Raw genomic sequence first — 72,089 nt, 5'->3', positions numbered from 1 at the left:
TGTAGTCCAGTTTGTTGTCTAATGAGCGGACACTTGCAAGCAGGATTGATGGGACAGGTGGCCGGCTAGCGTTAGCTTTCCACCTAGTTCATACTCGTTCCGTGTTTCACCGCTGAGGATGTCCCTTTACCGGCTAGCAGCGTCGAGCGGCATCGCAGGCTGAGGTGCTGGTCTCCATAGCAGGCGAAGCTTGCGTAGTGTGTCGAGTATGTAATAAAGTTTCCTGCATATTCTCCGATGTGTACCAATGTATCCCGGTGGTACACATGTGCGGTAGTTTGAATGCACATAATTGTTGTAAAAGTTGGCTACTGAAAAGAGAGAGCTGTAGCTTAGCTCCAAGATGGCTGACACTCGGCTTGCTTCAGCCTGCTTCGAGTAAAGACGATAGTCCAACCCCCTATGGGCGAGTTGAAAAAATGCGGAAGTAGCTCCAACTATTGGCTGTAGTCCATAGCCTCTGGGCAAAAATGCCTCTGATGACGTAAAATGACGATTTTTGCGTCATCAGAGGCTTTTTTTCCAGACAAACAAAACAGCTATCTCTCGTCTCAGGGGGACATGAGGGAGGGAAGCACGGTCATTCAAAAATACTACGGGGTTTCTACTGATACAAAGCTTAATGCTAATTGATGAAATATCCCTTTAATGCAATTCATCACAACCACACATTAAAGCCGCAGTGGGTAGACTGCAAAAAAACACCAGAATTTGAAGTAGCGTGACACCAGAATTTGAAGAAGAGTGAGAACTTTTCCTGCAGCTCTCATTCTTCCCTCTCTGTCGCACAGGCAATGCATGCACAGAACAGCCAATATGAACGTGCTTTCTTTCTGAAATGACCTGTGATTGGCCAGAGTCTCCCACTAGATTTTGTAAAACCTAAAAACAGAGTCAAGAAGAGGTGCTGAAAGTCTAGTTTTCTCTCAGACAACTTGAATTACAAATGAGAAATGATGGTCGAACTTTTGCCCAACAATGCCAAAAACAAAGTGCCTACCGCAGCTTTAAGTATTTAAAGTCATATTTAACAATGTTTTCATGTCAGATCTTTTGATCAGTTTAGCAGATCAGTCTATCTGTTTTTAGGACGTAACAACCCGTTCTTCTGTCTGGCCGGTTCTGAAAGCTTAACTTGATTTTTGGTTTTTGCAGGAATGAAACTGTGGGACCATGATGACCTGATTAATCATATTGGAGAAAGACCGCAAAACTATAATGATTTTGAGATAGTTGCATCTGAATCAATTGCAGATAAATCTTCAGCACTAAATGTTGAAGCATCACTTCAGGCAAGTTTTTTTAGTGGACTGGTAGAGGTTGGAGGATCAGCCAAATACCTGAATGACACTAAGACTTCCAAAAATCAGGCCAGAGTAACACTGAACTACAAAGCTACCACAAAGGTCAAAGAACTGTCGATGGATCATCTTGGAAGAGGCAATGTGAAGCATCCGTATGTGTTTGATAAAGGAGTAGCAACACATGTAGTCACAGCTATTCTTTATGGGGCACAAGCCTTCTTTGTCTTTGACCGTGAGGTGTCCGAAAACGAAGATCATCAAGACATTCAGGGCAACTTGAAGGTGATGATCAAGAAGATTCCCAGGATTACAATAGAGGGTGAAGGTTCCCTGAAAATGGAAGACAAAGACAAAGAAAAGGTTGACAAATATTCCTGCAGATTCTTTGGAGACTTTTCCCTTCAGAAATCTCCTACAACCTTTCAGGATGCTGTAGAAGTCTACCAAAGCCTGCCAAATCTGTTGGGAGCTAACGGAGAAAACGCAGTACCAATGAAGGTCTGGCTGTTGCCATTGACAACTTTAAATTCTTCTGCTGCTAAACTCGTCTGTCAGATAAGTACAAGATTAGTTAAAAAATCACAAAATGTCCTGGAGGACTTCAGTGAGCTGGAAATAAGGTACAATGATGCACTGAGGACCACCACTGCACAGCAGTTCCCACAGATTAGCAAAAAGATTAAAAAAGTTAAAGAACTGTGCTTTGAGTTCAAGCTGGACTTCCAACAAACCTTGGCAAAGAAACTTCCATCAATCCGAGGAGGAGGAGAAGAGGAGGCGGGGCTCGCAGAGATCCTGAAGAAGAGACATTCTTCTCCTTTCAACAGCAAAACACTAAACGAGTGGATGGACTGTAAGGAGAGGGAAATTGACACATTGATGTCTTTCACCAACATGATGAAAAACACCAAGATCGTTACATCTCAAAATCATCTGCACAAAGAAAGTCTCAGTGCAGAACATGCTGTGTGTTTTGTCTTCACCTCATTGGGACGTGCTGAACCGTACCTCTCAGCTTTATCAAACTACTTAAAACAAACAACAGAAGACCCTCAAGATACACATATTTACGATGTAGAGAAGGAACAATGGTACGCCTCAAAAAAAGTATCAGAAGAAATGTGGTGTAAAGCAAAGCTCTTCAGTGACTTTGCAGAGGCCAACAAGGAGAACAAGAAGATTAAATTCCTGACAGCGGGTTCAACAAATGAGACACAGAAAGGTTCAAGCATCTACCTTTATGAAAAAGGCAATTCTATCAATGAGAAGTTTGAGCCACCTTCAAAGCCTGAAACAGTGACAGTAAGTGATATAAACCACAACAGTGTGACTCTGAAGGTTTCTCCACCCAGATTTGGAGCAGAGAACATCACCTCCTATTCTGTTGAGTACTGTGTCAGTGGAGAGGATGAATGGAAACAGAAGACAGCATCAAAAGCTGAAGAAGTCACAGTGAGTGATCTGAGTCCTAACACAGAGTATATGTTCAGATGCAGAGCAGTGACCTCAGTAGGTGTTGGGCCAGCCAATGAAGTCAGTGGTTCCACTAAAACGTTACCTTGCAGCCCTCCTGGAAAACCTCGAGTTGAACCAAACTCAAGAGAGATATCAGTTAGCTGGGAGAAACCTGCTGAGCTTGGACGAGATGTCCACATTTTGAGCTACATCGTGGAGTACGCCAAAACAGACAACGGGATGAAAGAGGAAGAACTCCAATGGAACGAAATGATGGTAGGTACTGAAAAGGCGATCATATCAGAGCTTCAGTCAGAGACAGAATATGTTGTCAGGGTCAGATGTGATTGTGGTGAAGCTGGCAGAAGCAAAGAAAGCATCGCTGTTAACGTCCGCACAACAAAGTTTACACTAACAGAATCCCTCAGAAGTACAACCGAAAGGATGAATTCTGATTCACCATCAGTTTACAAACTGACTCTGACAGAAGAAGATATGAACATCAGTGGATGCCGAAGATTCAGTTTTGGCAAAGAAAGCACAAGACAGAATCACACTATAATGCTTTTCGAGGTGACCAGATCAGGAAAGTCCACTCTGATCAATGCAATGATCAATTACATAGTTGGTGTAGAGTGGAAGGACAATTTCAGATTCAAATTACTTGATGAGAATCAATCCAGATCACAAGCTGAAAGTCAGACCTCTGAAGTCACTGTGTACAAAATCAACCACCAGGATGGTTTTAAAATCAACTACTCACTGACCATTGTTGACACTCCAGGCTTTGGAGATACAGGAGACATAGAAAAAGACGAGGAGATCATTGAACATCTGCGTAATCTCTTCTCTGCTGAGTGTTTCAGTGAAATTGATGCTGTGTGTTTCGTAGCTCAAGCTACTTTAACACGACTCACACCATCACAGAAATGTTGGTTTGATTCTGTGCTCTCAATCTTTGGCAAAGATGTGGCAGAAAACATTTGTGTTCTGGTGACATCTGCAGACGGCCAGCAACCACCAGTTCTAAAGGCAATCACTGCTTCAGGTGTCCCATGTCCTAAAACAAAAGACGGGCTTCCAGTTCACTTCAAATTCAATAATTCAGCATTGTTTACAGACAACAAATCATCTGCAGCAGACAGCATGAGTGAGCATGATGATGATGATGGAGGATTTGATCAGATGTTTTGGAACATGGGAACAAAAGGCATGCAGAGGTTCTTTGTTGCTTTAAATGTCATAGACACCAAAAGCTTGACAATGACGAAAGACATCCTCAGAGAAAGAAAGCAGCTTGAGAAGTCCTATGAAGATTTGCGGAAGCAGATTAAAACTGACGTAGACAAGCTCGAGGGGATAAGGATATTGTTTTTTCTGTCTTTGTTCCATCTGAAGGAGGTGAACACACTGATAGAGAGATCTAGAGAGTGTTTCAACAAACTTAAAGAGAAAACACTGAAGCCAGATCCTCTCTCCTCTTCCCAGTACATTGACATGCTTATCGAGGGAGAGAGATCTGAGGCCAAGCCAGGCTGGGAGCAACGAGTTTTGTTCCTGGAAGTCATAAAAATACGGTTAAAAAGATAACCACCAAGACAATGAGGAGATCCATTCTGACACAGATAATTTAGAAAAATCGGGACACAGAGTCTCGTTACTGAGATACTTAGACTTACATGACTTTGTCCAAGAAAACCTCAATCCTAGATAAAGCCTTTTCATTCCTAAAAAAAAGTATTCCTGTAGAGTTATTTGCATGTGCTGTTCACCAAGAAGGGAAACACAGATTAACATGTGTGATGATAAATATTTAAGTGTGACCACATTATGTTTTTGGACCATTAACTTTCTGTCACCATTACCACCAATGTATAAGTCTGCAGCTCTATCTCTGCAAACCTGAACATTTGTATTTACATTGTTTAATTCAGGTTTTCAAACAGCAATATCAGCTTCTTGTTACATTTTAAAGTTTCTTTTATCTACTCTTCAATTTATTTTCTCTGAGATATGAAAAACATAATTAACATGAATAATGTGAAAGACTTATTGTATTGATGTGTATTCATTAACATGTTATTGTCCTGTCCTCCTGAATCATAAAGAAACGGGTTTTTTTTAAATACATTTTAATCAGAAATACAAATTTTAGTATAAGGAGGTTCACATATAGGTTTAAATCTATTTCTTTTCTTTAACCCTGTTCATATTTTTACACTGGGTTAACAGCTTCCTGCTCAGTTTAACATGTTTATCCACTATTAGATTAGATATTAAGTTTGTTTTCTTGGAGATTTAAAAACATGAAGACAATGTGGATCATTTTAATGTCTCCTGATACTGATGTATATATTTACTACATGTTATTGTCCTGTGGTGTAATAAGATGGCTGCCACTGAAAGATGGAGAAATGATTCAATAATAAACAATAACTAAATGTTATTATGCCTCAAGTGTTGTCTGTTGTCCTCTGTTGTGTCAGTGTGGCTTTCTTTACTCTCTGCAGCTCCGTTTTCTCTTCCAGGACCTTTCAGGTCAGGCTGCTGACGTCCACTTCAATCCATCTGACAGAAACGCTGCAAAGTAACTGAGTACATTTACTCAAGTACTTACTTAAGTAACTAGTTAAGTTTGGAGGTACTTGTACTCTAAACTGAAGTTAACTTGAGTATTTCCATTTTCATTCATACCTAATACTTCTACTTTCTACATCTCAGAGGTAAATAGTGCTTTTTACCTCACTACATTTATCTTACATCTATAATCACATGCTCCTGTCACAGTTATTTTGGTGAAATGGTTTCATTTTTTTGCTGTAAATACTGCTTATCTTCATTTTGTTTTCTTTAAACAGCCTGATATCTGACTGTCAGCCATTAATGTCAGTTCTACTCTCTGAAACTAGCTTTTTAATGATAATAATAATTTATTTCGGTGAAATGGTTTCATTTTCTTTCCAATCCAATCCAATCTAAATTAATTTATAAAGCACATTTAGAACAACCAGGTTGACCAAAGTGCTGGACATTGACATGATTTAGGACAGATTATAATCACACGAGTAACAAAACAAACATTTAAAACGAGTAACAAACTGGAAAATGAAAATGCAGAAAACAACTCAAGCAGGTTTAAAGGCCAATGAATAAAAGTGAGTTTAAGTCATGATTTAAAAATGAAGTAAGGCTGGGGGCCAATCTGACATGCAGAGGCAATTCATTCCACAGCCTTGGGGCCACGACTGAGAATGCTCCATCTCCCCTGTTTTTGAGCGGCGTTCTAGGGACAACAAGGAGTAGCTGGTCAGCAGACCTTAATGACCTCAGAGGAGCGTGTGGCTTCAGTAGTTCAGCGATATAAACTGGGGCTTGACCATAAAGATCTTTAAAAAGCTTCTCTCTGCTTCTCCTCATAGTCATCAGATCCACCTATCATATAATCAAGAAAATAGTGAGAGTAGAGGGAGGCAGGCCGATACAGCCCGATCCGGTTGGGGAGAGTTCTAGCCCGACCAGGCTCCTCTCTTTAACCTGCCTCTCTTAGTTAGGCTATTATAACTCTACTGCTGGGGAAGTTCCTTCCTTCCTATGACACAATGAGCTGCTCTCTCAACTCTCTTTTCATTTGGTTCCATTTGTGTGCATCCTTCTCCCAGAAATGCTTGTTACTAACCTAGCTCTGGGGAGTTTACTCCCCGGAGTCCTTATGTTTCTTCTACACCCAGAATATCGCCTTGGATTAGGGTGGCACCAACACCTGGGTCTTGGGTGCAGCTGTCGCTATGGACCTGCTACACCCTGCTACGCTCTGCGATTCCCTGCAATGTCCGGCTGCGTCCTGCTGTGTCCTGCCGCGTCCACTGCGTCCGCCCATGCTCTGTTGTGCCACACTACACCCCATAATGCCCTGCTGTGCTCTACTATGACATGAACTACTACGACTACCACTGTAGTCACTGTTCCATTATCTTTGTGACTATTATTGCCACTGTTCATCACACCCCCAACCGGCACCGTCAGACACCTCCTACCAAGAGCCTGGCTCTGTCCCAGGTTTCTTCCTAAAAGGGAGTTTTTCCTCGCCACTGTCGCAATAGCTACTGCTAATGCTTGCTCTTGAGGGAATTAGTGGAATTGTTGGGGCTTTGTAATTATAGAGTGTGGTCTAGACCTACTCTATCTGTAAAGTGTCTCGAGATAACTCTTGTTATGATTTGATACTATAAATAAAATTGAATTGAATTGAATTGAATTAAAAACAACAACAGAATCTTAATCTTCTAACGCTGTTCCCGTCAAAAATGACCGATTTAGACATTCCCTGTACCATAGATATGGCATTTTTCATCAGATTGCCTCAAGACCTTATGATATCCTTCACAAAAGGCATTTGAACACATAACATTCATTGTGACTACTTTCTTTGAATTTTGAGTGATTTATTCAACTTAGTCACACTTTTTTTTACAGTCAAAAATGACCGCCATAGAAAATGAATGGGAAAGAGTATCATTATCATCCAGGAGATGTAGGACATCTCCATACACACACTCCTACAACTTTCCTGTGCTTGTGTGCCCATTCTACACATGATTCATACTTTCCACAAGAGAGCTTAGAGTAAATTATGAGAACCCAGTGTTTTCATGAACTAATGTACTTCTCCCCCAATGTGAACCACACCTGCCAAACTAATCAATGTTGTGTAAATTATAAGAAATCATCTCTTTCACATACTCCTTCTACTACTCCTCTTCACAGGTCCTTCATGCGTGAGAACCACCAATGTTCGCAAACACATGCATGCACGCACACACAGAAACATATACACACACAAACAGATACTCTCTCACACACACACACACACACACACACACACACACACACACACATATACACCCACTCACACGCACACACACAGTTCATGTTGTCAGTTCATGTTGTCATGTTGCCACTTGTGCATGTGAACCACCAATGTTCGCACACACATGCATGCACGCACACACAGAAACATACACACTCACACACACACACAAACACATGTTGTAGATGTTACTGTTCTAATGAGGTGTTATGGGTTGGTGTGTTTTATCTTATTTTGGTAGTCTGTTTCTGTTCTGTATTTTGCTCAGTTTCCTGTTTTATTTTGATAGTCTGTTCTCTGTCTTGTCTTGTCTAGTTTTACTCTCTGTTTTCCCGCCCTTGTGATTGCCCTAATGTGTTTCACCTGTTTCCCAGCCTTGTGTCACCTGTCTTGTGTTTCCTCGTTACCCTGTGTATTTAGTCTTTGTCTTTCTCCTTGTCCTGTGTCAGGTCATTGTATGTGTTTGTGTTCTTTCCAGTCAGTTTGTGTCTGTTCCCAGCGTGTTTGCATCTAGTTTACCAGGTTTGGATTCTTCCCTTTGTTCTCACTTTTTTCCCATTAGTTTTCTGTTAGTTTGTTCCTCGTGTTTTCATTATTTTTGGACTTTAATTTTTGCCTGCTTCCTTTGGATTCCTTTTGTTGTTTTTGTCTGCCTCATTTTTTGGATCTCCTGTGTTTTTGTGTTTAAATAAACTCTCAAGCTTAATCCTTCCCCTGCCTGCCTGCCTGCTTGCCTTGCCTCTGCATTTGGGTCCACCTGGATTCTAAAGCAAACTGGTAGCCAAGGAAGGGAGGCAAGAACAGAGGCCTGTACTAGGAAGCAAGATTTGCCGTTAACGAGCTAACTTCAGGCTCAACTCAGGGTTTTCTGTACTACGAAGGTGGATCACTTGTGATCGGGTTCAATCGCCGTGGTAACTTATGCTGAACGCCTAACCTGGTCGGGAGCAGGTTATGTTGGAGATTAGAGATCAACCGGTGTAAAAGCACCGCCTACTGACCAATCAATACTCGATTGATAACGGCGTCACCGTTCTTAGAAGATCAGCTGGAGCTCGGTGGGCGGAGAGAGAGAGAGAGGTGCGCTCATAAAAGTTAAAACATTTAGAGACCGACGCCCCGTTAACATTCCCTGATGGGTATTTTTATGAAAGATATAGATTTTCAGCGGAGGGAATTACTTATAGGCTATTTGTTGGCTTCTTTAGCCGTGTGTTGCCAATGTGCACATCGGTTTAAATTATGTTTTTTTTTATTTTCTCTCACGATCGCGCACCACTGCTGGGGTTGCAACTGAAATAAAAGCCTAAAGCAACGACAGTTTATGAAAAGCAAAAGTGTAATTATATATGGTCAGATCTTGTGCCTGACTGATGGGGAAGTGACCAGTTTAGTCTAATGTATTGTAGTGGGTGTACTGTACTGTATATTGGCCAGAATCTGCCTTTGGGGGAGGAGGGGGGCATATCATAGTGGGGGGTCTGGGTGTCCTCCCCCAGGGAAGTTTTAAGCATCAACGACTTCATTTCCTGCATTCCGATACTTTTATGCACCAATTTATGGTGAAATACCTCCATTGAGCCTATGTGAAGAAAAAAGCACAGATGACAATTCAAAATATATCAAACATATAATGGAAAGTATGTTGTTACGTGTCATTGGGCATTTTTAAGTGGGTATATGGAAATCCTGGAGCTTACTATCACAGACTACACCACTGGATATTGATAAGCCAAACGTGATTTACGCATAACAGCGTTGGCTTTTTATGCCAGCTTTCCTTCCTGCGTTTTGCCTGTAAAACCGTGTCTGTGTTCTTCATATTTATGTAGAATTATAGTTTGTTCTTCTTGTTTAAAAGATGCAGCTCTGGTAGATGTTTGCGATTGGTCATGCTGCGCAAACACGCCTCTTTTATGTGAACGCGCGCGCCGCTGGATTGGGAAACCCTGGGTTGACTGAACTAGTTGATAACCAGCGTCGTGACACAGCTTATGCGGGACCGCGGTTGTTAGGTTAGGTGAAGCCGGATCACTGAAAGAAATCCAGGACATGTTGATCTTGATTCGTAGTACAGGCCTCTGAGGGCTCATGAACAGGTGTAATGTGATCTGGTTTACAAGTTCCGGTAAGGAGTCGAGCTGTAAATACTGCTCTTCATTTAGTTTTATTTAAACAGCCCAATATCTGACTGTCAGCCATTATGTCAGTTTTACTCTCTGAAAACTGATAATGATAATAATAATTTAAAAAAACACAATCTTGCTCAGAGGAGATGTATTGATCTCAGAAACAGCAGCATTCATCTCACCACAGCTTTCAATCATATCATCAATCTTCTTCAGCAGATGGTTCAGTTTTCACTGATTCATTAATGTTCACATTTCCATTTTCTGAGCACTTTGAGGACTTCTCATCCATGTTGGCATAAAAATGATTTCCTCTTGATTTCTTGTTCATTCTACCTGGTTTTCCATGTTACTGAAGTCCCTTTTACTGCAACCCTGAACTTCCAACCCAGTCTCACGGCATTTCGTGAAATGGTCACATAATTTAATCTATTGATTCGTGTACACAGACACGTTTGTCGTTTTTTTTTCGTGATATCAGCACGTTTTTTTAAACTAATGTATTTCAATGGGAAGCATCTTTCGTGAGCACAGCATTTCATGAACTGCCGTGAGACTGGGTTGGAAGTTCTCTAACATTACCCGGCAGAGCTGCATGTGAGAACGCAAATGTCCATTTAAACAGCTCCTGATTACAAAGTCTGTGTAATCAGTCCCTCCAGGATTTCACGGCCTTTTTTTGAGATTGTTGCGGCCCAAAATGTCTGATTTTGCCGGAGCTTTTGTAAAACATTTCGATAAAAGTTGCGATGTCTTTTGTATGTTTGTTGCAATTAAGTTGCGGGAGACGGAGAAAGTTGCAAAAAAAGTTCGTTAAAAATAAAAAGGAAACTTGTTTTGGGGAGAATAAAACTACTCTGGGCTGAGATTTCCTAGGAACCTTACCAAAAAGGCTCAGGATGCTGTAAATGTTGGTATAGTATGAAAATGGCTGGTGGATTTAAGACAAAACATAATTTATTGAATGAATCAAACATGAACATATCTGTCACTGTCAGTGGTTTGTTGATCTTTACATTGTTAGTTAATTTCCTAACCTTGCCTGGGACACACATGCATACGGTTTGATAAAGTACTTATTGGACTTTAACTTATAATTGCATTTACAATAACGAGCGTAGCTGTCCTCAATTTAGGTCATCCTGTACGTCTCATCTCCGTTTTTTCCTGCATCCACCGTTTGTGTGTGTGTGTGTGTGTGTGTGTGTGTGTGTGTGTGTGTGTGTGTGTGTGTGTGTGTGTGTGTGTGTGTGTCAGTCGCGGGGGGAACTGAGCAGCCCCGCCCACTGCAGAGAGCCGACAGGAAACAGCAGCCGCTTTCAGCGACTTTATAGTGAAAAAACGTTACAGCTTACATTGAATATTTGTATTTGAACAATTTATAATTGTATTCAGGTTGGCAGGACGGTCTGAAATGTTTTGCACTGTCTTTCGCTGTACGTTTTGTTGGTAAATGTGAGATGTTTGAGTTACACACGTCTCGTCTTACAAGGCAATGAATTTGGCGACGTACGTGTGACGTCAACCTGTTCTTACTCCTGCTTGGTCATTGGCTCTCAGAGTCACATACTGATCCAAGGTCTGGCACGTGGGACTGCTGGGATTGGTTGAAGTCGCGGAAAACTCTGGTTATTGGTCAAATTTGCGAGTCGCACCAAAGTCACGGTGATTGTTGAATTTGCGTGAATTGGCGCGATCGTGGCATCGCAAAATCCTGGAGGGACTGTGTAATGTCCGATTGATCCCAAAGTGTGGGAGTTTACAACAAGCGAGTGGGCGTATTTCTATAATGCTGCCGGCCCTAAACGGGAAGTAATCAAACATCTGAGGGTGAAGAAGAAGCAGTGAGATACACAGACGGCAACAAAAATGTCTAACTGAAGAGACAATGACATTTACGAAATCGTTAGACAAGTTCAGGACGCGTCCAGAGACTCTTTGTTTGCAACTAAATTAGGAACCGGCTTGGAGAACGTGGTTTAATCCACGTCATGTCCTGCCTCCTGCACGCTCTACCCCGGCGCCACCACCCCTCGCCTAAACCAAGCGGAGTATATTCAGTAAGTGAGAACGCGTCTGACACGGAAAATCTACTGTTGGGTGCAACGTGTTAGAAAGAGACACACCGGACTAGGTCCGCACCTGATTCTTTGGACTCCTGATTCCGATAACCCCTTTCCTGCCAGGTTCACCACCGGCTCATTGGCTGGTTAGGTTTGCATTCTCTGTTTGCCAACCTGGTTCTGACCTTTTGATTGTTAGAATGTTGGGATTAAAGATTTTGGACTGGCTCTTAATCTATTGTCTCGAATTGAGCTTTTGGGTGACTGGAAACATTACAAACTGGCGTGGTTTGTGTATGGCCCACAAAAGGCAACCCTGTGTGGTACGATGACAACACACAGGGTCAAATATACCTTGAACTCTGGCTCATTTTTGAGCTATTGATTTGGGGGGTGAAGAAAGGAAGGAAGTAGGAACAAGTATTATAAGATTAAAGAAGAGAGAGAGCGAAAGAAGATAGTTAAGGTCATCCTCGTCCATACTATCACTATTTTATCTGCTGTTTTGTTCTCCTTGTATATTTTTGTCTGGTGTTTTATCTTTGCTCTCTTTACTTGACTGTATTTGATTTTATTTCTTTGACTGAAGTCCTTTGTGACTGGTGTCTGTGAAAGGTGCTATATAAATACACTTTGCTTACTATAACGGGCATGTGTCTGTATACTGAGAGGTGGAGCAACACTGAAAGAGAAGAGCTTCTACGTCACATTTCCCATTTAATCAGATGAAAGTGAAAGATAGTCTCAGATACTCCAGTGCTGCAGTGGAGACAAGTCTCTGTGTTTCTCTCTGAAGAAAAAGTCCACAGGATCCATCAGGTTTTTGTCAACAAAACAGCAGAATCTGCATCAACAGCTGGTGAGTATCTGCTCAAATTTAGCTCTATGGTGGATTTAGTCAAACCAGATTATGACTTTTTTTTTTTTACGTGTACATAAAATGTAAAACAATTTAAAAAAAATTATCAGAACAACATGTACTTGTTGGATTTAAAAACAGAGGTATCAGTTGTATTTTGATAGATTGGTTCAGGATGTTACACTAACTTAAGTATGCTTACTAGGACTAGATGTTAGAATCCCTTCATATTAAGCATTGTTGTTGGAGATGTCCTCTTGGGTGGGGTTGGATCGGGGGATGACCCGCCTAGTGCCTCCAATACGACACATCATCAGTTGTGCACCCCGGCCTCATTGGGTGTTTCGGCCTTTAATTACACCCTCACCCGAGGCTGGCCCACCGCAGGCTGATCAGACCTGGGTGTGTGTCAGTGTCGCACCATAGGCTCCATGAGGTCACTTGGCAGCCCATAAAGTCTCCTTCTGCTTCAGCCACAGCCAGTGACTGCTTCTTTCGGCATCAGCTGCAAGGTCTTTGATGGTCAGAAAAAAAATAAGAAATTGAGGATGATTAACTGAAATCTAACAGAAAATGACTGGCTTTCTGACATTAACCTGACAAGGAGCAGCAGTAGCTCAGTCTGTTGCAGCTGTAAGCAGTCCAACAAAGTGCTGCCACGAGGGACTGAACACTGAGAGATGCATTAACACACTGTGATGCACTCGAGATTGTATTGCAATTATTTATTCCTCCATACGTAAAATACAACTAGCACTGCAGTTACCAAATGTAAAGTTACTTTGTGAGTCGAAATAAGTGCGTTAGTGCGGCGATTAACAGAAAGTGTTCGAAAGTGCACAATATAATAATCAATAAATAATATAAATGAGACCATAAACAACATACAGTATGTCGCTCCTACACAGTCCGTTTATAATAAAAATAACAGAGTAAAAAATGTCCCCAAGAGGGATTAATAAAGTATAAAATAATATTATTATTGACGAGATGTGCAGACTAAGGCCTTTCAGTTCGTTCAGCCTCACCAAAGGCTCTGAATGATGAAATGACTCAGCAGCTCCTCTCTGTGAGGAAACGCCCTGTTGTATTTAAGCTAAGTGGAGAGTCCACTAGCAGCAGAATCAGACAATACTATTTTCCTGCTGTAATGGAGACTGCATTTTCAGGACTGTATTTCCAGGACCCTAAGATTTTGTTTTAAAGGTTGATTCCACCCAAATTGTTCTTTCTGTCAAAGTACTTATAGTTTTAAAGGTTTCTTCAACCCAAATACTACTTTTGTCCAGATTCTTAGTTTGAAAGGTTTATTAATGGACAGAAATATTATACATATATAATGTCACATCCATGGTAGAAATGCATGGATGGGTTTGGGCCTGCCTCTAGCTCACCCAGTAAGAGCGTTCGCCCCATGTTGGCTGAGTCCTGCAGCGGCACGTGTTTGAATCCTACCTGCTGCCCTTTGCTGCGTGTTGTCCCCCATCTCTCTCCCCTTTTCATGTCTATCCATTGTCACTATATACATAAAGGGAAAAGCCCCAAAAAATAATCTTTAAAAAAGAAATAAATGCATGGATGTATTAAGAGAACATGTGGTCACCCACTTCAGTAGTTTGCGCAGTTTCAAAAAGCTAGGGTCCTAGGATTGCGGTCCTAAAAGTGCAGCCTCCGGTACTGCAGCTGCATGCTACTCCAAGCAGCAGCAACAGTTGTAGTAGAAGGTGGTGTTTGAGACAGTGTGTTGTAGCAGCCACCAGAGGGAAGCATTGTAGGTTTTAATCCTGAGAGCAGCTGTCACTGCACAACAAAAATAACAGAAAAACATATAGTATATATTTTGTAAAGACAAGTTGTCACGTTAGACCGTTTAGCTTTCAGCATTTTAACCGTGTTTAATCCAGCTACTACCTAACGTTAGGCTTAACATTGCCTGCTGCCAAGTGTATTGTTAACTAACATGCAGTGATGCTTCTGTTGCCTGCCAGGTCTGTTTTGGAGCACCAGAGTGCAGCGCAGGCATTTAAGTGGCACCGAAATGAGGCACAGAAATCTGCGTACCAACCCTGATACATACTAACGGCCCGGTACCCCATATTCCTGCAAGAACTCTCACAAGACGACCCAAGGGACTCAATTGTAAGCCTTCTACAAGTCCACAAAGCACATGAGAGTGGATTGGCAAATTCCCAAGTAGCGAAGAGCAGGTCCACTGTTCCACGGCCAGGATGGAGTCTGCATTGTTCCTCCTAATCCGAGGTTAGACAATCGGTTGGAGCCTCCTTTCCAGCACCTTGGTATAGGCTTTCCCCGCTAAGCTGAGTAGTGTAATACCCTGATTGTTGGAGGACACTCTCCGGCCCCCTTTTTTAAAAATGGGAACCCCCTCCCCGGTTTGCCAGTCCAGAGGCACTGTCCCGGTCCCCCATGTGACGTTATAGAGGCATGTCAGCCAAGACAGCCCAACAACATCCAAAGCCTTTGTCCTTTGACCAGGCATTTAGATAACTAACATACACTTTACTTAAAATGTAAACATCAATGTCTTTTGAATCTAGATTAGAATCTCCAGTTGTGTCCTCTGATGCAGTCTATATTCTTCTGGAATGTAAGAGCCTGTAGCAGATCTCAGAGTGTTGGTTGTTAAAGATGTCATAATGAGGTACTCTGTAGCTGTACAGTCAGTGTTTCCCTTTTGTTTTCTATTTACATAAATTATATTTGCCCTCATGGCCCAAAAAGTTTGGTTCATCGTGAGGAGCAAATGTTTTTCAGTTGTTGGATGTCATAAAAGTAGGAGATAAAAAATGAATACTAAAAACCATACATTCTGAAAATATTTAGGGCTGATTTTTACACAAATTATTTGATTTTAATTGTTTGCCTTAAAATGTATTTACTTTAGGATGAGCTACATGGATTGTTAAGGTTAAAACTATACAAATCAATAATAATAATAAAAAAAACAATGGATCAAATGACATTTGTAAAATGGTAATGTGAAATCGCTCATAGAATGAAAAGAGATTTATCACCAACTTCTGCAGCACTATGCTCATTGTTTTGGTTTTACAACTTACCACACTTCCACCATAACAACTTTATAAGGTGATAATATGTCTTCTTTACAGCTTGCTCTGTTGAAAAATGTTAACCATTTACCATGCAACATCATGATTTACCATAATTTAATTCATCTGTTATCATTCTGTTAGGAGAAAAGCAGATGTTGGTCCAGAATTGAAGTCAGTATAGCAGAAGCAGACAGGTGGAACTTATTTTATTTCTGTTCTTTTCCCAGTTTAACTGTCAAGACTATTTAGTTTGTGGCTTTCCATTTTCTCATTGTATGATGGCAAATTAATTCACTGACAGATGGCACAATCAGCTCAGTTCTATACACTGTTGATTAGTAAAATAAATAATAATAATGAACACAAAAGAAACATGCGGTTGTTAAATGTCACTTTTTTAATGAAAGATGAAAAAAAAATCTAAACTAGAGACTAAATACTAAAAATAATACATTTTTAGTTTGTCATTGGTTTTGGGAGATGTTTATTAGCTAAGGCAGGAGTACCCACATGGAAGCTAAGCAATGTACTGCTGTGGACTGGGGCAGCAGCTAAACAGATTTTAGACACCTAAAAACTATAGCAATTGCAGTAGACAATATATTTAGAATGTTTTCACCGCTTTACCTTGCCGTCAGACAGCCCTTTCCTACTGCACATTTTCTCAACTGTAGAATATCTGTATTCCTATGCCCATTCAGTCTTCCTCTGCAAAGGTTCTTCTTCATACTCTGGCTCTTAAAGATATCCTCTTGTCTCCACTGGGAACAGCATGTTGTTATTGCTGTCACAATCACTACATTTTCTTTTCTTGTAGTTGTTTAGGCTATTCCATAAACAGCCTGAACCAAACAGCTGATCTGCAGCATAATACAGTCACACTAATGCGTAGGAATGAAGGAGTTCTACAGTTTTAGAAAAAGTAGTGCCAAACAAAAGGGCTATGTGACAAAGCAGTGAAAATATTTGAAATACAGTGTACACTTAACTGATATATATATATTTTTTTTTACGTGGTCCTTTTTCTTAGGTGTCTAAAATATGTTTAGGGACCGTTTGGTATTTATGGAATGGACCACTGGAGGAAAATAGGGGAGGGTCATGTCTTTTTATTTTTTGTTGGAGGGACCCAACATTTTTTAGTCTGGGGGGGGGGCGATCACCCAACTTTTGTATTCATGAAAACAGCAACATTTCAAAGTGGCTTGTTTGGTGCATATTTTTCCATGTAGCTCTGAGTCTCGGCCCCCCATCAGCACCCTAACCGATGGGTCTGACCGCATACGTGGAATTTGCTGGGGGCAGGGGGGAGTACTGTCCCCCTGGTGGCTGAAATGGGCAATTGCATTGTTTAAAAAATGAGTGGAATAATTACATTTGGCATTATAAATATTTATAAATATTATAAATATTTTAAATAACACAAAACAACTAAATGGTGGTAGGTAATACATCTGATTTCATATACTGCTTTAGTAAAAAAATTATTCCCTGGCTGACGATGGGAGCAGCAGGACGCAAAAAACGAAAGTTACTGTTGCACTAGTCTGGACATCTTGCCGTGCCAACCTTACAATACAGGTTTCCTAAATACCATGTATTTAAATGTGATGTCAGCTTACTAACTGATTGCGGTAGATTTGGACTTTTATAAGTTTATTCCACTTTGTTTAAACAGCGAAGTGGAGAGGCCTCGTTCACCTCTTTGGAGCTGGCTGGTGAATGTGACGTGCGTAGGCCTTGCTGGATACACCGTGACCCTTTTTGTGGATCTACTGATCGCTGTGGATTACTTTTTTGTGTGTCATTGGATTACAGCAAAATACGGATCTTTTTTCTTAACATGTTTAAACATTTTTAATCGTGATTAATCGCTGAATTTCGATAGTCGCGATTATTCGCATATTTTATCACATGATTAAAATTCTATTTTACATTTCAGAACAGTTTTTAAGTCCATATTAACAATGGAAAGCAATTCTGATCAGTGTATCTTGATTGGGAATCAAACTAATGCAAAGAAAGTTACTTTATGAACTTGATTTTAAGATTTGTAATTATTTATTTACTGTAAACAAAAGAACATGTGTGAATCTGTCATTATTGTACAATTCCTCCAAGTACCTAACTAAAAAACTACAAATCCCTATCCTTACTAGAGTCAATATAGTGTTTAGTAACTCTTAAATAATGTTGATTCCTCACTGACGTCCAGTGATCACCGGTTGAAGAGACAGCGTTTGCATCACCTTGCAGCTGTTCCAGTGTGGCTGCTTTCTCCGTGCCATACAGGCTGTGTCTCCGTGACAACTACTGTCCCCCTCGACGGCAATGAGACAGGTCAGAACATGCCAACCGTAGTACGTCTTTAAGACCTGAGTCCTCTACGATGCTGACAGGTCTGCAGTTAGTTGCCACCCATTTCACAAGAGCTGTAGTCATTTTTTGGGGATTTGGTTTCATCCACAGGTCGGCAGGTAGCGCTCTCCTGAGTGGGTAGCATGCTAGCGTTAGCATCACGTTAACTGTGCTACTATGCTTAGCTCTTAGGTGGTAGCTCAAGCTTGACGTGCTTCGGTGATATTTTAATTCAGCTTTACACAACGTGCATATGGCTTTTGACTTGTCTAAGAGCCGTCCGGGAGTTTTGGAAAATAAAAAGCTCCATTCAGATTGTTGCTGCTGTGTTTCTCCATCATGCTGCAGCCTGCAGCAGCAGGATGTGTTAGGAGGAAGTGGCAGCTTGATGAGAAGTAACGGTGCTGCAAAGGGTCAAAATAGTAGCCTGTTAGGCATGACGTGAAGCCGAGTGAAGTGTAAAATAAATTAATAAATGCCGGCATGCGATTAATGCAATTAAAAAAAATGAATTGCGTCGGCCCTTAATCGCATCGCGATTAACACGTTAACGCTGACAGCCCTAGTTTTAACGTTTTATGGTGTGATTGCGCTGCGTTTGGAGAGGCATCTCAACAGACTGTAGGTCGAACACTGATTGTTCACATTTTAGTTGAATTATTCCGCCACCGTCTGTCTATTGCGTTCCAAGACAGCCGTGCCACGATTGATTATTACCCATGTTTTTTGTTGAATGGTCTCAATGTTTTGTTTTATTTCAGGTAAATACTAGTTTACTAGAGGAGTAACTTAGTATTTGAAGTAATGCAGTAATGCATGAAGTGTGCATTTAGTTTCCATGCTTATTGTGTTTCCCCAACAATGTTAGTGAGTAAATCTACTGAAATGGTCACCACACCATAACAGAGGAGTGTGATGTGTAAGATGAGAATGCAGAGGTTAACTCATGTATGTCATAGCTGTAAAAAAAAAAAAAAAAAAAAAAAAACCAATGGGCTTCTGTACGTCTTTACCAAGCGCAAACTAGTACAGAAGGCATCAATAAAATGTTGGGGAGGGTCATCCCTCTTTTCCTAATCATTTTGGAGGGTCATAGAGGATTTATTGTTGGTGAATGGAGGGTCAAGTCTATTTTGACAAAAGATCCCAAAACTCCTCCGGTGGCCCCTGAAATAAATAACAAACAGTCCCTTAACAGCTGCCCCCATCTATAGCAGTACATTGCTTAGCTTCTGTGTAGGAACACTTGCCTGCTTCTCCAAAGTGGGTCCAAACTACTGTAGCTGCACTGACTATGGAGAAGTATCTCATATAATTACACTTCAAAAGATCCAAACTATCCCTTAAATTGGCATCTTAAAGGCAACATGTTTTAAATACTCTTGACTTCAGAGGAGCTTGTCATTGTTAAAGCAACTACACAAGATGTCAGAAAATATGATGAGCAGTAAACTAACACACTTTCTGTTTTTTTGTAGTCTAGACTAAGGGATGGCTGAAGCCAGCAGAACGATAGAGGTGGCCGCACTTGGCCGGCCATTCAGACTCAGGATGCTGTACGACTGCCGCCAAGATTCACTTGTCCCTGGTAAGGATCCACATGTAAAGTTATTCAATGGAACTGAACAACAAAATTATAAACCAAGCTTTTATCATGCAGTAAAAGGCAATCTAACTTCCTTTAATTCTTTTCTGGCAGGCATGACACTGTGGGACTGTGATGACTTGGAAAAAAATACAAGAGAAAGGCCACAACACAACAGTGACTTTGAGATAGTTGCTTCTGAATCAATTGAGGATAAATCCTCAGCGCTAACAGTTGAAGCCTCTCTGAAAGCAAGTTTTTTAGGTGGACTGGTCAAGGTTGAAGGATCGGCCAAATATCTGAATGATAATAAGGCATCCAAAAATCAGGCCAGAGTAACTCTGACATACAAAGCTACCACAAAGTTCCGGCAACTGTCGATGAATCACCTTGGAAGAGGCAATGTTAAGTATCCATATGTCTTTGAACAAGGATTAGCAACACATGTAGTCACAGCTATTCTTTATGGGGCACAAGCCTTCTTTGTCTTTGACCGTGAGGTGTCCGAAAAGGAAGATCATCAAGACATTCAGGGCAACTTGAAGGTGATGATCAAGAAGATTCCCAGCTTTGCGATTGAGGGTGAAGGTTCTTTGAAAATGGAAGACAAGGACAGAGAAAAGGTTGACAAATTTTCTTGCCGATTCTTTGGAGACTTTTCAATTCAGAAATCTCCTACATCCTTTCAGGATGCTGTAGAAGTCTACCGAAGCCTGCCAAAATTGTTGGGAGCCAACGGAGAAAACGCCGTACCAATGAAGGTCTGGCTTTTCCCATTGACAAGTTTAGATTCTTCTGCTGCGAAACTCGTCCGTCAGATAAGTATAAGATTAGTTCAAGAATCACAGAGTGTCCTAGAGGACTTCAGTGAGCTGGAAATGAGGTGCAATGACACACTGAGGACCACCACTGCACAGCAGTTCCCACAGATTAGCAAAAAGATTAAAAGTTTTAAAGAACTGTCCTCTGAGTTCAAGCTGGGCTTCCAACAAAACTTGGCAAAGAAACTTCCGTCAATCCGAGGAGGAGGAGAGGAGGAGGCTGGGCTCGCAGAGATCCTGAAGAAGAGATATTCTTCTCCTTTCAACAGCAAAACCCTAAACAAGTGGATGGACTGTAAACAGAGAGAAATCGACACATTGATGTCTTTCACCAACATGATGAAAAACACCAAGATCGTTCCATCTCAAACAGACTTGTACAAAGAAAGTCTCAGTGCAGACCATGCTGTGTGTTTTGTCTTCACCTCATTGGGACGTGATAAACCGTACCTCTCAGCTTTATCAAACTACCTAAAACAAACAACAGACGACCCTCAAGTTGCCCATACCCACGATGTAGAGAAGGAACAATGGTATGCTTCAAGAGAAGTAGTACAAGAAATGAGGCATAAAGCAAATATCTTCAGTGACTTTGCAGAGGCCAACAAGGAGAACAAGAAGATTAAGTTCCTGACAGTGGGTTCAACAAATGAGACACAGAAAGGTTCAAGCATCTACCTTTATGAAGACGGCTTTTCTGTCAGTGAGAACTTTGAGCCGCCTTCAAAGCCTGAAACAGTGACAGTAAGTGATATAAACCACAACAGTGTGACTCTGAAGGTTTCTCCACGAGGATTTGGAGCAGAGGACATCACCTCCTACTCTGTTGAGTACTGTGTCAGGAGAGGATGAATGGAAACAGAAGACAGCATCAAAATCTGACGTCACAGTGAGCAATCTGAGTCCTAACACAGAGTATATGTCAGATGCAGAGCAGTGACTTCAGTAGGTGTTGGGCCAGCCAATGAAGTCAGTGGTTCCACTAAAACGTTACCTTGCAGCCCTCCTGGAAAACCTCGAGTTGAACCAAACTCAAGAGAGATCAGTTAGCTTGGAGAAACCTGCTGAGCTTGGACAAGATGTCCACATTTGAACTACATCGTGGCGTACGCCAAAACAGACAACGGGATGAAAGAGGAAGATCTCCAATGGAACGAAATGATGGCAGGAGCTGAAAAGGCGATCATATCAGAGCTTCAGTCAGACACAGAATATGTTGTCAGGGTCAAATGTGATTGTGGTGAAGCTGGCAGAAGCAAAGAAAGCATCGCTGTTAATGTCCGCACAACAAAGCTAACAGAATCCCTCAGAAGTACAAGCAAAAGGATGAATTCTGATTCACCATCAGTTTACAAACTGACTCTGACAGAAGAAGATATGAACATCAGTGGATGCCGAAGATTCAGTTTTGGCAAAGAAAGCACAAGGCAGAATCACACTATAATGCTTTTCGGGGTGACAGGATCAGGAAAGTCCACTCTGATCAATGCAATGATCAACTACATAGTTGGTGTAAAGTGGAAGGACAACTTCAGATTCAAATTACTTGATGAGGATCAGTCGAGATCACAAGCTGAAAGTCAGACCTCTGAAGTCACTGTGTACAAAATCAACCACCAGGATGGTTTTAAAATCAACTACTCACTGACCATTGTTGACACTCCAGGCTTTGGAGATACAGGAGGCATAGAAAGAGACGAGGAGATCATTGAACATCTGCGCAATCTCTTCTCTGCTGAGTGTTTCAGTGAAATTGACGCTGTGTGTTTCGTAGCTCAGTCTGCTTTAACACGACTCACACCATCACAGAAATGTTTGTTGCATTCTGTGCTCTCAATCTTTGGCGAAGATGTGGCAGAAAACATCCGGGTTCTGGTGACATCTGCTGGCGGACATCAACCACCAGTTCTAAAGGCAATCACTGCTTCAGGTGTCCCATGTCCTAAAACAAAAGACGGGCTTCCAGTTCACTTCAAATTCAATAATTTAGCGTTGTTTGCAAACAACAAATCATCTGCAGCAGACAGCATGAGTGAGCATGATGATGATGATGGAGGATTTGATCAGATGTGTTGGAACATGGGAACAAAAGGCATGAAGAGGTTCTTTGTTGCTTTAAATGTCATAGACACCAAAAGCTTGACAATGACGAAAAACATCCTCAGAGAAAGAAAACAGCTTGAGAAGTCACATGAAGATTTGCAGAAGCAGGTTAAAACTTTTCTAGACATACTGGGGATGGGAGGGTTAGTTCTGTTTTTACACAATCAGAAGAAGGTGAAACCACTGATAGAGAGATCTACTGAGTGTTACAACAAACTTAAAGAGAAAACACTGAAGCCAGATCCTCTCTCCACTTCCGAGTACGTTGCCATGCTTATTGAGGGAGAGAGATCTGAGGCCAAGCCAGGCTGGGAGGAACGAGTTTGGTCCCTGACAGCCATAGAAACGATATAACGGGATTTGGCCTTTTTTTTTTTATCTAAGCGCATACGAGACCTAAACAGATAACCACCAAGACAAAGAGGAGATCCATTCTGACACAGATAATATAGAAAAAACGGGACACAGAGTCTCGATACTGAGATACTTAGACAAACTCAATCCTAGATAAAGCCTTTTCATTCCTGCAGAGTTATTTGCATGTGCTGTTCACCAAGAAGGGAAACACAGATTAACATGTGTGATGATAAATATTTAAGTGTGACCACGTTATGTTTTTGGACCATTAACTTTCTGTCACCATTACCACCAATGTATAAGTCTGCAGCTCTATCTCTACAAACCTGAACATTTGTATTTACATTGTTAAATTCAGGTTTTTAAACCGCAATATCAGCTGCTTGTTACATTTTTAAATTTCTTTTATCTACTCTTCAATTTATTTTCTCTGAGATATGAAAAACATAATTAACCTGAATAATGTTAAAGACTTATTGTATTGATGTGTATTCATTAACATGTTATTGTCCTGTCCTCCTGAATCATAAAGAAACAGGTTTTTTTTTTAAATACATTTTAATCAGAAATACAAATTTTAATATAAGCAGGTTCACATAAAGGTTTAAATATATTTATTTTCTTTAACCCTGTTCATATTTTTACACTGGGTTAACAGCTTCCTGCTCAGTTTAACATGTTTATCCACTATTAGATTAGATATTAAGTTTGTTTTCTTGGAGATTTAAAAACATGAAGACAATGTGGATCATTTTAATGTCTCCTGATACTGATGTATATATTTACTACATGTTATTGTCCTGTGGGGTAATACGATGGCTGCCACTGAAAGATGGAGAAATGATTCAATATTAAACAATAACTAGATGTTATTATGCCTCAAGTGTTGTCTGTTGTCCTCTGATGTGTCAGTGTGTCTTTCTTTACTCTCTGCAGCTCCGTTTTCTCTTCCAGGACCTTTCAGGTCAGGCTGCTGACGTCCACTTCAATCCATCTGACAGAAACGCTGCAAAGTAACTGAGTACATTTACTCAAGTACTTACTTAAGTAACTAGTTAAGTTTGGAGGTACTTGTACTCTAAACTGAAGTTAACTTGAGTATTTCCATTTTCATTCATACCTAATACTTCTACTTTCTACATCTCAGAGGTAAATAGTGCTTTTTACCTCACTACATTTATCTTACAGCTATAATCACATGCTCCTGTCACAGTTATTTCGGTGAAATGGTTTCATTTTTTTTGCTGTCTACTGCTTATCTTCATTTAGTTTTCTTTAAACAGCCTGATATCTGACTGTCAGCCATTAATGTCAGTTCTACTCTCTGAAACTAGCTTTTTAATGATAATAATAATTTATTTCGGTGAAATGGTTTCATTTTCTTTCCAATCCAATCTAAATTAATTAATAAAGCACATTTACAACAACCACGTTGACCAAAGTGCTGGACATTGACATGATTTAGGACAGATTATAATCACACGAGTAACAAAACAAACATTTAAAACGAGTAACAAACTGGAAAATGAAAATGCAGAAAACAACTCAAGCAGGTTTAAAGGCCAATGAATAAAAGTGAGTTTAAGTCATGATTTAAAAATGAAGGAAGGCTGGGGGCCAATCTGACATGCAGAGGCAATTCATTCCACAGCCTTGGGGCCACGACTGAGAATGCTCCATCTCCCCTATTTTTGAGCGGCGTTCTAGGGACAACAAGGAGTAGCTGGTCAGCAGACCTTAATGACCTCAGAGGAGCGTGCGGCTTCAGTAGTTCAGCGATATAAACTGGGGCTTGACCATAAAGAGCTTTAAAAACAACAACAGAATCTTAACCCTCTAACACTGTTCACGTCAAAAATGAACAATTTACACATTCCCTGTACCATAAATATGGCATTTTTCATCAGATTGCCTCAAGACCTTATGATATCCTTCACAAAAGGCATTTCAACACATAACATTCATTGTGACTACTTTCTTTGAATTTTGAGTGATTTCTTTAACTTAGTCACACTTTTTTAGTTTACAGTCAAAAATGACCGCCATAGAAAATGAATGGGAAAGAGTATCATTATCATCCAGGAGATGTAGGACATCTCCATACACACACTCCTACAACTTTCCTGTGCTTGTGTGCCCATTCTACACATGAATCATACTTTCCACAAGAGAGCTTAGAGTAAATTATGGGAGCCCAGTGTTTTCATGAACTAATGTACTTCTCCCCCAATGTGAACCACACCTGCCAAACTAATCAATATTGTGTAAATTATAAGAAATCATCTCTTTCACATACTCCTTCTACTACTCCTCTTCACAGGTCCTTCATGCGTGAGAACCACCAATGTTCGCACACACATGCATGCACGCACACACAGAAACATATACACAAACAAACAGATACTCTCACAGACACACACATATACACCCACTCACACACACACAGTTCATGTTGTCATGTTGCCACTTGTGCATGTGAACCACCAATGTTCGCACACACATGCATGCACGCACACACAGAAACATACACACACACACACACACAAACACATGTTGTAGATGTTACTGTTCTAATGAGGTGTTATGGGTTGGTGTGTTTTATCTTATTTTGGTAGTCTGTTTCTGTTCTGTATTTTGCTCAGTTTCCTGTTTTATTTTGATAGTCTGTTCTCTGTCTTGTCTTGTCTAGTTTTACTCTCTGTTTTCCCGCCCTTGTGATTGCCCTAATGTGTTTCACCTGTTTCCCAGCCTTGTGTCACCTGTCTTGTGTTTCCTCGTTACCCTGTGTATTTAGTCTTTGTCTTTTCCCCTTGTCCTGTGTCAGATCATTTTATGTGTTTGTGTTCTTTCCAGTCAGTTTGTGTCTGTTCCCAGCGTGTTTGCATCTAGTTTACCAGGTTTGGATTCTTCCCTTTGTTCTCATTAGTTTTCTGTTAGTTTGTTCCTCGTGTTTTCATTATTTTTGGACTTTAGTTTTTGCCTGCTTCCTTTGGATTCCTTTTGTTGTTTTTGTCTGCCTCATTTTTTGGATCTCCTGTATTTTTGTGTTTAAATAAACTCTCAAGCTTAATCCTTCCCCTGCCTACCTGCCTGCTTGCCTTGCCTCTGCATTTGGGTCCACCTATTTCCCCCTGAACACATGAGGTTCTTTTTACAATAAATGTTCTATTAAAAATACTTTGATTTTTTTTTTTTTATTGGTATTTATGTTGAAATAAAGGCAGTTAAAACTGTCCGGTCAAATTTTACCGTGAACAGTAAATTAAGGGCGGGTAACATCGAACAGTGTTTAAAGGTTAAAATGGATTCTAAAGCAAACCGGTAGCCAATGAAGGGAGGCAAGAACAGGTGTGATGTGATCTGGTTTACGAGTTCTGGTAAGGAGTCGAGCTGTAAATACTGCTCTTCTTCATTTAGTTTTCTTTAAACAGCCTGATATCTGACTGTCAGCCATTATGTCAGTTCTACTCTCTGAAAACTGATAATGATAATTTAAAAAAACACAATCTTGCTCAGAGAAGATTGTATTGTAGTAGATTGTATTGATCTCAGAAACAGCAGCATTGATCTCACCACAGCTTTCAATCATATCATCAATCTTCTTCAGCAGATGGTTCAGTTTTCACTGATTCATTAATGTTCACATTTCCATTTTCCGAGCACTTTGAGGACTTCTCATCCATGCTGGCATAAAAATGATTTCCTCTTGATTTCTTGTTCATTCTACCTGGTTTTCCATGTTACTGAAGTCCCTTTCACTGCAACCCTGAACTTCCAACCCAGTCTCACGGCAGTTCATGAAATGGTCACATAATTTAATCTATTGATTTGTGTACACGGACACGTTTATGTCGTTTTTTTTTCGTGATAACAGAATGTTTTTTTAAACTAATGTATTTCAATGGGAAGCATCTTTCGTGAGCACAGCATTTCATGAACTGCCGTGAGACTGGGTTGGAAGTTCTCTAACATTACCTGGCAGAGCTGCATGTGAGAACGCAAATGTCCATTTAAACATCCCCTGATTACAAAGTCTGTGTAATCAGTCCCTCCAGGATTTCACGGCCTTTTTTTGAGATTGTTGTGGCCCAAAATGTCTGATTTTGCGGGAGCTTTTGTAAAACATTTCGATAAAAGTTGCGATGTCTTTTGTATGTTCGTTGCAATTAAGTTGCAAGAGACGGAGAAAGTGGTAAAAAAAGTTCTTTAAAAACAAAAAGGAAACTTGTTTTGGGGAGAATAAAACTACTCTGGGCTGAGATTTCCTAGGAACCTTACCAAAAAGGCTCAGGATGCTGTAAATGTTGGTATAATATGAAAATGGCTGGTGGATTTAAGTCAAAAAATAATTTATTGAATGAATCAAACATGAACATATCTGTCACTGTCAGTGGCTTGTTGATCTTTACATTGTTAGTTAATTTCCTAACCTTGCCTGGGACACACATTCATACGGTTTGATAAAGTACTTATTGGACTTTAACTTATAATTGCATTTACAATAACGAGCGTAGCTGTCCTCAATTTAGGTCATCCTGTACGTCTCATCTCCAGTTTTTCCTGCATCCACCGTGTGTGTGTGTGTGTGTGTGTGTGTGCGTGTGCGTGTGCGTGTGCGTGTGCGTGTGTGTGTGTCAGTCGCGGGGGGAACTGAGCAGCCCCGCCCACTGCAGAGAGCCGACAGGAAACAGCAGCCGCTTTCAGCGACTTTATAGTGAAAAAAACGTTACAGCGTACATTGAATATTTGTGTTTGAACAATTTATAATTGTATTCAGGTTGGCAGGACGGTCTGAAATGTTTTGCACGGTTTTTCGCTGTACGTTTTGTTGGTAAACGTGAGCTGTTTGAGTTACACACGTCTCGTCTTACAAGGCAATGAATTTGGCGACGTATGTGTGACGTCAACCCGTTCCCACTCCCGCTTGGTCTTTGGCTCTCAGAGTCACATACTGATGCAAAGTCTGGCACGTGGGACTGCTGGGATTGGTTGAAGTCGCGGAAAACTCCGGTTATTGGTCAAATTTGCGAGCCGCACCAAAGTCGCGGTGATTGTTGAATTTGCGTGAATTGGCGCGATCGTGGCATCGCGAAATCCTAGAGGGACTGTGTAATGTCCGATTGATCCCAAAGTGTGGGAGTTTACAAGAGAGTGGACGTATTTCTATCATGCTGCCGGCCCCAAACTGGAAGTAATCGAACATCTGAGGGTGAAGAAGAAGCAGTGAGATACACAGACGGCAACAAAAATATCTAACTGAAGAGACGATGACATTTACGAAATCGTTAGACAAGTTCAGGACGCGTCCAGAGACTCTTTGTTTGTTACTAAATTAGGAACCAGCTTGGAGAACGTGGTGTAATCCACGTCATGTCCTGCCTCCTGCACGCTCTACCCCGGCGCCACCACCCCTCGCCTAAACCAAGCGGAGTATATTCAGTAAGTGAGAACATGTCTGACATGGACAATCTACTGTTGGGTGAAACATGTTAGAAAGAGACACACTGGACTAGGTCCGCACCTGATTCTTTGGACTCCTGATTCTGATAACCCCTTTCCTGCCAGGTCCACCACCTGCTCCTTGGCTGGTTAGGTTTGCATTCTCTGTTTGCCAACCTGGTTCTGACCTTTTGATTGTTAATGGGATTAAAGATTTTGGACTTGCTCTTAATGTGCTGTCTCAAGTTGAGCTTTTGGGTGACTGGAAACATTACAAACTGGCGTGGTTTGTGTATGGCCCACGAAAGGCAACCCTGTGTGGTACGATGACAACACACAGGGTCAAATATACCTTGAACTCTGGCTCATTTTGGAGCTATTGATTTGGGGGGTGAAGAAAGGAAGGAAGTAGGAACAAGTATTATAAGATTAAAGAAGAGAGAGAGCGAAAGAAGATAGTTAAGGTCATCCTCGTCCATACTGTTACTATTTTATCTGCTGTTTTGTTCTCCTTGTATATTTTTGTCTGGTGTTTTATCTTTGCTCTCTTTACTTGACTGTATTTGATTTTATTTCTTTGACTGAAGCCCTATGTGACTGGTGTCTGTGAAAGGTGCTATATGAATACACTTTGCTTACTATAACGGGCATGTGTCTGTATACTGAGAGGTGGAGCAACACTGAAAGAGAAGAGCTTCTACGTCACATTTCCCATTTAATCAGATGAAAGTGAAAAATAGTCTCAGATACTGCAGTGCTGCAGTGGAGACAAGTCTCTGTGTTTCTCTCTGAAGAAAAAGTCCACAGGATCCATCAGGTTTTTGTCAACAAAACAGCAGAATCTGCACCAACAGCTGGTGAGTGTCTGCCCATATTTAGTCTAACCAGATATTATTATATATTATATATATATTATTTGTTTTAAGTGTACATAAAATGTAAATAATTTAATTTTTTATTAGGACATGTTCATGTTGGATCTAAAAAACTGAGGTATCAGTCTTATAGTCCTAAATCTGTGAAGTTTTGATGGATTAGTTCAGGAGGTTACACTAACTTAAAATACTGCCTTTCTGACATTAACCTGACAAGGAGCAGCAATAGCTCAGACTGTTGCAGCTGTAATCAGTCCAACAAAGTGCTGCCGTGAGGGACTGAATACTGAGAGATGCATTAACACACTGTGATGCACTCAAGATTGTATTGCAATTATTTATTCCTCCATACGTAAAATACAACTAGCACTGCAGTTACCAAATGGAAAGTTACTTTGTGAGTCGAAATAAGTGCGTTAGTACGGCTCTCAACAGAAAGTGTTCGAAAGTGCACAATATAATAATTAATAAATAATATAAATGAGACCATAAACAACATGCAGTATGTGGCTCCTACACAGTATAATATATAATAAAAATAACAGAGTAAAAAATTTCCCCAATAGGGATTAATAAAGTATACAATAATAATATTAATGACGAGATGTGCGGACTAAGGCCTTTCAGTTCGTTCAGCCTCACCAAAGGCTCCGAATGATGAAATGACTCAGCAGCTCCTCTCTGTGAGGAAACGCCCTGTTGTATTTAAGCTAAGTGGAGAGTCCATTAGCAGCAGAATCAGACAATACTATTTTCCTGCAGTAACGGAGACTGCATTTTCAGGACTGCATTTCCAGGACCCTAGTATTTTGTTTTAAAGGTTTCTTCAACCCAAATACTACTTTTGTCCAGATTCTTAGTTTGAAAGGTTTATTTCTGGACAGAAATATTATATCAGAATCAGATTTATAGGCCAAGTATACTTGCATACACAAGGAATTTGACTTAACTCTCTATACATAGACAAATAGACATGTAGTAGTAAACATTCAGTGGACAAATAGTAATATAGATACATACTGTACAATAGAGACAACAATATACATATAGGCACATATCAACATAATATACAAAAATACAAATATACAAATAAGACATAATATCAAGACAAGTACACATGGAGTGGGATGTAAAGTGCAAAAAGTAATAGTGCAAAGTAGTGTGCAAAATGCATATTGGAATGATAAGTATGTAATGTGTAGAGAAGTGGGTGAGTGGCCAAAGTGGGGATGACCCCACTTATCCTCAGTTCAGTAGAGTGATGGCAGCGGGGAGGAAGCTGTTCTTATGTCTGGTTGTTTTTGTGCGCATGGATCTGTAGCGCCTGCCAGAGGGGAGGATGTTAAAGAGACATATATAATGTTACATCCATGGTAGAAATCCATGGATGTATTAAGAGAACATGCAGTCACCCACTTCAGTAGTTTGCGCAGTTGCAGAAAGCTAGGGTCCTAGGATTGCGGCCCTAAAAGTGCAGCCTCTGGTACTGCAGCTGCATGCTACTCCAAGCAGCAGCACCAGTTTTAGTAGAAGGTGGTGTTTGAGACAGTGTGTTGTAGCGGCCACCAGAGGGAAGCATTGTACAGGTTTTAATCCTGAGAGCAGCTGTCAATGGACAACAAATATAAGTAGAAAAACATATGGTATATATTTTGTAAAGACAAGTTATGTGAAAATAGATATATGTACACATAAAACAACTTTTGTTGATGAAAATCTAAACAAAGGTGGCAGTGTGGTTAGTAGTGTGAAGTACAGTATGTTCAGTTAAATTATTTGGTAAAAATATTGCACAATGCCCAATTGCATAATACCATATCAAATATAAAATAACATATATACATATATATATATATATGATATGTTTTAAAAACATGGAAACATAACAAAAATAGGATTTTGTAATTTCTGTTACGTTTGTTTCTAACCTGTCTGATCGTCTGTTTCTCTACAGTGATGTCAACCTTGTTCCCAGAGCTCAGATATTAACTAGGTGAGTACAAAGATAATATGACTGATACAAATTATGGACAAAACTAACAAAATAAAATGCAAGTTATAATAAATTAGAATGATCCTTGAGGTAGTCTGCAGACTACAGGTATCCATCCATCATCATCTGCTTATCTGGGATTGTTGAAGTTCAACATTGAATTGAATATAAAAGGCACCACTAAAATAAGAATGATGGTTAAATTGATGCAGTTTTCTACTGATATTTCCTTTAACTAACAAAAACTCTCTGATTGTTTTTTTCTGATATTTCGCAGTCATTCACGATGTGTTTATTGCGCCAGTTGATATCGTGATGATGACAAAAAAATTACATATTTTGCAGCCCTAGTCTATTTGTGGTCGTTTTCATGACTCATCCTATTGTATAAATTGCCCACTTCTTACTTTGGAATAATGTTTATGTATGTTGCACCAAATTAAAGTCAAATTGTGAGTGTGGTTTAACATATCACAAATATTTCAGTCAGAGAAGTGAACTAACAAGCTGTTGTCCAATTTTGTCCAGTCCAGGCTGAGCAATGGACTCTGGAGCCAGCAGGACGATGGAGGTGGCGGCGCTCGGCCGGCCTTTTGGCCTCGGGATGTTGTACGACTGCCGCCAAGACTCACTCATCCAAGGTAAGGATTCTAAACGCTTCACAACCAAACTTTCAGTGTAGTGATATTCAATAACATTTTTTAACAAAGATCTTTTGATCAGTTTAGCTCGTTTATTATGGCGATCCAGATTATTTTAATGTGATCACTTACTGCACCAGGAGGTATTTTACTTTTTACGTAATTGGGATAATATATCTTTATTTCAGGCTCACAATAGGTCCATAGCATGAAATACACAACAAAAACATAAAATACGGGGCGGCCAGTGGCGACATGATCGAGTAAGTCCCTTGCTCCCACTCTCCTCATCTCTTATCTTCTTTACAGTCCAGCCAAGGCGCTGCAACTAACCACTTATATTTAACTATATTCGGCAACACCTCGCCACGACGAGAGAATGGCCAGCAAGTCAAAGAAAGAGGACCAGAAGAGGGGTGACTCCCTACCGAGCTAGCTATGCTAGCCGACCAAGTCTTTCCATGCCGAATTCAACACAGTGTTTTCCAAACTCAATGCAAGGCTAGATAATTTCTAGACTACTTTATTGGATCATCAACAGCGTCTCTCATCGCTGGAGACATTTGCTAACACCAGTCAAGACATGAAAACCGTGGAGGCCGAGCTAGCTGCGGTATCTGAGGCGAACGCTAGGCTACAAGCTAAACTCATCAATCTGGAAAAGAGATCCCGTAGAAATAACATAAGGATAGTGGGCCTCCCCGAGAACATTGAGGGCGCTCAGCCGACGGCTTTTTTTCTCTCGGCTCCTAGTTGAGGTTCTCGGCAAACAAACACTGGACTCAGCCCCGGAACTGGACTGAGCACACCGCACCCTAGCTACGAAACCAGGCCCTGGCGGAAAGCCCAGGGCTGTCGTGATGCGATTCCACATATTTCAGATCCAGGAGTTGGATGTGCATGAGGCTTGAAGGCTTCGGGGCAAGCTGAACTAGAAGGGTTCCCCAATTCACATATTTGAGGATTACTCTCCCGAAGTGGTCGAACAACGTTCCGCATACCAAGATGTGATGAGAAAACTCTACAACCTGGGCCTCAGGCCGGCTCTGCACTACCCAGCCAAGCTCTTCATTAAGACCGGAGAGGGGCTGAAACACCGCCTTGCTTTCCCTAAGGCTGCCCAGGATTTCATCTCTTCTCAGCGCCGACGCAGCTCGGGACCCACGGAGGATTGAACTCGCCTGGCGACATAGCGGCTAAGCTAAAGCTGCCCAAATAGCTGGTTACTGCTAGCCTCACTCCCTCACTAGGGGCTAATGTAACTTGATGGCTCTCGACTGCCGGCCACTCTGCATCCAACTTGCTAATGCAGGCTAATCCCCCGCTTCGCTGTGTGCTGAACTGGTAAGACTGCCCCAGGATTCATAGCTATAAGGCTACCTCAAACATTTCCTTGCTAATGTTACCACAAGCTTTTCTTATGGCTGTTTGTGTATTACATTCCGCACTTTAAAGACTCTACTAGGCCTGGCTGGTGTGGCTAGCATTCAACAGGTACATTTGAATGGACTCTTTGCCTGGCCTGGACAGATTCGCTGTGGACCTCACATAGCCGAGGCTGTGATGTAGCAACATTTTTCAGCTGTTTCTGTTTGCTTAGAGTTTAACTGTGCCCCTCCTGTTCAAAGCTGTTGTACCAACGCAAGTACCCTTTTTGTTAACCTGTTCTGCTGTTTTTGGGAGTTGGGGACACTGGGAAGCCATGTGGATGTGTAGATGGCACGCCGCTGTGCAATGGACACTCAAGTTACAGGTAGTTATCGGGGTTTTCAGGTCAGAGGACTCTGTATGTGTGTGTGTGGTTGTGTCATTTGTGTCTCTTGTGTTGTTTGTGTCTCCTCCTTTTTTTCTGTCCCTCCCCCTCTCCCCCCTCAGTCCAAACTAATGACACGTTGTCACCTTTGTTCTCACTTCGGAGAGGCACCAGACAGGGCTGCCCTCTGTCCCCGCTCCTGTTCGCCATCGCGATCGAACCTCTGGCCATTTGGCTTCACTCGGAGGAAGGTTTCGAGGGCATCACACGATCTGGCACAACTCATAAAGTCTCACTGTATGCGGACGACCTGCTCCTGTACATCTCTAAACCAGCTATCTCACTTCCTGTAATTGTAAACATTCTGGAACGGTTTGGTGCATATTCCGGCTACAAGCTCAACTACCAGAAAAGCGAGCTCCTAGCGATAAACTCTCTGGCTAAGCAGTTTCCATGCTCGTTATCGTCATTTAAGTGGGCAGAGGACGGATTTCGCTACCTGGGTTTTTTTATTAAAACGGCCGTATCAGACGGGCTTTAAGAGAATATGTACTAGACAGGAGGATTTTAAAGTGGCTGTTAAAATCCTCTTTTCTTCCCTTCTGAATAGAGACTGCACATTTACCATGTTGCGGGGAGCCCTCAAAACATTTGAGGAAGTCAGACCTATTTGCTTGGATTCTATTCTCCCCATTATATTTCAATATTCGGAACAGAATGTTAAGTTTGTCAGGAAACTGAAGCATAACCTTGACTGCTCAGGAGGTAAAACTTTTCTCAAGGACTATAGACTCATTGCAGCTTACAGCAGGAACCAAAATCTTCAGGACCTCTTGGTCAGATCCAAATTGAGACTTTTAAATCCACCCAAGACTAAAAAAATGGATAGTTTTTTTAGAAACTACAGGACGGTTCAAAACCAAACTACCAAGGAAGTTTTCAAAACACAGGGGAGGCTTGGATGTTCAAACCAAAAATTGCATTTACTTAATCAGATGTCACAAGTGCTCATTGCAATATGTAGGCGAGACCGGTAACAGCCTATTAACTTACTCAACACAGATATAATATTACTAACCGGAAAAACATAACCAATCCATTGGTTAAGCATTTTGTGCAACACAATTGGAACAATTTGAGAGCAACAATTCTGGAGGCTAATTCCAATTGGACAGTCAAACTCAGACGGAGAAATGAACGTATTTGAACGTACTTTTTTTCACTTTCCCTTTTCCTTTTTTTACCCTCCCCTCCCCTCCTTCTCCCTCCCCTCCTCTCCCCACTCCTAAACCCAACCCATGTCTCTCCCCTCCTCCCCTCTTCCCCTAAACTCAACCCCTCCCTCGCCTCTCCTAAACTTAACCCATTTTCTTTCCCTTACCCCTAACCCCACCCCTGACCTCTTACCCTAACCTTAGTTCACCTTGGCCCTGACCTCTGACCTCCAAGATTGACTCTCATACATGTTATTACAACAATAAGTACTTTTGTACCAGGAGGGGGGGCCTCAATGAGGGGCGGTGGTGTCTTGGAGATCTGGCTTCCATCAGTAGTTTGCGCATTCAAAACCTCACCGCCTTCAGCGACGAAATTTTCTTTATTTATCCCTAACCCTAACCCCCTAACCCTAACCCCCCTAACCCTAACCCCCCTAACCCTTTATCAGCCATTTTTGGCATTACCCCTGATGCTGGCCTCCCTGTTCCGCTGAGGCGGGCCCTGGCATTTACAACTCTGCTAGCTCGGAGACTGATCCTGCTCAACTGGAAGCCCCTACACATGACCATTGCATTAAAGAGGTGCTCGACAATTTGAAGCTGGAGAAACTTAGATCTTCTTTGAAAGGCTCTATTCTCTACCCTTTCCTAGAACTCGTTGATTCCCTCAGCTTATCCCCTGATTTGGAGAACTGAGCTCCTTTTTTTGGTTGGGTGTCCTTATTGGTGTGTGTTATGTCAGTGTGTGTTGTTTGTCCCCATTTTGGACCTGTGTTGGGTTGGTGGGGATTTGAGGGGAAGTGTCGTTCCGGTTCTTCTGTGATGTGTTTATCTTATTCGTTATGTTATGTCACTTCCCAATTGTTAATGGCTGAAATCTAAATAAAAGAAGTTGGGAAAATGTAATAATCCATGCCGTACTGTGAGCAAACCCTCAATAATTGCTGGAGCCAAGCACTATAAGGACTTTGAATGACCAGGTCATCAGCATACATTAAATGATTTACAACAGTGTCTCCAATACAACGTCTTAAACTCAATTGTACAATTCAATTGTCTCGAGAGATCATCCATATAACCATCCATTGTTTACATGAAAAGGGGTTGACAGTGCATTGCCCTATTTAACCTGCATTGTCTGATTGGCATACCAAAAAACTAATTATATACCTTGGGACACCTCTACATAATAATTTTATATATCATTTTTCATGATTAATTCTGTCGAAGGACTTGGATGCATCAATAAAACACATAAGTACAGGGGAATTTTGGCTTCTATATTTTGCAACAATTTCCTTTAAAGCATAAATACACATATCAGTGCTATGTTTTCTTTTTAATTCAAATTGGTTATCAGTGGTGAGAACAAACCTTTCTGAACTTGTAAGCAATATTCTTTCCAGCACTTTGGAAAGAATTCTTGCAAGGGCAAAAGGGCTGTAGTTATCCATGCTATTTAACTTAGCAGCCTTAGCCTTGATACTACAGATGCAATACAATCAGGTGGGACACCATGAACTAAAAGACCAGTAAAACACATGGACAGCAGAAGGCAGAGCCTATAACTGTCATTCTTTAGATGTTCTGCAGTGACGCAGTCTATACTGCAAGGCTTGTTATCCTCCAGCATCGTCATAATTTCCCTGAGGGGATCAATAAAGTATTCTGATTCATCATTATAGCATCATACACATCATTAGGATTACTGACACTGTTTGATTACTGTTTGTATCTGTCTTTTAGGACGTAACAACACCTTCTCCTGTCTGGTGGTTCTGAAAGCTGAACTTAATTTTTGTTTTTTCTTTTGCAGGAATGACATTGTGGGACTTTGATGACCTGAAAGATCATATTAAAGAAAGACCGCAGAACTATAATGATTTTGAGATAGTGGCCTCTGAATCAATTGCAGATAAAACTTCAGCACTAAATATTGAAGCATCACTTAAGGCAAGTTTTTTTAGTGGACTGGTAGAGGTTGGAGGATCGGCCAAATATCTGAATGACACTAAGACTTCCAAAAATCAGGCCAGAGTAACTCTGAAGTACAAAGCTACCACAAAGGTCAAGGAACTGTCGATGGATCATCTTGGAAGAGACCATGTGAAGCATCCATATGTCTTTGATAAAGGATTAGCAACACATGTAGTCACAGCTATTCTTTATGGGGCACAAGCCTTCTTTGTCTTTGACCGCGATGTGTCCGAAAACGAAAATCATCAAGACATTCACGGCATGTTGAAGGTGATAATCAAGAAGATACCCAGCATTACAATAGAGGGTGAAGGTTCCCTGAAAATGGAAGACAAACACAAAGAACATGTTGACACATTCTCCTGCAGATTCTTTGGAGACTTTTCCCTGCAGAAATCTCCTACAACCTTTCAGGATGCAGTTGAAGTCTACCAAAGTCTCCCAAAATTGTTGGGAGCCAACGGAGAAAACGTCGTACCAATGAAGGTCTGGCTTTTGCCATTGACAATTATAGATTCTTCTGCTGCTAAACTTGTCCATCAGATAAGTGCAAGGTTAGTTCAAGAATCACAGAGAGTCCTGGAGGACTTCAGTGAGCTGGAAATAAGGTACAATGATGCACTGAGAACCACCATTGCACAGCAGTTCCCACAGATTGGCGACAAGATTAAACAAGTTAAAGAAATGTGCTTTGAGTTCAAGCTGGGCTTCCAACAAACCTTGGCAAACAAGCTTCCATCAATCCGAGGAGGAGGCGAAGAGGAGGATGGGCTCGCAGAGATCCTGAAGAAGAGACATTCTTCTCCTTTCAACAGCAAAAACCTGAATGAGTGGATGGACTGTAAAGAGAGAGAAATTGACACATTGATGTCTTTCACCAACATGATGAAAAACACCAAGATCGTTCCATCTCAAACAGACCTGTACACAGAAAGTTTCAGTGCAGACCATGCTGTGTGTTTTGTCTTCAACTCATTGGGACGTGATGAACCGTACCTCTCAGCTTTATCAAACTACTTAAAACAAACACCAGACAACCCTCAGGATGCACATACTCAAGATGTAGAGAAGGATCAATGGTACGCCTCAAGAGAAGTAGCAGAAGTGATGCATAAGGCAAAGCTCTTCAGTGACTTTGCAGAGGCCAACAAGGAGAACAAGAAGATTAAGTTCCTGACAGTGGGTTCAACAAATGCCTGAAACAGTGACAGTAAGTGATATTAACCACAACAGTGTGACTCTGAAGGTTTCTCCACCCAGATTTGGAGCAGAGGACATCACCTCCTACTCTGTTGAGTACTGTGTCAGTGGAGAGGATGGATGGAAACAGAAGACAGCATCAAAAGCTGAAGAAGTTACAGTGAGCGATCTGAGTCCTAACACAGAGTATATGTTCAGATGCAGAGCTTTGACCTCAGTAGGTGTTGGGCCAGCCAATGAAGTCAGTGGTTCCATTAAAACTTTACCTTGTAGCCCTCCTGGAAAACCTCGAGTTGAACCAAACTCAAGAGAGATATCAGTTAGCTGGGAGAAACCTGCTGAGCTTGGACAAGATGTCCACATTTTGAGCTACATCGTGGAGTACGCCAAAACAGACAACGTGATGAAAGAGGAAGACCTCCAATGGAACGAAATGATGGTAGGAACTGAAAAGGCGATCATATCAGAGCTTCAGTCAGAGACAGAATATGTTGTCAGGGTCAGATGTGATTGGGGTGAAGCTGGCAGAAGCAAAGAAAGCATCGCTGTTAACGTCCGCACAACAAAGTTTACACTAACAGAATCCCTCAGAAGTACAAGCGAAAGGATGAATTCTGATTCACCATCAGTTTACAAACTGACTCTGACAGAAGAAGATATGAACATCAGTGGATGCCGAAGATTCAGTTTTGGCAAAGAAAGCACAAGGAAGAATCGCACTATAATGCTTTTTGGGGTGACCAGATCAGGAAAGTCCACTCTGATCAATGCAATGATCAACTACATAGTTGGTGTAGAGGGGAAAGACAATTTCAGATTCAAATTACTTGATGAGGATCAGTCCAGATCACAAGCTGAAAGTCAGACCTCTGAAGTCACTGTGTACAAAATCAACCACCAAGATGGTTTTAAAATCAACTACTCACTGACCATTGTTGACACTCCAGGCTTTGGAGATACAGGAGGCATAGAAAGAGACGAGGAGATCATTGAACATCTGCGTAATCTCTTCTCTGCTGAGTGTTTCAGTGAAATTGATGCTGTGTGTTTTGTAGCTCAATCTGCTTTAGCACAACTCACACCATCACAGAAATGTTTGTTTGACTATCTGCTCTCAATCTTTGGCAAAGATGTGGCAGAAAACATCCGGGTTCTGGTGACATCTGCAGACAGCCAGCAACCACCAGTTCTAAAGGCAATCAATGCTTCAGGTGTCCCATGTCCTAAAACAAAAGACGGGCTGCCAGTTCACTTCAAATTCAATAATTCAGTGTTGTTTGCAAACAAATCATCTGCAGCAGACAGCATGAGTGAGCATGATAATGATGATGGAGGATTTGATCAGATGTGTTGGAACATGGGAACAAAAGGCATGAAGAGGTTCTTTGTTGCTTTAAATGTCATAGACACCAAAAGCTTGACAATGACGAAAAACATCCTCAGAGAAAGAAAGCAGCTTGAGAAGTCATATGGTAGGACGGTCTGAAATGTTTTGCACGGTCTTTCGCTGTACGTTTTGTTGGTAAATGTGAGATGTTTGAGTTACACACGTCTCGTCTTACAAGGAAATGAATTTGGTGACGTATGTGTGACGTCAACCTGTTCTCACTCCCGCTTGGTGCCCAAGGCACGTGGGACTGCTGGGATTGGTTGAAGTCACGGAAAACTCCGGTCATTGGTCAAATTTGCGAGTCGCACCAAAGTCGCGGTGATTGTTGAATTTGCGTGAATTAGCGCGATCGTGGCATCGCGAAATCCTGGAGGGACTGTGTAATGTCCGATTGATCCCAAAGTGTGGGAATTTACAACAAGAGAGTGGACGTATTCCTATCATGCTGTCGGCCCCAAACTGGAAGTAATCACACATCTGAGGGTGAAGAAGAAGCAGTGAGATACACAGACGGCAACAAAAATGTCTAACTGAAGAGACAATGACATTTAGGAAATCGTTAGACAAGTTCAGGACGCGTCCAGAGACTCTTTGTTTGCCACTAAATTAGGAACCGGCTTGGAGAACGTGGTGTAGTCCACGTCATGTCCTGCCTCCTGCACGCTCTACCCCGGCTCTACCACCCCTCGCCTAAACCAAGCCGAGTATATTCAGTAAGTGAGAACGCGTCTGACACGGACAATCTACTGTTGGGTGCAACATGTTAGAAAGAGACACACCGGACTTGGTCCGCACCTGATTCTTTGGACTCCTGATTCTGATAACCCCTTTCCTGCCAGGTCCACCACCTGCTCCTTGGCTGGTTAGGTTTGCATTCTCTGTTTGCCAACCTGGTTCTGATCTTTTGATTGTTAATGGGATTAAAGATTTTGGACTTGCTCTTAATGTGCTGTCTCGAGTTGAGCTTTTGGGTGACTGGAAACATTACAAACTGGCATGGTTTGTGTATGGCCCACGAAAGGCAACCCTGTGTGGTACGATGACAACACACAGGGTCAAATATACCTTGAACTCTGGCTCATTTTTGATTTGGGGGGTGAAGAAAGTAAGGAAGTAGGAACAAGTATTATAAGGTTAAAGAAGAGAGAGAGCGAAAGAAGATTGTTAAGGTCATTTTCGTCCATACTATCATTATTTTATCTGCTGTTTTGTTCTCCTTGTATATTTTTGTCTGGTGTTTTATCTTTGCTCTCTTTACTTGACTGTATTTGATTTTATTTCTTTGACTGGAGCCCTTTGTGGCTGGTGTCTGTGAAAGGTGCTATATGAATACACTTTGCTTACTATAACGGGCATGTGCCTGTATACTGAGAGGTGGAGCAACACTGAAAGGGAAGAGCTTCTACGTCACATTTCCCATTTAATCAGATGAAAGTGAAAGATAGTCTCAGATACTCCAGTGCTGCAGTGGAGACAAGTCTCTGTGTTTCTCTCTGAAGAAAAAGTCCACAGGATCCATCAGGTTTTGTCAACAAAACAGCAGAATCTGCGCCAACAGCTGGTGAGTATCTGCCCAAATTTAGTCTAACCAGATTATGACTTTTTTTTAAGTGCACATAAAATGTTATTAGGACAACATGTTCATGTTAGATCTAAAAAACTGAGGTATCAGTCTTATAGTCCTAAATCTGTGAAGTTTTGATAGATTGCTTCAGGATGTTACACTAACTTAAAATGGGAAATTGAGGATGATTAACTGAAATCTAACAGAAAATTACTGCCATTGTGACATTAACCTGACAAGGAGCAGCAGTAGCTCAGACTGTTGCAGCTGTAAGCAGTCCACCAAAGTGCTGCCGTGAGGGACTGAATACTGAGAGATGCATTAACACATTGTGACGCACTCAAGAATGAAAATGACTCAGCAGCTCCTCTCTGTGAGGAAACACCCTGTTGTATTTAAGCTAAGTGGAGAGTCCACTAGCAGCAGAATCAGACAATACTATTTTCCTGCAGTAATAGAGACTGCATTTTCAGGAACACATTTCCAGGACCCTAATATTTTGTTTTAAAGGTTGATTCCACCCAGAATTGTTTTTTCTGTCAGAGTACTTATAGTTTTAAAGGTTTCTTCAACCCAAATACTACTTTTGTCCAGATTCTTAGTTTGAAAGGTTTATTAATGGACAGAAATATTATACATATATAATGTTACATCCATGGTAGAAATGCATGGATGGGTTTTGGCCTGCCTCTAGCTCACCCAGTAAGAGCGTTCGCCCCATGTTGGCTGAGTCCTGCAGCGGCGCGTGTTTGAATCCGACCTGTTGCCCTTTGCTGCGTGTTGTCCCCCATCTATCTCCCCTTTTCATGTCTATCCATTGTCACTATATAAATAAAGGGAAAAGCCCCAAAAAATAATCTTTAAAAAATAAATAAATGCATGGATGTATTAAGAGAACATGTGGTCACCCACTTCAGTAGTTTGCGCAGTTTCAAAAAGCTAGGGTCCTAGGGTGCGGTCCTAAAAGTGGAACCTCCGGTACTGCAGCTGCATGCTACTCCAAGCAGCAGCACCAGTTGTAGTAGAAGGTGGTGTTTGAGACAGTGTGTTGTAGCAGCCACCAGAGGGAAGCATTGTACAGGTTTTAATCCTGAGAGCAGCTGTCACTGGACAACAAAAATAACATAAAAAAATATAGTATATATTTTGTAAAGACAAGTTGTGTGAAAATAGATATATGTACACATAAAACAACTTTTGTTGATGAAAATCTAAACAAAGGTTGCAGTGTGGTTAGTAGTGTGAAGTATGTTCAGTTAAATGATTTGGTATAAACCTTATTCTCTTTGTGTTTTAACCATGAAAATAAAATGAGAGTAGAAGGGACATTTGAACATTGAACTTTCTCGTGGTTATTTGACGAGTTCAAAAGAAAATGGCGCTCAGCACTGTGCATTGACCTTAGAAACAGAATGAGTTAGCCCCCTACAACGGTTACTGTTCTTTTAAATGGCAAGTCAACTTTATTTATATAACACTGCTTTACAGAAACAAAGGAGACAAAGGAGATGAGTTTTGAAAAACATGGAAACAACAACAAAATTAGGATTTTGTAATTTCTGTTACGTTTGTTTCTAACCTGTCTGATCGTCTGTTTCTCTACAGTGATGTCAACCTTGTTCCCAGATCTCAGATATTAACTAGGTGAGTACAAAGTTAATATGACTGATACAAATGATGGACAAATTATGACTAACAAATTAAAATGCAAGTTATAATAAATTAGAATGATCCTTGAGGTAGTCTGCAGACTAAAGGCCTTAATATTTTTTAAAGCAAGTGTTCGGATCAACTTAACAAACTTTTTTAAATGTCTGAAATGAACTAAAGAGAAAAGTAATTATGGCATAGTAGGAGATTTAGCATATTTAGATGGTTAATTTATTCATTATAATAAATTAATATTTAATTTATAGAATGCCTTTACTCTTATTTTGGCTATCAACAATAATTTGTTTAATATTCAAAAGAGAATAAGATCGGGGCACCACTCCCTAGGAGAGAAGGTGATAGACATGCCTTAATTCAGTCTCATTTACAACAACATTGCATGCACCATGAGCTCACAAGGTGCAATTGAATGCAACATTAAGTCCTGTATGTGTTGTTTCTCTGGCAGTGTCCATGGTGTCTCAAAGTGCATCTAGTCTACTCTGTGTCTTTAGCTGCAGACTGTGACAGTGACGGAATCCTTTCCTGGGAAAAGCCGCCACACGTTAGACCGTTTAGCTTTCAGCATTTTAACCGTGTTTAACTCAGCTACTAGCTAACGTTAGGCTTAACGTTGCCTGCTGCCAAGTGTATTGTTCACTAGCATGCAGTGATGCTTCTGTTGCCTGTAAGGTCCATTTCGGAGCACCAGAGTGCAGCAACACGTTCTCACTCCCATCTTGTAAAATATGGACGCTTGGTCAGGTGCCTTCGTCGTTGTTATTGATGCTAAAAGTCTCCTTTAGCGCTTTAAGTAAACGCACTTGGTCGGGACTATTACCGTCCCTTTAGCGCTATAAGTAAACGCGCTTGGTCGGAACTATTGCCGTCCCTTTAGCCCTTTAAGTAAACGCGCTTGGTTGGAACTATTGCCGTCCCTTTAGCCCTTTAAGTAAACGTGCTTGGTCGGGACTATTGCCGTCCCCTTAGCGCTATAAGTAAACGCGTTTGGTCGGAACTATTGCCGTCCCTTTAGCGCTATAAGTAAACGCGCTTGGTCGGGACTATTGCCGTCCCTTTAGCCCTTTAAGTAAATGCGCTTGGTCGGAACTATTGCCATCCCTTTAGCGCTATAAGTAAACGCGCTTGGTCGGGTCTATTGCCGTCCCTTTGACACAGTTATGTTAAGGAAAAGGTCGTGGGTGGGCTTACGGTTCGTGACACGCGGGAACTATGGGACGGTTGGTTTAAGGAAAGGGTCGTGGGTGGGCGTACGGTTCTGTGACACGTGGGAGGAAAGAAAAAAATGACAATAGCAAGATTGACAAGCGGAACGCGAACCCAGCTCTCCTGGGTGAAAGTCCTGTGTTTGACCCATTCACCCCCCCAACCAACCTCCTTACGCGGAAATTCACCGTTACATACTACTCGCTAAATCCTATCTAACTGCTGCTCTCCCCGGTGCGTTACACAAACACGCTGAAAGACGGCTTTTTCGTTGCATCAGGCGCTGACAGCCACTGTCCAAACGTCCTTATTTTACGAGTTCGGAATGAGAACAGGTTGAGTGCAGCGCAGGCATTTAATTGGCACCGAAATGAGGCACAGAAATCTACGTACCAACCCTGATACGTATTAACAGCCCGGTACCCCATATTCCTGCAAGACCTCTCACAAGACGACCCAAGGGACTTAATTGTAAGCCTTCTCCAAGTCCACAAAGCACATGAGACTGTATTGGCAAATTTCCAACCCCCTCAAGTAGCGAAGAGCAGGTCCACTGTACCACGGCCAGGACGGAGTCTGCATTGTTCCTCCTGAATCCGAGGTTAGACAATCGGTTGGAGCCTCCTTTCCAGCACCTTGGCATAGGCTTTTATTTTTTTGCAGAATCTCCAGATGTCTATATTCTTCTGGAATGTAAGAGGCTGTAGCAGATCTCAGAGTGTTGAGGGTTAAAGATGTCATAAAGAGGTAGTCTTTCATTGTCAGACCTTTCTCCACAACACTGGGAAGGGAAGGTCTGGCCAGTCCACACAGCATTCCTGGATAGGAGAGAAACATGCTCTGACATGCTCTTTATTGGCATTCCTTTAAATTCAATTCAATTCAATTCAATTTTATTTATAGTATCAAATCATAACAAGAGTTATCTCGAGACACTTTACAGATAGAGTAGGTCTAGACCAAACTCTGTACTTTACGAAGCCCCAAATATTACAGTGGTTGCCTCAAGAGCAAGCATTAGCAGTAGCTATTGCGACAGTGGCAAGGAAAAACTCCCTTTTTTGTTAGGAAGAAACCTCGGACAGACCCAGACTCTTGGTAGGCGGTGTCTGACGGCACCAGTTGGGGGAGTGGTGAATGGTGGCAATAATAGTCATAATAAAGATAGTGAAACAGTGATCACAATGGTAGTCATAGTAGTTCATGTCATAGTAGGGCACAGCAGGGCGTTACGGGGTGTAGTGTGGCACAGCAGCCTGGGTGGACGCGGTTGGACGCGGCAGGACGCAGTCGGACACTGCGGGGAAACGCAGAGCGTAGCAGGGTGTAGTAAGTCCATAGCGTCAGCTGCACCCAGGACCCCGGTGTAGGTGCCACCCAATTCCAAGGCGATGTTCTGGGTGAAGAAGAAGCAAAGGGACTCCGGGGAGAAAACTCCCCAGAGCTAGGTTAGTAACAGGCATTTCTGGGACTAAGATGCACACAAAAGGAGACAAGTGAAAAGAGAGAAGAGGGAGCGGCTCATTGTGTCCTTGGAAGGAGCTTCCCACAGCAGTCTAGAGTTATAATAGCATAACTAAGAGAGGCAGGCTAAAGAGAGGGGCCCTGGATCGGGCTCGTACTCTCCCCTGCCGGAACGGGCTTGTACTTCCTGCCTCCCTCTACTCTACTCTACTATGCTGCAACTCCTCATTCCCTAACTATAAGCTTTATCAAAGATGATGGTTTTCAGTTTATTCTTAAATGTGGCGACGGTGTCAGCCCCCCGAACCCAAGTTGGGAGCTGGTTCCACAGGAGAGGAGCCTGGTAGCTGAAGGCTCTGGCTCCCATTCTACTTTTAGAGACTCTAGGAACCACAAGTAGCTCTGAGTTCTGGGAGCGCAGTGCTCTAGTGGGACAATAAGGTACTAAGAGCTCTTCTATGTATGATGGTGCTTGACCATTTAGTGCTTTGTAGGTCAGGAGAAGGATTTTAAATTCAATCCTGGATTTTACAGGAAGCCAATGCAGAGAAGCTGATACAGGAGAAATATGATCTCTTTTGTTAGTTCTTGTCAGAACACGTGCTGCAGAATTCTGGATCAGCTGGAGGGTCTTGAGGGACTTATTTGAGCAGCCTGATAGTAAAGAATTACAGTAGTCCAGCCGGGAAGTTACGAATGCATGGACTAGTTTTTCAGCATCGTTTTGAGACAGGATGTTCCTGAATTTGGCAATGTTACGAAGATGGAAAAAGGCTGTTCTTGAGGTTTGTTTTAAGTGGGCGTTAAAGGATAGATCCTGGTCAAAAATGATTCCTAGATTTCTGACAGTAGTGCTGGAGGCCAGGGCAATACCATCTAGGGTAGCTATATATTTAGATAATGAAGTTCGGTGGTGCTTGGGTCCCAGCACAATAACTTCCGTTTTGTTTGAGTTTAACATCAGAAAATTGTGGGTCATCCAGGATTTTATATCTTTAATGCACGCTTGAAGTTTAGCTAACTGACCGCTTTCGTCTGGCTTGATTGACAGATATAATTGGGTGTCGTCTGCGTAACAGTGAAAGTTAATTGAGTGTTTCCTAATAATATTGCCTAGAGGAAGCATATATAAAGAGAATAGAATTGGTCCAAGCACTGAGCCTTGAGGAACGCCATGGCTAACTTTCGCGTATTTGGATGGTTTATCGTTAATATTAACAAATTGGGATCGCTCAGAAAAATAGGACTTAAACCAGCTTAGTGCGATTCCTTTAATGCCAACTAAATGTTCCAGTCTCTGTAAGAGGATGGTATGGTCAATAGTGTCGAATGCAGCACTAAGATCTAATAAGACAAGTATGGAGACAAGTCCTTTGTCAGCAGCAGTTAGAAGGTCGTTAGTGATTTTCACCAGTGCCGTCTCTGTGCTATGATGCTTTCTAAATCCTGACTGAAAGTCTTCAAATAGACTATTTCTATGCAGAAAGTCACACAATTGATTAGCGACTACCTTCTCAAGGATTTTGGAGAGAAACGGGAGGTTAGATATAGGTCTATAGTTGGCTAAGACCTCAGGGTCGAGGGTGGGTTTTTTCAGAATAGGTTTTATCACAGCTACTTTAAAAGACTGCGGTACGTGACCCGTTAATAAGGACATATTGATCGTATCTAGTAATGTGGTATTGACCACGGGTAGTGCTTCTTTAAGTAGCCTCGTTGGAATGGGGTCTAAGAGACAGGTAGTTGGCTTAGCTGAAGAGACCCTTAACATTAATTGTTGGAGGTCTAAAGGATAAAAGCCGTCTAAATAAGTATCAGGTCTTATCGTTCTCTCTAGCCCTCCTGCGCCCAATGGTGAGCCGTTAGAAGCTGTGGGCAGAAGGTGATGAATTTTTTCTCTAATTGTTATAATTTTATCATTAAAAAAGGTCATGAAGTCATCACTGCTCAGAGCTATAGGAATAGATGGCTCAACAGAGCTGTGACTATCTGTCAGCCTGGCTACAGTGCTGAAAAGAAACCTTGGGTTGTTCTTATTTTCTTCTATTAGTGTTGAGTAATAGTCTGATCTGGCATTTCTGAGGGCCCTCCTATAATTTTTTAGACTATCTTGCCAATCCACACGAGATTCTTCCAGTTTGGTGGAACGCCATTTACTTTCAAGTTTTCGTGAGATTTGTTTTAATTTGCGAGTTTGGGAGTTATACCAAGGTGCTAGTTTCCTTTCCTTTATCATCTTCTTTTTGATAGGAGCAACCAAGTCTAAAGTAGTCCGTAGGCAGGCCGTAGCAGCGTCTACAAAGTTATCAAGTTGGGAGGGACTAGAGTTAACATAACAGTCCTCTGTTATATTAAGGCATGACATTGAGTTAAGTGCTTTTGGAATATCTTCCTTAAATTTAGCTATAGCGCTGTCAGATAAGCATCTAGTGTAGAAACTTTTATTTAATTTCGTATAGTGAATAGATAAAAAATGGTCTGATAATAAAGGATTCTGCGGAAATACTATTAAATCGTCAATTTTGATGCCATATTCTAGCACAAGGTCGAGGGTGTGGTTAAAACAGTGCGTGGCCTTATGCACCCTCTGACTGAAACCAATAGAATCTAGCAGTGAATTGAAAGCAGTACTAAGGCTATTGCTGTCAACGTCCACATGGATATTAAAATCACCTACAATAAGTACTTTGTCTGATTGAAGGACTACGCATGATAAAAACTCTGAGAATTCAGATAAAAACTCAGAATATGGACCTGGTGCTCGGTAAACAACAACAAATATAATAGGCTGTACTGTTTTCCATGTTGGGTGTTGAAGATTAAGAACAAGGCTTTCAAACGAGTTATAATTTAGTTTAGGTTTAGGATTAATTAACAGGCTCGAGTCAAATATGGCTGCAACTCCCCCTCCTCGGCCTGAGCCTCGTGGAATTTGGGTATTATTATGACTGGGAGGAGTGGCTTCGTATAAACTAACATATTCGTCCAGCCAGGTTTCGGTGAGGCAGAATAAATCAATGTGGTTATCTGATATCAATTCGTTTACCAATAATGCTTTCGATGACAGAGATCTAATATTTAATAGTCCACATTTGATTTTCCTATTCTGTTCTATCGTTGCAGTGGTTGTTTTAATTCCAATTAGGTTGTTTAGTATAGCACCTCTTTTGTTAGCGTTTGGTTTAAACGGTCTCAGTCGGGGGACAGACACGGTGGTTATGGGATTATGAATGGGTGATTGCTCTGAAGGGAGCACAGAGGGGCGTGTAGCACTGTATCTCTGATTATTGACTTTGGGAGAGTGTGTCTGGTCAGTGTGCTTGTGGGAGTGTTTACGGGATGTAAACAGTCAATCAGAGGTCTGGGTATGCAGGGCGTGGTGCAAATTTCCACGTAGCATCTGGCTTCCGCGTGTATTGGGATGAATCCCATCCCTGCTGAACAGGGAGCCACGTTCCATTAAACCAATCACAATCGTCTTGGGCAGCGCTGGGTGCAGCAATGGTGTCTCAAATGGTGTCAAAATAGCCCTGGGAACAAACTTGTTTTGGTGGAACATGTGCACGTAGGGAGGCGAGTTCTGGAATTAAAATAGCTGTCGAGTTTGTGATGAGAATTTTATCCAAGAAAAAGAAATATAATTTGATTGGCTATCGTCCATATAGACTAATATAGAGGACTTTCACTGTCATTATGAAGTCTTTAACAGACTTCTCAGTGTCCAGGTTCTGGATGAGTTCAGGAACTCACCAAAAGGCTATTCACTGTACAGAGAAATGACAGATCAATACAAAATCTTGTGGGCTGATAGCGATAATGATTTCTTTGTATCTGTAGTCTCTTCATGGTCATTTTAAATATATATTTTGGTGTATTGCATATAAATGTAATGAATTATTATAATTATTATTATTTTGTGGGTTTTTTTGAAGACAGTTTGCATCAATTTTGATTCCTTTATACATCTGTTTATGGTCATTTTCATGAAACATCCTATTGTATAAATTGCCAACTTCTTGCTTTTAATTAATGTTTGTGTCTATTGCACCAATTAAACTCAAAATGTCAGGGTGGTTTAACATATTACCAAATATTTCAGTCAGACAGGTGAACTAACAAGCTGTTATTCATTTTTTTCCAGTCCAGGCTGAGCAATGGACTCTGGAGCCAGCAGGACGATGGAGATGGCGGCGCTCGGCCGACCTTTTGGCCTCGGGATGTTGTACGACTGCCGCCAAGACTCAATCGTCCCTGGTAAGGATTCTTAACGCTTCACAACCAAACTTTCATTGTAGTCATATTCAACAACGTTTTATCTCAGATCTTTTGATCAGTTTAGCTCGATTAAATTAATGTGATCACTCACTGCTGCACCGGGAGGTATTTTACTTTTCTGGAATTGGGATAAAAAGAGGAGGGTTTCCTGTCTGAATATCGTGACACAATGTCCTGGATATTCTGGAGAACTCACAGATCTTTCTGTGAACAGTTATAAACTTCTTTCTACCAAAGAAGTAACACCAAATAAGCTTGTATCCAAATGTACCACAGCCACGCCAGGTGAGCCCAGCAAATTTGGCATGCCCCCAACACACTTGCCTGCGATCTGCACCGCACTGCCGCGTTCAAGAACACAAATGATAAAAGATAAAAACGGATCCCCCTCTTTTCCCTACAAAGCATAAAGGGCTCTCTTTATTATCAGAATCAGAAAGGGATTTATTGCCAAGTAAGTAACATGGTATTTGCCTTCGTGGTCAGTGCATACATAAACATAAATATAATAAACATTAGTATGAATAAACAATAAATACAGGAACCAATATGTACAGCATAGCTGTTATCATACATGCTCTTAGAGGACTGAAAAATTCTAAATTTGAGTTTTTTTAACAATTTAATCAGGAAGAATAATGAGGAGGGTGCTAAAATTTTCTAAATAAATTCAGTTTGTATCTGTCTTTTAGGACGTAACAACACCTTTTCCTGTCTGGCTGGTTTTGAAAGTTTAACTTAATTTTTGTTTTTTTCTTTTGCAGGAATGACATTGTGGGACCGTGCTGACCTGATTAATCATATTGGAGAAAGACCGCAGAACTATAATGATTTTGAGATAGTTGCATCTGAATCAATTGCAGATAAATCTTCAGCACTAAATGTTGAAGCATCACTTAAGGCAAGTTTTTTAAGTGGACTGGTAGAGGTTGGAGGATCGGCCAAATACCTGAATGACAGTAAGACTTCCAAAAATCAAGCCAGAGTAACACTGAACTACAAAGCTACCACAAAGGTCAAAGAACTGTCGATGGATCATCTTGGAAGAGACAATGTGAAGCATCCATATGTCTTTGATAAAGGATTAGCAACACATGTAGTCACAGCTATTCTTTATGGGGCACAAGCCTTCTTTGTCTTTGACCGTGAGGTGTCCGAAAACGAAGATCATCAAGACATTCAGGGCAACTTGAAGGTGATGATCAAGAAGATTCCCAGCTATGCCATAGAGGGTGAAGGTTCCCTGAAAATGGAAGACAAGGACAGAGAAAAGGTTGACAAATTCTCCTGCAAATTCTTTGGAGACTTTTCAATTCAGAAATCTCCTACATCCTTTCAGGATGCTGTAGAAGTCTACCAAAGCCTGCCAAAATTGTTGGGAGCCAACGGAGAAAACGCCGTACCAATGAAGGTCTGGCTGTTGCCATTGACAAGTTTAGATTCTTCTGCTGCTAAACTTGTCCGTCAGATAAGTATAAGATTAGTTCAAGAATCACAGAGTGTCCTAGAGGACTTCACTGAGCTAGAATTGAGGTGCAATGATGCACTGAAGACCACCATTGCACAGCAGTTCCCACAGATTGGCAAAAAGATTAAAAGTTTTAAAAAACTGTCCTCTGAGTTCAAGCTGGGCTTCCAACAAACCTTGGCAAAGAAACTTCCGTCAATCCGAGGAGGAGGAGAAGAGGAGGCTGGGCTCGCAGAGATCCTGAAGAAGAGACATTCTTCTCCTTTCAACAGCAAAAACCTGAACGAGTGGATGGACTGTAAAAAGAGAGAAATTGACACATTGATGTCTTTCACCAACATGATGAAAAACACCAAGATCATTCCATCTCAAACAGACCTGTACACAGAAAGTTTCAGTGCAGACCATGCTGTGTGTTTTGTCTTCACCTCATTGGGACGTGATGAACCGTACCGCTCAGCTTTATCAAACTACTTAAATCAAACAACAGACGACCCTCAGGATGCACATACTCATGATGTAGAGAAGGAACAATGGTACGCCTCAAGAGAAGTAGTACAAGAAATGAGGCATAAAGCAAAGCTCTTCAGTGACTTTGCAGAGGCCAACAAGGAGAACAAGAACATTAAGTTCCTGACAGCGGGTTCAACAAATGAGACACAGAAAGGTTCAAGCATCTACCTTTATAAAGAAGGCTTTTCTGTCAATGAGAACTTTGAGCCGCCTTCAAAGCCTGAAACAGTGACAATAAGTGATATTAACCTCAACAGTGTGACTCTGAAGGTTTCTCCACCCAGATTTGGAGCAGAGGACATCACCTCCTACTCTGTTGAGTACTGTGTCAGTGGAGAGGATGAATGGAAACAGAAGAAAGCATCAAAAGCTGAAGAAGTCACAGTGAGCAATCTGAGTCCTAACACAGAGTATATGTTCAGATGCAGAGCAGTGACCTCAGTAGGTGTTGGGCCAGCCAAATTTAGTGGTTCCACTAAAACGTTACCTTGCAGCCCTCCTGGAAAACCTCGAGTTGAAGCAAACTCAAGAGAGATATCAGTTAGCTGGGAGAAACCTGCTGAGCTTGGACAAGATGTCCACATTTTGAGCTACATCGTGGAGTACGCCAAAACAGACAACGGGATGAAAGAGGAAGAACTCCAATGGAACGAAATGATGGCAGGAGCTGAAAAGGCGATCATATCAGAGCTTCAGTCAGACACAGAATATGTTGTCAGGGTCAAATGTGATTGTGGTGAAGCTGGCAGAAGCAAAGAAAGCATCACTGTTAACGTCCGCACAACAAAGCTAACAGAATCCCTCAGAAGTACAAGCAAAAGGATGAATTCTGAATCACCATCAGTTTACAAACTGACTCTGACAGAAGAAGATATGAACATCAGTGGATGCCGAAGATTCAGTTTTGGCAACGAAAGCACAAGGCAGAATCACACTATAATGCTTTTCGGGGTGACCAGATCAGGAAAGTCCACTCTGATCAATGCAATGATCAACTACATAGTTGGTGTAAAGTGGAAGGACAACTTCAGATTCAAATTACTTGATGAGGATCAGTTCAGATCACAAGCTGAAAGTCAGACCTCTGAAGTCACTGTGTACAAAATCAACCACCAGGATGGTTTTAAAATCAACTACTCACTGACCATTGTTGACACTCCAGGCTTTGGAGATACAGGAGACATAGAAAGAGACGAGGAGATCATTGAACATCTGCGCAATCTCTTCTCTGCTGAGTGTTTCAGTGAAATTGATGCTGTGTGTTTCGTAGCTCAAGCTACTTTAACACAACTCACACCATCACAGAAATGTTTGTTTGATTATCTGCTCTCAATCTTTGGCAAAGATGTGGCAGAAAATATCCGGGTTCTGGTGACATCTGCAGACGGCCAGCAACCACCAGTTCTAAAGGCAATCACTGCTTCAGGTGTCCCATGTCCTAAAACAAAAGACGGGCTACCAGTTCACTTCAAATTTAATAATTCAATGTTGTTTGCAGACAACAAATCATCTGCAGCAGACAGCATGAGTGAGCATGATGATGATGATGGAGGATTTGATCAGATGTTTTGGAACATGGGAACAAAAGGCATGCAGAGGTTCTTTGTTGCTTTAAATGTCATAGACACCAAAAGCTTGACAATGACGAAAGACATCCTCAGAGAAAGAAAGCAGCTTGAGAAGTCACATGAAGATTTGCAGAAGCAGGTTAAAAGTGGGCTAGCCAAGCTTGAGGAGATCAGAGGGACAATTGGAATACTTAGAAAACATAAGGCAGAGAGCAGCAGAAATGAAAACTTTGTGTTTGAATTCACTGTAAGGAAGCCTGTTAAAGTATTTATTTCTGGATCTTACAAGTACAGGTGGGAGTATTGGGAGGTAAAGGAAAAAATAACAATAATAGAGCTGAAAAAGAAGTACCAAAAAGCCACAAAGACACCTGTTAAGGTATTGATTGACGAACTGTGGGATGAATGTACACGTGTTAAGGCTGAGGTGTACACACTGATAGAGAGATCCACTGAGTGTTTAAACAAACTTAAAGCGAAAACACTAAAGCCAGATCCTCTCTCCACTGCAGCGTACATTGACATGCTTATCGAGGAAGAGAAATCTGAAGCCAAGCCACCCCAGGCAACGAGTTGAGTACCTGATATTCATACAAAGTCCTTGAGAGACATACAAAGACAACATCAAGGATTTATTTCATGCCTCTGGAAGTTGTTTCAATTATAAAATCCAGACCATAACAAGACCGAAACAGATTACCACCAAGACAAAGAGGAGATCTATTCTGAGACAGATAATAAAAACAGGACAGAGAGTCTTAATACTAAGAGATTGAAACTTGAATTACTTTTACCAAGAAAAGTTCAATCATAAATGTGTCTGATATGAAGAACCAAGTTTCTTTTACACAAATGTAGTGCTGCAGCAGTAATTTGCATGTGCTTTTTACCAAGAAGAGAAACACAGATTAACATGTGTGATGATAAATATTTAATAAGAAGACCAAAACAGATTACCACCAAGACAAAGCGGAGATCCTTTCTAACACACATTTTAAAGAACAAACAGGACAGTCTTGATACTGAGAGACTGAGACTTTAATGACGTTGACCAATGTTGTAAATGTGCCCAAGATAAAAACTTTTTTTTGCACAAACAAACTAAAATTGGCCGCTTCAATAGGGACAACAAAGAGGTGGCCATCAAGTCTGTGGTCTCTGCAGATCACCAGCCCCTCACACTCTCCACCACCGACGTGTGTGTGGCACTGAGCAGGATTAATGCATGCAAGGCTGCTGGTCCTGATGGTATCCCCAGACGCGTACTCTGGGCCTGTGCTGTGCAGCTGACTGAGGTTTGGACTGACATATTTAATCTGTCACTAGCCCAGGCAGCTGTCCCCGCGTGCTTTAAAACCACCTCCATCGTGCCAGTGCCAAAACACTCCACTGCAACAAGTCTTAATGACTTCCGTCCAGTTGCACTCACCCCCATCATAATGAAGTGCTTCAAGAGGCTGGTCCTGGCCCATCTCAAGACCTGCTTAGCTGTTAGCTGGGAGAAACCTGCTGGGCTTGGACAAGATGTCCACATTTTGAGCTACATCGTGGAGTACGCCAAAACAGACAACGGGATGAAAGAGGAAGATCTCCAATGGAACGAAATGATGGCAGGAGCTGAAAAGGCGATCATATCAGAGCTTCAGTCAGAGACAGAATATGTTGTCAGGGTCAGATGTGATTGTGGTGATGTGAAGACCTGCTTACCACCTCCCCTTCCAATTCGCCTACCGTCAGGAGCACAGAGGATGCCATCTCTACGGCACTTCACTTTGCCTTGTCCCACCTTGACAATAGCAACACTTATGTGAGAATGCTGTTCATTGACTTTATTTAAGCATTCAACACCATCATCCCCTCCAAACTGATCACCAAACTCAGTGAACTGGGCATCAATACCATCCCTCTGGATTCTGGACTTCCTAACCAACAGACCTCAGTCTGTTAGGTTAGATAATCACACCTCCTCAACCAACACCCTGAACACTGGCTTACCACAGGGATGTGTGCTGAGCCCTCTCCTTTACTTCCCTTTCACCTACGATTGCACACCTGTTCATGGCTCCAACACCATTGTCAAGTTTGCAGACGACACTACGGTGATTGGTCTCATCAGCAACAACGATGAGACGGCCTACAGGGAGGAGGTCCAGCACCTATCCTTGTGGTGCACTTACAACAACCTGGCTCTCAACACCAAGAAGACCAAAGAGCTCATTGTGGACTTCAAGAAGTCTAAAGCTGGCACACACACCCCAATTCTCATCAACGGGACTGAGGTGGAGCGTGTCACCAGCTTCAGGTTTCTGGGTGTCCACATCTCTGAGGACCTCTCTTGGACCCTCAACACCTCTACCCTGATCAAGAAGGCTCACCAGTGTCTCTTCTTTCTGAGGAGACTCAAGAAGGTCCACCTGTCTCCTCAGATCCTGGTGAACTTCTACCGTTGCACCATCGAGAGCATCCTCACCAACTGTGTCACAGTTTGGTATGGCAACTGCTCTGCCCTTGACCGGAAAGCACTGCAGAGGGTGGTGAAAACTGCCCAACGCATCAACGGTTCCTCACTCCCCTCCATCGAGACCATCCAGGGCAAGCGATGCTTGTGTAAGGCGCGTAGCATCATCAAAGACTGTTCTCACCCCAACCACAGCCTGTTCACCCCACTCCCATCAAGGAGGCGTCTCAGGTCTCTCCACACCCGGACCAGCAGGTTCAGAGGAAGCTTCTTTCCTGCAGCTGTCACCCTACTGAACTCTTGCTCTGCATCCCGGTGATCATCCCCCATACATTGTTCATTTTACATAGCCATATTTATTCTGCTCTTATAACACTGCAATATATTTCTTGTCCTGTCTATGCACCACCTGTCTATATATCGCATATATATTGTATATCGCATTGCAGTTTTCTGCTCTTTTTGCACTTCTGGTTGGACGCAAACTGCATTTCACTGTCTTTGTACTTGTACACTGCACAATGACAATACAGTTGAATCTAATCTAATCTAAACATATTTCTCTAAGAGTTATTTGCATGTGCTGTTCACCAAGAAGGGAAACATAGATAAACACGTGTGGTGATAAATGTTTAAGTGTTTAACTTCCTGTCACTTCCTGTTAGTTGTGCAGTACGTAGGCTATTTGGGCTGTGCATTATGTCAGTGCATTGTGTCATTTGAGCAATACGTAGGCTATTGAGGTTGGGCAATATGTTAGTTGTGCAATATCTCATTGTGCGGAGAATGCAGCCGACAGCGTTGTTCAATTAAAAAATCTCAATGAAAGGAGTAGTTAATGTGCTTACTATATATGTACCTGTCTAATGTATATGAGAGTATTACTATATAGGTACCTGTCTAATGTATATGAGAGTATTACTATATAGGTGCCTGTCTAATGTATATGAGAGTATTACTATATAGGTACCTGTCTAATGTATATGAGAGTATTACTATATAGGTGCCTGTCTAATGTATATGAGAGTATTACTATATAGGTACCTGTCTAATGTATATGAGAGTATTACTATATAGGTGCCTGTCTAATGTATATGAGAGTATTACTATATAGGTACCTGTCTAATGTATATGAGAGTATTACTATATAGGTACCTGCCTAATGTATATGAGAGTATTACTATATAGGGACCTGTCTAATGTATATGAGAGTATTACTATATAGGTACCTGTCTAATGTATATGAGAGTATTACTATATAGGTACCTGCCTAATGTATATGAGAGTATTACTATTTAGGTACCTGTCTAATGTATATGAGAGCATGTTTTGTGTTGCATGAGAGTATGTGTTGAGAGATGCTTATTTTCTGTATTTTGTGTTGTCTTTGTAAAGCTGCAGAATGTCCAAAACAAATTTCCCTTCAGGGACAATAGGATAGTATATCTTATCTGATCTTATCTTACCATTACCACCAATGTATTTCAATCAGGAGAGACTTCGTTGCAGATATGCAAACATTTATTAATAAGTTATTACAAAGTAAGTACATACATAAACTTTGGAGATTAGACTCCATTGTAAAAGGGGTATATATACATTTCTAAGGTTTAGGAAAACCAAACATATCCCCCAATGGAGTCTAGACACTGATGGTGGTGACAAAAAATGGGATGAAAACCAAAATGGAGCCGTCAGCCGGGAGAAGACCGAGAATACCGTGGTTGAAAATGCGTGGAGGTAGAAGGGGAGGAGGCGGGTCGCACTCTCGTCTGAAAAGACAACTGACAGAAGCAGGAGAGAGAACAGATTTAAAACATGGTAGTCATGCTGTGATTGGCTTGAACATACGTGCCCGATTCTGATTGGTTTACAGAAACATAACGCCCACCACCCAGCTGATCAGTTAAAGAGAAGAGAGATAACGTAATTGAAGTCTCCCTGACAGAATTTACGCTGAGCTACATAAGTCTGCAGATCTATTAACTCTGCAAACCTGAACACTGACAATGTGACGTTCAGTTTTATTTTGTATTGGTGATCATTTAAAATCTTTTCTTCATTAAAGGTTTAGATATTTACATTGTTTAATACAGGTTTTCAGATTTTCTTGTTAAGTTTTGAAGTTTATTTTGTCTGCTCTTCAATTTATTTTCCTTGCGATTTAAAAAACGAAATGGAAAATCTTAATGACTTATTGTACTGTTGTGTGTTGAATAACATGTTTTGAATCAAATGTTTCTGGGAAAATACATTTTAATCAAAAGTACAGATACAGAAGTATTAGAAGTTCACATTTTTCATTTTTCATTTAATCCTCTTGGCCCCCTTGGGAGCATAGGGCGTCCACTAGGGGTGCACGATTCAGAAAATGCCACGATTCCATTCGATATTGATTTTCAGGGTCAAGATTTGATTTAAAATCGATTTTCGATTAAAGAACGATTCTCGATTTTTAAATAAAAAATATTAATCCATTTTTGGAATTCTATGAATTGATTTTGAATCGGTAGAGCTTGAATTGTGATTCGAATGTGAATTAATTTTTTTGCACACCCCTAGCGTCCACCATGGATCTACACCTCACTCTCCTCTGCGCTAAGGTCTTTATTTCTTGCCAGGAGGTCCCCGTTAGAGGGCTGCATTGGGATTGGACCCAACGCAAATCTCGCGGGAGCGGGCGGTTTTAACTTTGCTGCGGGCAGGAGCGGGCGGCTAAAAAAAAAACTGCGGGATCGGGATGTAGCCTGGAACCCCCCCACGCCAGCAGAAACCATAGATATACATATATACTGACTGAGTATATACTGTATAGGCCATCTATGAGCAGACACCAGCGTGTCTGAGCCTCCCAGGACGGGGGAGCTCCGAGCCAAGGCTCCGTCCACCCTCATCCTCGGCTCCTTCCTCCCCCTCTCTCTCTCTCCTCTCTCCCTCATCCTCGGCTCCTTCCTCCCCCTCTCTCTCTCTCCTCTCTCCCTCATCCTCGGCTCCTTCCTCCCCGTCTCTCCCTCTCCTCTCTCCCTCATCCTCGGCTCCTTCCTCCCCCTCTCTCTCTCTCCTCTCTCCCTCATCCTCGGCTCCTTCCTCCCCGTCTCTCCCTCTCCTCTCTCCCTCATCCTCAGCTCCTTCCTCCTCCTCTCTCCCTCTCCTTCTGCTCCTTCCTCCCTGTCTAACAGCAGCAAGCACCTGCCTTCTTTGCCTTCATCTTCTCCCTATTAACCTATAAAATGACATGTTTTCTCATGCGGGACGGGAGAAGACATAACATCAATGCATCTCTATTATTGTGCGGGCATAAATTCTCAGAGTTTTGCGGGAGCAGGCGGGAGTGTAACACACACACGTTGCGGGTGCGGGCGGTAATGGTCAGAAATTCGCCGGGAGCGGGCGGGAGCGGGATGAAGAAAACAATCCAGCGCAGGGCTCTAGTCCCCGTCTTCGTCAGTTCATCGAGCATGGACCGCCTCCAGTTGGATTTGGTCTCCCTAGCTTCCTCTTGCCTTGCGTATCATAGTCCAGAGCTTGTCTTGCTATGTTCCTCAGATCCTTCCTAAGTGTGTGACCGATCCACCCCCACTTTCTGGATTTGATTTCAATGTGGATTTGCTCCTGGTTCATGCGTCTCCACTAGTCTACATTTGATATATTGTTGGAAGTTCACATAACGGTTTAAATACATTTCTTTTCTTTAACCCTGTTCATATTTTTACACTGGGTTAACAGCTTCCTGCTCAGTTTAATGTGTTTATCCACTATTAGATTAGATATTAAATTTGTTTTCTTGGAGATTTCAAAACATGAAGACAATGTGCATCATTTAAATGACTCCTGATACTGATGCATGTTATTTTCCAGTGGGTTACAGTTTTTCTTGATTGCTTTGACCCAGCAGTCACCTCAAACTCCACATTTTTCAAAACAGTTAACACACAGGCCCAAACAGTGGCACTCATGGTCAAAATGACACATTTTGTTTGCAAAAGGCTCTAACCGTGCCAAAACATTTAAAATATGCAACAAAAGAAAATTTTGCCTTCAAACAACACAACTTGCAAACAAGTGTATGAGCTCTTCCAATCAACCATTACACAGTGGACAACAACATACTAAATACAGCACTCAGTGGGAATCAGTGCACCATTGCTTGTCATTGTAGCCTATTACTCTACGTAGCTTTCATGCCATTTGTTGACAAATTTGGCTTCTTGCAAAGATTTGGATCCAGAATCAGAAATGCTTTGATGCAAATTTTATTGATTCCATTGATCCTTATTTCAAACTGTGGCTGAAAACGGAAATACTGTAAATATTACACAAAATACATGTACACCAAAATAAAATCTATTAGAGTATAAGAAATTAAGAAAATTAAAATAAAATCTATTACAGTAAAGGATAAACATCTATTACTGTAGAGTATAAGAAATAGCCACTATTGATACGCCATCTCTTCTGTCTTAGACCTCTTCCATCCATGTTGGCAAAGAACAACACAGACGCTGCACCTTTAAGGCCTGCAGACTGACTGCTAAAGAACAACACAGACGCTGCACCTTTAAGGTCTGCAGACTGACTGCTAAAGAACAACACAGACGCTGCACCTTTAAGGTCTGCAGACTGCTAAAGAACAACACAGACGCTGCACCTTTAAGGTCTGCAGACTGCTAAAGAACAACACAGACGCTGCACCTTTAAGGCCTGTAGACTGACTGTTAAAGAACAACACAGACGCTGCACCTTTAAGGCCTGTAGACTGACTGTTAAAGAACAACACAGACGCTGCACCTTTAAGGTCTGCAGACTGACTGTTAAAGAACAACACAGACGCTGCACCTTTAAGGTCTGCAGACTGACTGCTAAAGAACAACACAGACGCTGCACCTTTAAGGTCTGCAGACTGACTGCTAAAGAACAACACAGACGCTGCACCTTTAAGGTCTGCAGACTGCTAAAGAACAACACAGACGCTGCACCTTTAAGGTCTGCAGACTGACTGCTAAAGAACAACACAGACGCTGCACCTTTAAGGTCTGCAGACTGACTGCTAAAGAACAACACAGACGCTGCACCTTTAAGGCCTGTAGACTGACTGTTAAAGAACAACACAGACGCTGCACCTTTAAGGTCTGCAGACTGATTGCTAATTGAAGATTTGTGTGAAGGAGAGTCCAACAGGTGCTTCAGTGATTTCATACTGATGGAGGTAGTTTCTAATAGTTAGGAACAGATGTTTTCTGTTTGGTTACTATAGCTAAAACAATGGAGTCTGGACTGCTTGAATGACATCCGTGTTAACTGTTCTGCTAAAGGGTGTGGGGGGAGGGGAGGGGGGAATGTGTCCATCCAATGAGAAAGGGTTAACACATTTGCAAGAGGTGTCTTCTGCTCTGCTGAGACAGTGATGATGAAAACCGAGTGGATCCCACTTTCTTTAAGCAGGTCAAAGCAATCAAGAACAACTGTAATACGATGGCTGCCACTGAAAGATGTAGAAATGGTTCAATAATAAACAATAACTAAATGTTATTATGCCTCAAGTGTTGTCTGTTGTCCTCTGATGTGTCAGTGTGTCTTTCTTTACTCTCTGCAGCTCTGTTTTCTCTTCCAGCAGCCTGTTGCACCAGCTGTGTGTAACTCCTCTCTTAAAGGTCCAGTGTGTAACGTGTTTAGTTGTTCATTATCAAAATCTATGTTACCCATTCACAAACTTGTCCTTTTTCATGAATATTTACCTCCACCATCAATTCCAAGTATTCCTATTGGCTTGAAATTTCACATTTTCATTTGCATGACCTGGGGTAGACGCTCCATATTCATGCTCCATCTGGAAATACGTTAGCTGGTAAGGGACATACAGGACATACTGCTCCACCTGTGTGTCTGTGTGTGTGTGTAAAATAAATAAATAAAAACGGAATATGGCACAGAGAATTATGTTGTATATAATCTCAAAAGTGTGTGTGTGTGTGTGTGTGTGTGTGTGTGTGTGTGTGTGTGTCTGTCTGTCTCTGTGTGTGTGTGTGTGTGTGTGTGTGTGTGTGTGTGTGTGTGTCTGTGTGTGTGTGTGTGTGTGTGTGTGTGTGTGTGTGTGTCTGTCTGTGTGTGTGTGTGTGTGTGTGTGTGTGTGTGTGTGTGTCTGTGTGTGTGTGTATGTGTGTGTGTGTGTGTGTGTGTGTGTGTGTGTGTGTGTGTGTGTGTGTGTGTGTGTGTGTGTGTGTGTGTGTGTGTGTGTGCTTGTTTTACTATATTCGTGGGGTCCAAAAACCGGGAGTCCAGTATACTTGTGGGGTCCGGACAGCTTTGTGGGCCCAAAATGCTGGACCCCACAAGGTTAAAGGTCTGTTTGAGGGTTAAGACTTGGTTTTAGGATTAGGGTTAGAATTAGGTTATGGTTAGGGTGAGGGTAAGGGTTAAGGTTAGGCATTTAGTGGTGATGGTTAAGGTTAGGGTAAGGGGCTAGGGAATGCCTTAGTCAAAGGCGGGTCCCCACAAAGCAGCATTCATCTTCGTTACACTGCCGTGAAGTCCCCACTGACCTTTTTCTCTTCCAGGACCTTTCAGGTCAGTCTGCTGACGTCAACTTCAATCCATCGGACAGCAGCGCTGCAAAGTAACTGACTACATTTACTCATGTACCTCAGTTTGGAGGGACTTGTACTTTACTTTTCCATTTTATGCTACTTCTCAAAATACTTTCATTTAAAGCTATAGTGCGTAGTTTCTGTCGCCCCCGTGAGGAATTCTAAGTAATGACAACAAAACTGACGGTGCGGCCACATGATAAGTTTTCCATGAGCCTTGTATCAGACGTTTTTTCTTCGTCTTCTCTCCCATTAATCTTCTCACTGTCCCTCAGATTTATATCGTGACTCTTTGGAGGTCTAATCATGAATTATATGTGTGTTCTTATAGTGTGATAAGGTTTTTTCTTTGTGTTCTGTATTCAGCTATTTTAATTTATATGTTTTTTCTTTGGCGTTATTTTGTAATTATAGGCCTGCATATTTTCATGTGCAATGCCTGAAAAACCTGCTGCTGTAACATAAACATTTCCTCTATCTATCAATTGATCGATCAACCAACCTATGAGTTTATTTTGCTGTACTTTTACGTAAGTAGAGGTTGAGCGTTTACAAGTACTTCTGCCTGGATGATCTGCTTCTGTAACATAAGAATATCTCTCTTCCAATTCTTAGCACAAGTTAATGGACCTTCTGTTGTGACCTTTGACCTCCAGGGGAAAGACACACACACACACACACACACACACACAGGGATCATTGGAGAAAGACAGAATAACAATTAAAGTCTGTTGATCATCAAATTTCCCGTTAAGTTAACCCCCGTTGTTTCAAACCATCTCTGCTGCGTGTACCACAGGGTGAGTGGCATTCAGGTGATAATGGGATAAACAGACACTGTTTGCTGCTGATCTGCAAGCAACCAGGACAGAGAGAGAGAGAGAGAGAGAAAGGGAGAGAGGCGAGGTGGGAGAGAAACAACGCTGTCATTCTGGGCGACAAAAGCTCCGTTGTTGAAGCTCCAACACGCTGATTCACCGGAGTGACAGCGACTCAGCTGACAGAGGGAGTGCTTGTTTAACAACACGCAATCCGTCCCAACGGGGTCCTCTGTAACTGTAGAGCCAACACACACACACACACACACACACACACAGTTTGTGCATTGTCTCATCTAAACCACAATGGTACAACAGTGTGTCTTGACATAAATTATTCAACAGTGTGCATGCATGTGTGGGCTTTTCAAGCAGGGAGCAAAGTTTGCGTCCTGGAAGAAGTTAAGGAGAAAACACAAGACTTTCACCAGGAAACAGGTGTTCATGTCCTGAAGAAGTTAAGGAGAAAACACAAGACTATCACCAGGAAACAGGTGTTCATGTCCTGAAGAAGTTAAGGAGAAAACACAAGACTTTCACCCAGGAAACAGGTGTTCATGTCCTGAAGAAGTTAAGGAGAAAACACAAGACTTTCACCAGGAAACAGGTGTTCATGTCCTGAAGAAGTTAAGGAGAAAACACAAGACTATCACCAGGAAACAGGTGTTCATGTCCTGAAGAAGTTAAGGAGAAAACACAAGACTTTCACCCAGGAAACAGGTGTTCATGTCCTGAAGAAGTTAAGGAGAAAACACAAGACTTTCACCAGGAAACAGGTGTTCATGTCCTGAAGAAGTTAAGGAGAAAAGACAAGACTTTCACCAGGAAACAGGTGTTCATGTCCTGAAGAAGTTAAGGAGAAAACACAAGACTTTCACCCAGGAAACAGGTGATCATGTCCTGAAGAAGTTAAGGAGAAAACACAAGACTTTCACCCAGGAAACAGGTGTTCATGTCCTGAAGAAGTTAAGGAGAAAACACAAGACTTTCACCAGGAAACAGGTGTTCATGTCCTGAAGAAGTTAAGGAGAAAACACAAGACTATCACCAGGAAACAGGTGTTCATGTCCTGAAGAAGTTAAGGAGAAAACACAAGACTTTCACCCAGGAAACAGGTGATCATGTCCTGAAGAAGTTAAGGAGAAAACACAAGACTTTCACCCAGGAAACAGGTGGACAGTGAACAACCAGTGTTGGACCTCCAGTCTGTTGAGATGATCTCCAAACGCAGAAACCAAGCGCAGTCACACCATAAAACGTTAAGACACGTTAAGAAAAAAAATCCGTATTTTGCCGTAATCCAAGGACACGAAAAAAAGTAATCCACAGCGATCAGGAGATCCACAAACAGAGTCCCGGTGGATCCAGCAAGGCCGATACGAGCGTCACATTCACCAGCCAGCTCCAAACAGGTGAATGAGGCCTCTCCACTTCGCCGTTTAAACAAAGTGGTAGGCTATAAAAGTCCAAATCTATGCAAAACGCGCAATCAATTAGTAAGCTGACAGCAAATTTATATAGGCTACATGGCATTTAGGCAACCTTTATTGCAACGTTGGCACGGAAAGATGTCCAGACTAGTGCAACAGTAATTTTCGTTTTTTGCGTCCTGCATATGACAATGGTCTTAGGTGAGAGGCAGAGCCCTGAAAAAATATTTTTTAATAAAGCAGTATATGAAATCAGATGTATTACCTACCACCATTTGGTTGTTTTGTGTTATTTAAAATATTTATAAAAGATCTGGTCATGCCAGAAATTGCCATTTCATGCCATGAAATTATTCCACTCACTTTTGAAACAGTGCAATTTCCCAGTTTCAGCCACCAGGGGGTGCAGTGCCTCCCTCCGCGTATGTGTTCATGTTCTGAAGAAGTTAAGGAGAAAACACAAGACTTTCACCAGGAAACAGGTGTTCACGTCCTGAAGAAGTTAAGGAGAAAACACAAGACTTTCACCAGGAAACAGGTGTTCATGTCCTGGAGAAGTTAAGGAGAAAACACAATCTTAACTAGTCGTTAACTAAACCGACCGGTACTTGTCTCATAGTCACCTTTTTTTTTGGCTAAACTAAACTGTCACAAAGGCCTAACGGTGATTGGTCACCGCCATTTCGTAAGATACAAATTGTTACATAGGTTTTCATTCAATATATTAACCCGTTGGTACGTGTGTGTGTGTGTGTGTGTGTGTGTGTGTGTGTGTGTGTGTGTGTGTGTGTGCGCACGCACACGTGTGTGTGCGTGCGTGCGTGCAGTGCACACACACACACACACTTGGGAGAACTTCTTGAGTTTTAGACTTTGAGAGTCTGGACATTTTTGGAAAGGTCATTTGTATGGATAAGGGCTAGATTATCTTGATTTGTGCATGCCTACTGATCCATATTGTATAGTTGTGGCGAGTATGTTGTTGTTGTTTGGGTGGAAAAGGGAAGCTCTCTCCCCTAGGGGAACTCAGTTCGCATCCCAGTCCAGCCGGATGCTGTTCCACTGCCCCCCTGGGGGCGGTCACGAGGCTTTTTACAGCAAGATTGTTGGACCAAATGTTAGCAGCAGGGTCTGCTGGTGGGTTAATGGATAGGGAATTGCCCTTGGCACACCCAAGTTTATATATATAAATAAAAAATGGTGACCCTAAGTGAGCCTTCAGACCTGCTGCAGCTCAGCCACTGCGTGTCAAACGTGGAGAGCAGGATTTATTTCTCCGTCCATCTGCATCACCACCTGCAGCGCGTGTGGACTCGGCCCCAGCGCTGCTCCCCGACACCGTGATGTGATTACTGCTCATGTCATGTCAGTTTTCATCCCGAGCTGGACAACATGCTCATAATTAATCTTGGCGTAAATCTGGATTTTGGCAGCCTGAGAGCTTGTCACACACACACACACACACACACACACACACAGCATGTTTTCAGACACTCGTCATAAGCATAATGCGGCCAGTCTGGCTCTTACTAACATCACACAACATCACATTTACTGAAAACATAAAAAAAAAGAGGGGTGGGTTTAGGGATGCACCGAATCCAGATTTTTGGGGTTTGGCCCAATACCTGGTTAAGATTCTGCCGAATCCGAACCCGAATACTGAATCCTCCTCCCATCCTCAGTCCATTAACACAGTAAACACATTAATGAAGTAAACAACGTCCACAGCCTCTAAAATAGATATATGTACCAACTTAATGTTGAATTCACACGCTCTTTTCACATAGTAGGAAAGCACAGCGCTATCGCCAGATGAATGACAATTTTGTTTGGCAAATTTTGTCTAACCAGTGTATGATGAAGGCATGTTGGGGGGGGTGAAATAAGAAAGCTAACGTTAGCTAACGAGCAGCAGCCGGCCGTTCGGTCGCTCCGCTCCCACTGTAGGGCGTTTTTCTGCTCACCAGTTCCATTTCCACTTCCTCACAGCCTACTGCATTGAACGCTCCACCTACGTAAACACCTTCCCGTAACCAACGGCGCCGTCATTACGGCGACCAGGGTAGCGCGCGTAGGGTTCAGTTCGGTGGAAAAAATTCTTGCAGAAACCGAACCCCATCAAAAAGCCCAATATAAATTATAGAGTGTGGTGTAGACCTACTCTATCTGTAAAGTGTCCTGAGATAATATGTGGTATGATTTAACACTATAAATAAAATTGAATTGAAAAATGATTCAGCCAAATCCGAAGCCAAATCCTAGATTTGGTGCATCCCTACTGAAAACATAAAAAAACTAGTTTGCACTCAAATTTAATAAACAAAGAGATAAAAAGACCACAAAAAAGTCACAAAAATACCACAAAGAGACATGAAATATCTGCAAAGATACATAAAAAAGACCAAAAAAGACCTTTCGCAGTTTGTCGTAGGTTTGTTGTAGTACCACTTAAGCCTGGTTCCCACGGCAGGATAATTAGGCTGATTTTAGCCCCAATTCCCCTCTTCTGACAATCTTAAGGATGCTCTGATTATGGTAAAATAATCTGATCAGATATTCCTGCCGTGTGTGGTGTGTTAAGACTGCTCTCGTCTGCTCGGAAGGACGTCGGGACCGCTCCCATCTCAAATCGGGGATATCCAACATGTTGGATTGTTTAGGCCCGATTCCTCCTCGTGTGTGGTGTCCCCCGGGGACAAACGAGCACGCAGCCTGTGGACTGTGGCGTGTAGCCAATCAGAAAGAGAGGTGACGAGGCGGCGAGGAAAGCACCGGGAAACAACATCAAAACAGCCGGCGGCACGGCGCACCAGAAAGTCCGGTGGACGTCGGAGATAAGTAGAGCAAGTATAGTCCATGCTGGCGTTAGAGTTTAGATTCTCGGCCCGAGCCCGAGCCCGACCTGAGCCAGACCGGACCTCGGGTCAGGCTCGGGCCGTTATTTTCCGCCACATCCTCGGGCCGGGCCCAGGCCGGACCCTTGATCAAGCAATTTATTTATTTTTTATCCATTACCTTATTATCCTATTTGGGTGGGGAGAAAGCTATGCCATAATCATAAAGATTATAAATATATATATAGGCTATATAAAAGTAACAAATGTGTACAAAAGTTAGGCTGCAGTTACAAAATGCAGCACTTCATGTGCGGAGTCTCCTCCTCTCGCACGCATCACACCGGGAGCTTGAAGATGTAAAGAAAAAAAGAAAAACAGGTGAATTAACTTTGAGCAAGTGTGGAGGAAAGTCGGAGGTATGGAAGCAGTTTAAACAAGTCGTGGGCAGTGACAACAATATGTTGTTCATCATTGTTTCTTCTTTTTTTTACGTTTCTTCATTCGGATCCATCTGCGATCCGTTCCATTCTAAACTAACAGCAGTTTACAGGCTTCGTCCTTGTTGTATTATTCTAAACAGATTTCTGTAGTTCAAACAACTCTGAATTGTAGTTGAGAACGTCAGTTATAACGGCCCACGTGTTAAAAAATTGTCGGGTTTAAATCGGGCTCGGGCTCATAATTACAGTTAATGTGTCGGGCCGGGCCGGGCTCGGACACAATATATTTTTTATATTATATATCAGACGTGCTTGGGCTCGGGCAGGTTCGGGCTTGATTTTTTGGGCCGATCTAAGCTCTAGCTCGCGTTGTCTCCACTTCTTCGACCATTGCCTTTTCTTTTGATAACATTTTTTCGGTTAAAAACAAACTACAAACTATCGCCACTGCAGCCTCTTCGTCCGCCATGATTGTTTACTCTGAAGTCACGTTTGATCTCGAGGGATTTTGCGAGATTTCCCGTCTGACCTGGGAATGCTCGGGAGTCAGATCAGTTCGTGTGTGTTGCACCACACGCTGTACGACCAAAACTGTTAGACCCGTGATTTTTTTATCGCCGTGTGTGGAGTCTCTCAGGATTGGAAAATCGGCCGACAATTTTAAAATCGTCCCGTGTGAACCAGGCTTTAGTTTAGTGTGAAACTGCTCAGTGAACATCTCTCGTCTCGCACAATATATACGTCACCTCGCTCGCTCGCTAGCTAGCTTAGCTCTGTTCTACAACACATGTCACGTTACACACACACACACACACACACACACACACACAGCGTAAACATTCCACCACAAATAACCAAACATATTTCGGCAAACACAGATGTTGTGGGATAATATGAGTCCAGTGTCAATCGGCATCTCTGTGTTTCTGAGTCGTTTTGGCTGCGTTGGCGATTATTAATGCAAGTTTTGACATCATATCTGGGGGATAATGTCGGTAAACGTATCCCGTGGGACTGCAGCAGACGTATCGTGTTGATTTCTAAATCACACAGGGGTCCTGTGTGAATAGGTCTTTAGTCAGATTATACCCAACGTTATCTTGAGTATGGCGTGAGAGCAGAGCAGACCTTTCCTTCTCTTCTTTAACACGACGACGAGCCCAGGACTGAAGGCGAGGTCATTCATTAAACATGACCGTCTAAAAATAAAGGCCTCCTCCTTTCACCGGAGCCGCTCTCTCTCTCTTTAATCTGGGCCAGAGCTTCGAGTGGTTTGCATCAGCACAGGAGAGACAAAGAGAGACAAAGAGAGGAGGAAGAGGAGGAGGAGGACGCTCCTTTCATCTTCATCGTGATCAAAGGATGGAGATGTGCTGACCTCTGACCTTTCTCTGAACAAGGACCAACAGATTCAAGAACAGTTTTTTTTTTCCAAAAGCCATAATCACTTTGAACTCACACATGCACTGACTTCACAGTCCAACCCCGGACTTTCTTCTACCCACCTACTGTGCAATATTTAATATTTAATACTATTGATAATACTGTGCAAGTCCATTACTGTGCAATATCTGTATACTGTGCTATTGCACTCTCATTGTCCAATATATATTAGCCTACTCATTGAAAATGATCACCACTATTGGGCAATATTCAAATAATGTGCAATAACTCTGCACTGCATATCACACTGTATATAAAACCATTTTTATTTCTCATATATGTATATAGCTTCTCAGAACTGTGCACCTTACCCCCTTTTTTTGCACTACTTATTTTATTCCATGTCAACATGACATCATGACTTTGCGTAAACATACACGGCCACTTTCTTAAGCCATGTGGCGTGTAATCTGCACGCATTTTGAGCTAGCCACGTGTCTACGCTGTATACAGCGGACGTGAACATACACGCCACTTTCTTAAGCCATGTGGCGTGTTATCTACACGCATTTTGAGCTATCCACGTGTCTACGCTATATACAGCGGATGTAAACATACATGCCACTTTCTTAAGCCATGTGGCGTGTTATCTGCACGCATTTTGAGCTATCCACGTGTCTACGCTGTATATAGCGGACTTAAACATACACGCCCACTTTCTTAAGCCATGTGGCGTGTTATCTGCACGCATTTTGAGCTAGCCACGTGTCTACGCTGTATACAGCGGACGTGAACATACACGCCACTTTCTTAAGCCATGTGGCGTGTAATCTGCACGCATTTTGAGCTATCCACGTGTCTACGCTGTATACAGCGGACGTGAACATACACGCCACTTTCTTAAGCCATGTGGCGTGTTATCTGCACGCATTTTGAGCTATCCACGTGTCTACGCTGTATACAGCGGACGTGAACATACACGCCACTTTCTTAAGCCATGTGGCGTGTAATCTGCACGCATTTTGAGCTATCCACGTGTCTACGCTGTATACAGCGGACGTGAACATACACGCCACTTTCTTAAGCCATGTGGCGTGTAATCTGCACGCATTTTGAGCTATCCACGTGTCTACGCTGTATACAGCGGACGTGAACATACACGCCACTTTCTTAAGCCATGTGGCGTGTTATCTGCACGCATTTTGAGCTATCCACGTGTCTACGCTGTATACAGCGGACGTGAACATACACGCCACTTTCTTAAGCCATGTGGCGTGTAATCTGCACACATTTTGAGCTATCCACGTGTCTACCCTGTATACAGCGGACGTGAACATACACGCCACTTTCTTAAGCCATGTGGCGTGTAATCTGCACGCATTTTGAGCTAGCCACGTGTCTACGCTGTATACAGCGGACGTGAACATACACGCCACTTTCTTAAGCCATGTGGCGTGTTATCTGCACGCATTTTGAGCTATCCACGTGTCTACGCTGTATATAGCGGACTTAAACATACACGCCCACTTTCTTAAGCCATGTGGCGTGTTATCTGCACGCATTTTGAGCTATCCACGTGTCTACGCTGTATACAGCGGACGTGAACATACACGCCACTTTCTTAAGCCATGTGGCGTGTAATCTGCACACATTTTGAGCTATCCACGTGTCTACCCTGTATACAGCGGACGTGAACATACACGCCACTTTCTTAAGCCATGTGGCGTGTAATCTGCACGCATTTTGAGCTATCCACGTGTCTACGCTGTATACAGCGGACGTGAACATACACGCCACTTTCTTAAGCCATGTGGCGTGTTATCTACACGCATTTTGAGCTAGCCACGTGTCTACGCTGTATACAGCGGACGTGAACATACACGCCACTTTCTTAAGCCATGTGGCGTGTTATCTGCACGCATTTTGAGCTATCCACGTGTCTACGCTGTATACAGCGGACGTAAACATACACGCCACTTTCTTAAGCCATGTGGCGTGTAATCTGCACGCATTTTGAGCTATCCACGTGTCTACGCTGTATACAGCGGACGTGAACATACACGCCACTTTCTTAAGCCATGTGGCGTGTAATCTGCACACATTTTGAGCTATCCACGTGTCTACGCTGTATACAGCGGACGTAAACATACACGCCACTTTTGTGTTATCTGTACGTATTTTGAGCACCGTTTACAGCGGACGGGTTGGGTTTAGGAAAAGAAGAAAGCTACGGTTGGGTTTAGGAAACGTGACACGCGGGACACGATCCCCGGTCTCCTGGGTGAAAGTCCTGTGGATTTTCGCCCTTTCATACTACTCGCTACGGCGTAAATTCACACGCAATCGCAAGGTAATGTAAGTATGCGTCTTGATAACACGCCAATAATGGCATACGAATTGCGTGTCATACATACGCCACTTCATGAGATCAGTCTGTCCATGTTGTTATATTTATTTTACGTACATGTTGGCACTGGAAAAGGAGTTTCTTTTAATCTCATTGTACATGTGTATAGTGACAATAAAAAGGCATTCTGTTCTGTTGGGGTCTCCTCCAATCATTTTGCAGGAAACTATTTAATTATAGAGCATGGAGTACATTAAGTGGCTTATGATTGTAAAACATATAGGAAGAAAAGAAAGAAGCTGAGGATGCAAAGGACGAAGATATCTAAACCAAACCCCATACAGAAAAATAGGAAAATAACAATACAAAGTAATTTAGTGATTCTACATATATATACGAAGGAAAACTATAACGTTTCTCTCTTTAATGTTTTGTTATTGTATGAAATATGATGTGTTATATTGCAGGTTTACAAAATTTAACTCACACATGTACTGACTTCACAGTCTAACCCACCAACCCCCGGACTTTCTTCTACCCACCTACTGTCCAATATTTAATATTTAATACTACTAAAAAAAAATATATATACATTTTTTT

At 41.9% G+C, this 72,089-nt stretch overlaps 3 protein-coding genes across 3 annotated transcripts in view; all 3 read left to right on the top strand.

The window, feature by feature from the left end:
• The window catches only part of LOC116037153, a 5,994-nt gene extending 1,645 nt beyond the window's left edge, over positions 1-4,349 (top strand). Inside the window, exon 3 of the mRNA XM_036004851.1 lies at positions 1,156-4,349. Within this exon, the coding sequence (XP_035860744.1) occupies positions 1,156-4,349 (3,194 nt within the window). The remainder of the gene's footprint in view (positions 1-1,155) is intronic.
• Positions 4,350-19,600: 15,251 nt separating this feature from the next.
• LOC116037154 (verrucotoxin subunit beta-like) lies at positions 19,601-21,367 on the top strand. Its single transcript, XM_031280953.2, has 2 exons — positions 19,601-19,697; positions 19,809-21,367. Exons 1-2 carry the CDS (start codon positions 19,601-19,603, stop codon positions 21,365-21,367), a joined length of 1,656 nt encoding a protein of 551 aa, XP_031136813.2.
• Positions 21,368-29,158: 7,791 nt separating this feature from the next.
• Positions 29,159-55,966, top strand: LOC116052744. Its single transcript, XM_031303557.2, has 7 exons — positions 29,159-29,271; positions 31,244-31,282; positions 31,811-31,923; positions 36,710-38,053; positions 51,752-53,585; positions 54,313-54,859; positions 55,190-55,966. Exons 3-7 carry the CDS (start codon positions 31,824-31,826, stop codon positions 55,964-55,966), a joined length of 4,602 nt encoding a protein of 1,533 aa, XP_031159417.2. The 5' UTR covers positions 29,159-29,271; positions 31,244-31,282; positions 31,811-31,823.
• Positions 55,967-72,089: the final 16,123 nt, after the last annotated feature.

The sequence above is a fragment of the Sander lucioperca genome, chromosome 9 (assembly GCF_008315115.2).
Source record: "Sander lucioperca isolate FBNREF2018 chromosome 9, SLUC_FBN_1.2, whole genome shotgun sequence".
Classification (NCBI taxonomy): Eukaryota; Metazoa; Chordata; class Actinopteri; order Perciformes; family Percidae; genus Sander; species Sander lucioperca.
The sequence above is the reverse complement of the archived record's forward strand: the minus strand, read 5'-3'. Positions and strand labels throughout refer to the sequence as shown.

Excerpts from the sequence above, each read along its gene's own strand:
- LOC116052744 (XM_031303557.2), top strand. The coding sequence starts at position 31,824 with ATGGACTCTGGAGCCAGCAGGACGATGGAGGTGGCGGCGCTCGGCCGG. Across the intron at positions 31,924-36,709 it reads CCAAGACTCACTCATCCAAG|GAATGACATTGTGGGACTTT; the intron begins GTAAGGATTCTA and ends TTTCTTTTGCAG. Across the intron at positions 53,586-54,312 it reads AAGGTATTGATTGACGAACT|GGACAACAAAGAGGTGGCCA; the intron begins GTGGGATGAATG and ends CCGCTTCAATAG.
- LOC116037154 (XM_031280953.2), top strand. The coding sequence starts at position 19,601 with ATGGCTGAAGCCAGCAGAACGATAGAGGTGGCCGCACTTGGCCGGCCA. Across the intron at positions 19,698-19,808 it reads CCAAGATTCACTTGTCCCTG|GCATGACACTGTGGGACTGT; the intron begins GTAAGGATCCAC and ends CTTTTCTGGCAG.